This window comes from Nannospalax galili, unplaced genomic scaffold, assembly GCF_000622305.1.
Source record: "Nannospalax galili isolate Female #2095 unplaced genomic scaffold, S.galili_v1.0 scaffold28, whole genome shotgun sequence".
NCBI lineage: Eukaryota > Metazoa > Chordata > Mammalia > Rodentia > Spalacidae > Nannospalax > Nannospalax galili.
Genome location: NW_008359594.1, coordinates 455,239 through 527,327, shown reverse-complemented (window position 1 = coordinate 527,327; position 72,089 = coordinate 455,239). Strand labels below are relative to the sequence as shown.

The 72,089-nt window shown below is 42.2% G+C and overlaps 1 protein-coding gene across 4 annotated transcripts; it reads left to right on the top strand.

The window, feature by feature from the left end:
• The first annotated feature begins 13,733 nt into the window (after positions 1-13,733).
• Positions 13,734-49,650, top strand: Minar1 (membrane integral NOTCH2 associated receptor 1). 4 transcript variants are annotated; one of them, XR_001872183.2, is made up of 5 exons: positions 13,735-14,602; positions 34,810-37,182; positions 41,838-42,092; positions 42,463-42,528; positions 46,870-46,977. XR_001872183.2 is itself a non-coding variant. In XM_008823383.3 (4 exons), exons 2-4 carry the CDS (start codon positions 34,858-34,860, stop codon positions 47,065-47,067), a joined length of 2,778 nt encoding a protein of 925 aa, XP_008821605.1. In that variant the 5' UTR covers positions 13,738-14,602; positions 34,810-34,857; the 3' UTR covers positions 47,068-49,650. The 4 variants fall into 4 exon arrangements, 3 of the variants coding, with proteins under 3 accessions (XP_017651169.1, XP_008821605.1, XP_029414681.1); XM_008823383.3 differs by lacking the exon at positions 42,463-42,528 and having other exon boundaries at positions 13,738-14,602; positions 46,870-49,650; XM_029558821.1 differs by lacking the exons at positions 13,735-14,602; positions 42,463-42,528 and adding an exon at positions 14,610-14,804 and having other exon boundaries at positions 46,870-49,650.
• The last annotated feature ends 22,439 nt before the right edge of the window (positions 49,651-72,089 follow it).

Genomic DNA, 72,089 nt, shown 5'->3' with positions numbered 1-72,089 from the left:
CTGTTCCATTCCTCTTCATGTTAGAGATCCCCCAACATCTTGTGGAGTTTGGTCTTCAAGACAAATGGTTGTGAGGGGGAAACTCATTATGAAAATAACTTTGAATACTGAAGGAAGTAAGAATAGAAACCAGGAAAAGTGAGAATAAGTCTAACAGTGTATCTCTGACTGCCACAAATTCACAATAGTCAGCAAGAGAGGCTCAGAGCCTAGCACTAGCTAATGAAGACCTTACAAGAACAGATATTCCAGTCTCCAAGAACATGCACCCCAATCTTCTGACAATAAGAGAAGTCATCAACGTCCCGCATGACCTTCTATCCTCAGCATTCCTCCCCACCCATCTAGAGAGCTTGTGACATTGTTTCCAGAACAGCAGAGTTTGTGCCAATGAATGGAGACAAGAATTGAACCTTCGTGCTGTGGTTTATTCAAAGAGCCAGTGATCAGGGCCTGGAGAGATGGCTCAGCGGTTAAGAGCACTGACTGCTCTTGCAGAGGACCTGGTTCGATTCCCAGCACCCACATGGTGGCTACAAACCATCCTTAACTCCAGTTCCAAAGAATCCGAAGCCCTCTTCTGACCTCAGAGGCATCGCACGACATGGGTGCACTCACATACATGCGGGCAATACACTCATACACATAATAAAAATAATAAATAAAATATTAAAAAAGAGCCAGTGATCTGAGAAGGCAGCAGGCCTTACAGCTCATCCCAGCGGATTATATAGGGAGGAGAAACAAAGTCAGTCAGTCATTCAAAATCTCAGTCTTGCCCCTCTGGTCAGGTGGTCAGTCTTGCCCCTGACCTTGGTGCCCCTTTCCTATCCTCTCATGTCCTTTTCCTTCTTTATTGTCTCTGTGCAGATGTTTTCAGAGATTCACAGGGCGTGGAGTTTTGTTATTGTAATGTCTGTTTTCTACCTGGGCTGGGCTTTAACTTGAAACCAGCAAGCCATTAACAGTTTGTACTCACTGAGCTATTTAAATGTGTATGTACAGATTCCTTTCTACAACGTGGAACACAAATATAGCCTCATAATATAGAATGTAAACATGCTCCTATCTGTCCCTCCTATCCCTCATCAATACCAACTGCTAATAAACCCCTTTTCCTAGGGAATCTGAAAAATCTGCACCTTCTTAGAGAGTTTTAAGACCTGTCACGGAATACTGTTCTCTGGGCATGACATGACCATTGCCATCTTGAAATCGGAGCATCTGTAATTACTCACACAAAAATCTCACAAGATCTTCCTTTATAAGAGGGTGCGAGGACGGCCACTTGAGGAGACCCTCACTGAGATTCTAGCCACTTCCTTCTCAACAGCTGCATATAATCCCTTCCTAGCTATATTCTCAGAAGGTGAATATTTAATATATACTAGATGGAAGTCTAACTGGCAGTGGGACTCTGTGTAAGCAACTTTCAGGAGGTTGTCACCCCTGCTGTGGTAGGTGGGACTTTCCCACTATGCAGATGTCTTGGGGTCATCCATACTCCTGTAAATAAACCCAATAAACTAAGGTTTACTAGGTGGACCTGTTTCCTTGGTTTTTCATCAGTACTGTACTGGGGTAAATAGGGGTTTGTTCATGTCTCCCTATGAAAAGAAACAGAGCATCTTCTTTTAGACAAGCAGCTGGCAGGCACTGCACCTGAAACACAGGTAGCTTTGAATGAGATGAACTGGTCTTGCCCATCCACGGAGACAACCGACACACTCCAATTGGGCAGTTGTTCTATCCAAGTTCATTTCTTCACAGGGGTTACTTTTCTTTTCTGTCTACTCCAGATGTCAAGACTTGAATTTCAACTATTGTTTAATCCACACAGTTTGGTCTTTAATAGTCACAAATATGCAGAATATATTGTTTAGGAAATGTAAGCACCTGTTACTAAATCCAAATGGTTCCAGGCATCACTACAGTGGCAAACCTTATGGACTATAGTTAATGACTTTTTCTAATCAGCACAATACTTCTCCACTAGGGCAGGGCTCAGAAATCATCCACTGTACTTGCAGCATGTGAATTCTGCAGACAGGCTTCTCTTCAAGCTGCAAGGCCTCAGTGTCTGAGTTGAGATGGTCAGTTCCTCCTGGAAGGGTTTTTCCTTCACCAGTAGAGATTTCTCCTTGACCCATTTCCAGTGTCTTCTGTTAGCTTCCTGTGTCTTTTCCATTAGCTGAAGTTAGAAATTTTCTATTGGTTGCTGCTGGACCATCGTTCCCTGTTTTATTGTTTAATTCCCCTGCCATGTAGTAACTTTCTTCTAGGTGACATAGAATTCTTTTCCATTTCTGAAAATGTGGACAAGCACAAGGATAAGAAGCTACGCTTCTAACAGATTTAGTCCTGATTATCAGGGTGTTTGGGTTTAAAGCTTATCCCTGGTAGACACAAATGCATGTATTCAAATTGTTTTCAGGCACTTGAAACAACTGCTTCTGAAGGAATTTGAATACTGACTTACTGGTGCTATTGGCAGTTTATCTGCATGTCCCTGAAATCATGTTGTACTGAACAAAGATGAACTTTGGTCTAGTCGCAGAATTATCATACATTTTGAATTAATGTTATTTAAGTTAATGAGCTTTTTCTGTAAGGTTAAAAGCAAATGTAGAGACTGGTAAGGTAGAATCTATCTTGTGATTCTCCTTGGAGATAAAAGGTAGGCGGACCAGGGAATGTTTATGGGAACACAGAAACCTTTGCTTTAGGTAGATTAGGTGTTGCTTGAGGACCTTATAAAGGGACTGGCAGCCAGGGAAGGGCCTGCAGGCTTCTGAAGTGGAATCACTCACCAAGCCGCAGGAGACAGAGAGCCCATACTGCAACAGAACCCCGCCTTTGTGCTGTGATTTATGTTTTCCACATTTAGCTTTGTCTTTGGACCCTTGGGTGCAGGCAAGATTTCTTGTGCATGGCATCTGTGATGTCAGCTTCTCTGGATTTAGAATCACCTGTGTTGTGTAGCAATTTCTTTCAAATTGAAGTATTCCCTCCAGGAGGCTTGTAAGACTCAGGAAGTAAACAGAATTTACAAGTCTCAGGAAGCCGAAATGTGTAAGAGTCACAGGCTCTTCTCCAAGGTTCTACAGTTGCTTGGGAGAGGATAGTCTCTGATTGGTCAGCTGCCTCTAAATTATTCAGGGAGCTCCAGGGATGCCACTCTAAGGAGTCCCCATGTGTGGGGTTTTCCCTAAGGTAGCTGCTTTAGAGTTATTCATGCTCCTGAAAGCAACCCCAATAAACTCACTGGTTCACCAAGCTGGACTTGGGTGGAATAGTTTCTTTGGTCTGTCATCAGTGCTCTATTTGGGGTGTATAGACATTTGTTCATATCTCCACAGGAAAAGTCACAAAATCCTGGAGATACCACTTTGGCCATGTCACTGAGTGTTTTCAGAGAGTTTTAAATGAGGAGGAAAGACCCACCCTGAATCCTATGGGCTGGGGTCCTAAGGATGAACAAAAAGGGAGGAGGAGAAAGCAAACTGAGCAGCAGCCCTCTGCTTCCTCACTGCAATGTAGTCAGTGACCACATGCTCCTGCCTTAATGTGTACCGTCATGATGGCTGTATCCCCTAAAACTGTGAGCCAAAATAAGCCTTTAAGTTATTACAGCAATGAAACAAATAGCTAATACAAGGTCTCTTAACTTACCCCTTTAACTGACATGGACAAATAGGCCAATGGGGAAAAAAGCCACTCTACACATCTAGTACTTATTCCCGAACAGTCTGTTAACTACTTGCTACTGCTGGTTTTAGAATCTGTTTTTTGCTCCTTCAATTTTTGACAGCCTGGCACACTTCTTTCTTTGTGATATGCAACAAGCTTAACACTCAGCTTTGAGCTTTGTTTGTTTCCCCAGTGTTAGGAGTCCCATGTCATCCTCTACTGGCCCCACAGAATGTACAGTGGCCCCAATGCCTTCATCCTCAGGGGTGCACATATGAGATATTTTATCTGGCAGTGATGACCAAATTATCTTCTTTGAAAACACAGTGTTTTTAAAAATTTTGTCTTACCTGTATGAGTGTTTTGTCTACATGTAAGTGCACTGTATGTGTGAATGCCTGTGGAGGCCAGAAAAGAGCATTGGATCCCCAGAAATTGGAGTTATGAACAGTTGTTAGCCTCCATGTGAGTGCTGGGAACCAAACCCTAGTCCTCTGCAAGAGTGGCCAGTGTGTTTAACCACTGAGCCATGACTGTAGCCTGCTAAAAATACTATGCTAAAAAAAAGAAATCCAATTTGCTCAAACCAACACTTTTATATACTAAAAACACTTTTATTTACTAAAATAAAAACAAGTTGGTAGAAAAGTAATCACAGCAATTATAAATTGCCGTAAAAGTAATAGAGTAAAAACTACAATAAAATTAAGGAAGACATTCAGAAATATGACAGAATTGTTTATTAAAATCAAGACACACTCGGCTGAGGTGTAAAGAAACTTCCAAAGGTTTATTCCAATTCCTTTCTCCGGCTGGAGGAGGGTTGCCATCTGTGGGTCCCGGCAGCCTGAGGATCGCGTGGCACAGAGGATGCAGCGACTTGTCTGACGATACACTGAATGACATCAAAGGAAGGTCTCAGTCTCCTGTTGTCTCCTTCCGAACCCAGGACGATTTTAGCTCCTTATGCAGGCATGCAACTGTGTCCACCAGAAATCTGTCTCTCCCTTTCAACTATAGCAGGAGAAGTTTCCCTGGGTGGAGAGCAGTCAGGCTCCAGTGCAGCAGGTCTTGGTGTTGAAGTTCTAGGGTAAAGAACTCCCCTGTACACTTAGAAATGGGCTCCAATTGTTCAAGAACAACACAGACTCAATCTTTGAAGAAATAGGGTGAAAACGAAGGGGAGTGTTTCTCAGTGCTGTGACAAACATGAGTGGGTGGCACGAAAAAGACCCCGAGAGGCTGGAAAGTTGGCTCTGCGGTTAAGCGCGCTGGCTGCTCTTGCAGAGGACCCGGGTTTGATTCCCAACACTCACGTGACAGCTAACAACTATCCTAATTCTAGTTCCAGGTTATCGACACCCTCTTCTGACCTCCGCAGGCATTGAATGACAAGACCGCACCTACCTACATGCAGACACTACACTCATACATATAAAATAAAAATAATAATAAATAAAATATTTTTAAATGGAAAAGTAAAAGACCCCGAGAGACACACCTACCCCTAAAAGTCCTGGCAAATTCAGGGACTTTCCCCAAGGAAAGCAGCACTCCCTTACAAAAAGTTTATAATCCCATATTTGGAACAAAGTGGGAAAGGGCGGGGAGCCTGCTGGTGAGAACTTGTTTCAATCTAGTTTGATGTTGAGAGAAATAGTGGAGCTCTGAGCAGATGGGCATACACTGTAGCTCAGTTAGCCTATCGCTGAGGTGGGATGGTAGAGCCAGATCAATACCACCAACAGCCTGGCAGAAGCTGATCTCCACAAGAACGCAGGTGAAAGCTGAAATGTGTCCCAGCCCTCTCAGTACCTTGCCTCATATAACCTTGTGAACAGAGGGATGACCTGCCAGCCTCCAGCCCTGTATCTCTAGTGAGGAACTTTCCACAAGGAGGAAGGTCTCCTTTGTTCACAATCAGGTGGCATCACTTTGAAATGTCCCTTCCCAGCCAAAAGATTCAGGTATTCCAGGACAAAATTCACTCAGAATTTTGTTCCAGCAAAGGAACAAAAACCGAAATCAACCAAACAAACAAGTAAAAGCACAAAGACAAATGAAGAAATTATTGAAAAAATATTTTCACAGAATTGGGCTGAGTGTATTTTTAAAAAATTAACACTTGTATATAATTAAAAATCAAAATACAGATGAGAGAGGTGAGCGGAAATGTGGCCAAACAAACAGGGAAGACCACAAAGCTAACTAGGAGAGCACAAGGAAGAAACCATTGCTGAACTGAAGCCCACACTGAAGGAGAGAGCGTGTCGCTCTAACCTCCAAGAAGGGTAACTTTTCAATATTGACAAATTAAAATTTCATATGCCTTTTGCCTCAGCAGTTCCACTTGCAAGGATTTGTCCTACAAGAACTAATCACTAATGTGCAAATTAATGTGTACAAGTATATCTATGGCATCGGATTTACAGCAGTAAAATCTGGAAATGATCTATATATCCATTCAATAAAGTAATCTATGCACTGAATGTTAAACAACTTTGAAAGTAATAAGACAAATACACATGAATCTATATATCTCAAAATGAAGTTTCAGGAAAGAATAAGACAGCCTTAAGATACCAATAAAGTGATCTCTGAAACATTTTAATTGTGGTAAAGCTAATGTGTAAATAATATATATAGCATAATTGCCATTGGGTAAAAAATAACAGTATACTAATTGGATTTTATTTTCATAGTTGCACTGGATAGCTTTAGAGTCAACTTGACACACCTGGGTTGAGGGAGCCTCAATTGGGGAATTTCCTCATTGGACTGGCCTGGGGTCATGTCTGTGGGGCATTTTCTTGATTGTTGAGTGATGTGGGAGGGCCCAGCTCACTGTGGGTGGTGCCACCCCTGGGCAGGTAGGCCTATGTTGGATAAGAGAGCAAGCTGAGCAGGGGCCAGGGGAGTAAGCCAGTAAGCAGTGTTCCTCCATGGCCTGTGCTCCAGCTCCTGCCTCCAGGTTCCTGCCCTGAGTTCCTACCTTGGGCTCCCTGATGAACTGTGACCAGGGTGATGTAAGAAAAATAAACCCTTTCTTCCCCAAGTTGGTAGTGGTCAGAGTGTTTTGTCATAGCAATGAGGAACAAACTAGGACAATACTCTTCCAAGAAATTGGTAATGCAGAGGAAAACTGTAGAGAAAACTAATGGTTGCTGTACAATTTTATAGCATTGTCTATATTACCTACTTAAAACAATAAATCAGCTTATTCCACAAAGTGATACTCCTTTGATCCTTTTGACCTTTTAGTCCCCACAGCATTTTGTACTTACTAATCACCCTGGGTTCTAAGGACTTTTTTGGCATCCGTCTTTCCCAGGGGAGAGTGAGGCATTTGAGAGCAGAAACAATGTTCCACTTATCTACTATTGGTAAAGATTTAATGCAGGGTTCTACAGTCAGACTGCCTGGGCTCAAATCTCTGTTCCAGTGCATATGACTCGCTATGTGACTTTGGGGGAAAGAATTAATTCCCACTGCCTCACAATCCTGTCTGTGAAGTGGAACAAGGGTACCACCTGCTTTATAGGATTTTTGTAAGACAAGACCCAGGACAAATGCCCCGCAGGTAATATGCTCTAAATAATCGTTACCTCTTGGTGACATTTCTGCATTCAGGTTCACTGTGGTGCTCAGAGAGTCCATGGAATGAATAGATGCATGCCATCCATGAGCTAATGTTAACAAGCTGTCTTTCTGCTCAGCTGGGAGATGGTTCTAGATGATACAGATTGTCCAGCAGCTGGAACATCCTGAGACGATAAAGGAGATGGTTATTTCAGGAGACATGCCCACTTGTGCCAATCCTAAAAATAGTTTTATCTCAAGGATCCAGAGAACTCTGGGGGAAATAACAGGGAAATAACAGGAAGCTCAGAAGGAGGCTTAATTTCCAGACTGTCTGTTAGAGACCAGAGTTTACCTGATCCCAAAATACTACCCACAGCACCAGCAATTTACAAATAGTATAAACGGATTTTTCTTAAGTAGTCTCGATCAGGTTTCTCTTCGTTTAATTCTCCTGTTCAGGCAATAGTATTTAACATGCTGAATTAAGATTCGATTTCTTTTTGAAGTTCAGCCTAGTGGAGAAAATGTTAGAGCAGCATTTTGAGAATCCTCTTTCTCCAGATGACCTTGGTGAAGTCTTTTCATTCACAGCATGTGATTTTGTTCACCCATCTGCCATGTCATGATAAGAAAAAAAACAAACCACACCTCTGCTCTATCATGAGGATGTTGCTGAGTTTGATGTCAAGCTCATGTCTGGAATTGTCTGATAAAACATCATGGAAATACAAAGACGAGCCCTCAAATATATGCTGGGCACCTCTTATATATTAGGATTTACACTTCGTTCTGAGGACTTATAGGTGGATGAGATTCATGTTAAGTAATTTTTACAAGGACATCTAAGTCATGTGGAAAATATTTACTGAGCTTCTATGCTGAAAGTTTTCTGGTTTAGTATATATTGATCTATGTAAATTCAACGTTTTTGCTTTCCAAGTCACTTGGATGTTCTTGACTTTGGTGCTTCTGAGAATAAACAGAAGGAAGTCCTGGATACTTCTCTTGAAGACTCGTTTCAACTCTCACCTCAACAAAAGTGGTATCCATGAACGATATGCTGCCAAAAGGAAGAACTATGGCTTCTCCTTAGCACATCGTGTGACTATCATCCCATTCAGTGAGAATGAAGTTGTTCCCCAAAACACAGTGTCTGAGCCTTCCTCACTTACTCTTGTACCAGGAAATCTCCCTCCCTTCCCCACTTCATGTGATGGAACTAAATAAGTCATGGAACAACCTCTTTTCTCTTTTCATAGTTTCTTCTCCTTCCTGGCAGCTAATCTAAGAAGCCTAACTCACTTGAAGGTAAACGCTTGAAGCTAGAGATGTTTGGAGACTCTCCTCTATGCATTCCAGAATTCTTGAGGGTCAGAGCAGTACAGGTCTCTAGCAATATCTAGTACGACCTCCTCATGAAAGAAGCATCTGCTCTAATATGACGGAACTCGGACTGGAACCCAAGCCTCCTCCCACTTTGCTTGGTGTTCCACACTGTGACTCACGTGCCATTCAACAAGCCCTAAATGCAGAGAAGGAAACAGTGGGATGCTCTTGTGGTCCTGTGAACTGTGAATATGTTTCCAACACTGCATTCCATTACAGACCAGATCCTCTGCCTGTGATTTCCAGGGCATGACAGTTTCTGAGAGTGGAAAGCCAATCTCTCATGTACCAGTCAGGCAGGACTTTTGAGTTTTCCGGCATCAGGCACCATGTTTGCTTGGTTGGGTAAGAAAGGAATTTATTGGGAGGATATCAGAAGTTAACCGTAGCAGTAGTCAGGCCAGAGAACGAGGCTTGAAGAATGCACAGGAACTGAGGAATCTGGCAAGAGAGGAAAAGTTGCTGAAATCCTAGCCAATGTCATGCCACGGAAATGGCCTGTTAAGGTTTTGTGGTTCTCAAAATTGGACTAAGGGCACTGTATCATAGATGTCAGGAGGGACATCACGGCTGGCTTCAGACTCACAGGCTCATGCAAGAGCATCGGTAGGCGAAGGTGAGGCCTCCTCCCATGTCCCCGTTATCAAGGTTCAGAAATGTAGGCATCAAAATTTCACAATGACAGATTCCTCCAAAATTAAATGATAAAGCATTTGGACAGCCCAAAATAGCAATAATAATAATAATAATAATAATAATAATAATAATAATATAATATAATATCAATAAATATCCTCTGGACTTCCAAACATCCCCTGTAGCAGCATCTGCCTAGAAAAGCTATTTGCAACAAATGAATAGTAGAACACAGTGGTTCACAGATAATGAAATTGCAGTGTTTCCTAGCTTGGTTTCCTGGACCACACCTTCCAGAGGTGACCATGGATTCTACTATGCTCAGCTTGGTCTGAAGGGGTCCCCAGTCTCCAGTTGAACTTGGGGAAACCCTCTAACAGCATGGAGGTACTCTGACTCCACACCAAACAGTAGTTCCGGAAATTTAGGAAGAAGTCCACAGTGAACCCTGTGATGCCTTTAGAACTCTGTTCTATTTTCAGATCTGTACAGTATGGTTCAGAAATTTACAGGGCTTGCTAGGCCTCATTTACATGATCAGCGAACTGCTAATACCAGTCTCTACCCACTGGACTCACAACCAAAGAACTAGGACTGGGGAACCATTGTGATCCTCACCTTACCCAAAACTTATGTCTTGTAAGCCTATTGCTGTGCATTCTCACCAGTGATGCCTGGTTCTATGGGAATAGGAATTATAGCAAAAGTCTTTCATTAGGAGGTAAAGTTAGAGGCTAGAAACAACTTTTCTATCATTTAAAACCAATGTCTTAATTCTTGAGATTGATTTCTGATTGATTCCTGTTAAGTCCTTAGATATAATACAGGACAAGTGAGGTTTAATAGGATGGGATCTAGAAAACTCTGAGTAAGCACTGTATCGACAAGTGACAATCCTGGAACCCCTAAGAATGGTGAGGAAGCAGGATTCTTGGGCCTCTCAGAGAAGCAACAGAGGGCACTGTTGAGCACTGAGCTTGCCACCTTTGACAGTGGTATGATTGCTTTTCTTCAGGTTGAGCTATCTGGCATTTTCTAAGTCAGCAAAGCAACATCTCCCGGGGTGCCAAAGAGACTCAGTTTAACCTTTCAGCCCAGAGGAGGGAAGCATGTCCCTGTGCCAAATCCCTTGTTCATTGGTACAGTCAAGATTTTGCTCAGCTGCCCAAGATAAAAGTATTCTTTTTTCCCTTCTCCTTCCTCTCTTACCCTCATCTTTCCTTCTTCCCTACTGCCTTTTCTTTCCCTTCCCTCCCTTTTTCCTCCCTCCAGTTCTCTCTCCCTTTCCCACCCTCTCTCTATCCCTCCCTCCCTCCTTTCCTTATTTCTCTTTCCTTTCTCTTGCCACATACATTTGCTGAATGTCTATGATGAAGCCTATTCTTGGATTTATTCAATACCTTCCAAGAAACCCTATGAGTTCTCTCATCTCACCTCTGTAGTTGAAGAACCCAAAGCTCAGGAGAAGTTGAGTGAGTGACAGTCTCAGGTTGCCTAGGTAGTCATTAGGTGAATGGAGATGATCTTGGACTAATGATGCCGCAGCCTATGTGCTTTTCTAATACGTAGGTATATCTAAAGTACACCCATGGAGGTCTAACTATGATAGACAAAAAGGTATGAATGCATGGGTGATTCCTTGTTGCTGAAGGGAATTTTGATTTTGCTCAGTTTTCCCTGTCCCCATCTCTCCTCTAAAGAGAGAAAATATGTACACATATAACGAAGTACATAAGAGTGCTTAAGAAAAGATATGCAGCAAATAAATGTGTGTATTTAGAGAGAATCTGGGGATATTGGAGAAAGGTTTTGAAAGAACTGAGGTGAGATGGACCTGGGGGGGATGTTAGTTTCAGAGAAATCCAAATGAATAATTTGATTAATGATCCCTGCCTTCCGAGTGTCTCACTGACCAGAACACTTATGGACCTGACTTCACGGGCTGCACAGATATATGTGTTTCATACTCAACCACAGATTCTATATAATTGGAATTACCTGTGTCTCTTCATTCAAGTATTAAGTTCAAGTAGAAGCCTGCATTTCAAGTGCCAGAGGATCAAAAGCAGGTAGGTCAAGTGAATTGTCCAAGTTCACATAATAGTTCATATAATTTAATTGATGTCTAAAACCACATCTTCATATTCCAAATTGAATACTGTCCCTTTGACCTTGGGATTTCATACCCTCACTAATGATGTTAGGAGGCAGAATTTAGCAGCCTGGGTGGGACACCACAAAACACGGGAAAAATAGAGGAGGCTGGATGATTTTGGATGCTGTTTCCCTTCCTGACTTGGTGGTCTGGTGTTCAGCTTCTATCTCATTCTCTATTTCTGCTCCCCATACCTAAATAAACATGTGAATAAACAAATAAAAATTTACTTATTTTGGTGTATAGTGCTATGAATTTGTACCTTCCCCCAAGCTTAATACCTTGGGTCCATAGATAAATGATTATTATCTGGGTACAACGAATGGTGCAGAAATGATCTCTACTTCTTCTCAGGTGGCCACAACGAAGTGTGCATAAGGATGTTCTCCGCTGTTTGTACTGTGTGTGTGTGTGTGTGTGTGTGTGTGTGTGTGTTAAAACCCATCTTCTTCCAAGGGAGAACATCTGGAGCAGTGTTACCATACTTGTGTAGGTCAGTCAGTTTCTTGCCACTATAGAGAACTTTGTGACAATTAACTGAGAGGAAAGGTTTGTTTTAGTTCACAATGCTGGATGTTGCGATCTAAGCTCGCACAAGCTCATTTGTCTGCAGTGGTGGAAGGCATTTGAAGAACTTCTCACTTGACCACTAGGAGGCACAAAGAGAGAGGAGGCGAGGATCCCACAATCCCCTTCAAGGACATTCCCCCAGGGACCTAAGGGTTGTGTTCTAGGACCCTATTCCTAAAGGTTCAACTACCTTCTACTGGGTAGTCCCTACCTGGACCTCTGGAGACAGTTGTTCAAAGCACATCACTCTGTCTTCCAGAGAAGTGAGCTGCCAAACAGATCATGAGAGGAATATCCCAAGGTGTTAGGCAGTTCTGGGGCAAATTTACAGAAGTCAGTAGCCTGGAGGTCCACTTCTGGCTAGAGCTGAGTGATTGTAGGGTTAGTTATATATAGTAGGTGTGTTCCTTTAATACGGTTTTTAAACCGAAAATTTCATAGTTTCAAATGTCCAAAAGGATATTTATCTAAATTTTATGTGCATGAATGTTTTGCCCACATGTATGTAGGTACAGCATGTGTGTACAGTGCCCATGGAGGCCAAAAGAGGGCATAGGATACCCTGGAACCTGAGTTACAGATGGCTGTTCACTGTACTGTGCCTGCTGGAAACCAAACCTGGTTCCTCTGCAAAAGCATCCAGTGCTCTTAACTGCAGGGCCATCTCTCCAGCTTTGGGGAAAAGTATCTGATTAGATCTTAAACAGCCTACCTATCCAATGAGAGATGAGAGCAACGCCAGGCTGCTGCAGCGGCCAAGCTCTCTTCCATGGGCTTCTTACTCAGCATGGCCACCGAATTTATTCTTCGGGTTTTTGCCTTCCCTTGCTTACTTTGTCATCTTTGTAAATTAGCAAGCTTTTTGTTTCAGTAATGGATACTAACTAACCCACAGAGCATTGTGACCAAGATCCCAAGCAATAGTATTATGTCAAGTTTGGACCTCTAGGTAAGATACAACACATCAAGTAAACTTGACCCCTATTTTCCCCTTTCAAATGCCTTTGCCCCCCCCCCAGCTGGATTTGGTCTTGTCTTCACAGTAAGGTAATATAGCAAAATGGTCTTGAAAACTTGGGCAGGGAGAAGTTCTGGGAAATTGTAGCTGGTAACACTTATTACTGTGTTGAGACATTATTTAAAGTATCCATGTATTAACAGGTTCACTTTTAGAGTGAGGTCGCCAGTCACACACCCAGCCAGCCCACGCAGGGAGGCTGCCATGGAGACCTGCATCTTCCCCCTCCCCTTCCTCCCTCCAGGCCAGCATGTGGACCACAGATCACAAAAACCAGCTTGGAGCTGGCATTTTGGTCATTTTCCTGGAAAAGCCACTTACTGCAGCCCCGGGAGATGCTACCCCCTTCTGTAGGGGTTTTGTTTTATTTCCAAAACGCTATTTCTTGGGTTTGAAACTGTGACTCCGTTTTCTGTGCTGTAAAGTGCTGTTGCTGTGACTTCTCCAGGTGCAGGGAGATCTGTATAGATGGTGGCACCACAGGCAAGCTGCTGCGTTTCAGTCCTACTGCAGCGCACTGGGTGACTTGGGAAAGGCCTCCAGTTCTGATCCATCTATCCAATTAGATTTTTGGAAATCCATTCTGTTGGGTGTGTGAGTGAGTGTTGGTGGTGGGGGGGGGGTCACGTGGCCGCCAGTTTCTCCAATCTGGGTACCAAGGAAGCCCACACCGGTCAAGAGGGAAAAAATCAGTGAGCAAAGCGACCTCGCGAAGCACTGCAGTCTGAGGCCCCAGAAGGGCAAGCAGAGTGCACCCGAAGAGGAGAGTGGAGGACGCGTTGAGCCCGGGCTTCGCCACTGGGGGCCGCAGTCACCTTCAGCACAGGGAAGTAGGGAGACACGAACCCAACGGGTGGCTCTGCCAGCTGGGCTCCCGCCAGCTCTGCCTCTGCTTGCTCTTGTCTCCCGCGCCTCAGCCCCAACCCAGGACGGAACTGGCGCGATCTTCGCTGGACTCTGGGGGTTCGGACACCCACTCTCTGGCGGCTGCAGCCCGGGGCAGGGCACGCCCTCGGCGCGATTGCCGCGCCCCTCTCGGGTCCACCCCTCTGGCCCTCAGGGAGCGCGCAGTCGCGGCCAGAGCATCCTGTCTGCCAGCGCGCCCGGGCGGTGGGCAATGGAGAAGCCCAATCCGGTCCTCGGCCGCCGGGTTCCCGGCTCGCACTGCCCACAGCATCCAAGCCCGTGACGCGAAGGCACTGGCCGAGCCTCAAAGATTCAGGCTGGGGCCGATCAGGGTGCCGAGGCCGCTTCTCCCCACCCCTGGGAGCCAGAGCGCCATGCTAGTGGGCACTGGCTGCCGGCTGCCCCGGGGAGCCCAGGAGCCAACCAAAGCCGCGGCACTGCCTTAGCCTGGGTTGCAGACCCCTACCCGCGCTGCAGAGGCTGAAGTCATCTGGTCCCCGGGGTGCCGACCGCCAGAGCGGAGCTCGGGCTGCCCTGGCGCTTGGGACCCGTCTCAGGAACCTTTGGGAAGCGCTGTGTTGGAGGCGGTGTGGACCACCGCCCCAGAGACGCACGAAAGCGGCGGAGGTGTGGGAGCCCGAGCTGAAGCAGCCTCGGAGGTAACTTTGGAGAGTCTGAGACCTGCGGGGACTCCAGCGCACATGTGCGTGTGTGCGTGTGCGTGTATGACCGCTGTGGGCCGCCGCTCGGGTGCCAGGAGCGCGCAGGGGTGAGATCCCAGGCTGCGGGCATTTCTCCCGGACTTCGCTAGGTCCCCATCACTGCGGGCCCGCAGGGCGCGGGGACTTTTCGCTGTGCCAGGTACTGTAGTAGAAAGAGATGTGCGTGTGCATGTGCGCGCGCGCTTGTGTGGTGTGCACGTGTGTGCGTGTGCGCGCGCGTGTGTGTATGCATGCGTGTGTGTGTGGCAAGTGCCAGGCTTGATCATACCTGGTGGAGGGTTAACAGACAGAGGAAGAAAAACAACAACCAAACACTATGCAGTTCGGGGCAAGTTTTCCTGGTTGAGAATTCCTTTCAGAAAACGGTGTTTTAAGGGTTAAAGAGGTAAGCTGTCTGTGTAAAAAGCCTGGCACATCAGGGACGCAAAGTAAGGGAAAGCTGGACAAACCTCAGAAGGACCGACCGGCGCATCCTATTCTTAAATTGAGATTTCCAGTCACATATGTGGAATGGGTGAGTCTGTCTTCGAGGGGAGATAAGGATGTTCAACTTCACCTGCCAGAAAACGTGCAAGCCAGGCCTAGCTGGCGGCGGGGCATGCCATTCATTCACATGCTAGAATGCCTATGCAGCCTTCCCCAGCTGCTCTGCCACCATCCCTGCCAAGTCAAGTACTCTTTGGGGCCACCAAACCAGCAAAGTAGTCGTTCACCCCCTCTGCGGGAAGCCTCCCCAGACGTAGTGTAACTAATGGCATTCAAGCCAGCATTGTTTGTTGAGAAGTAGTGGTTGTGTTCAAGGACTGTACGCGCAGTGGGGGAAGGTGGTTGCAGTTAGATACCATTTTCAGTGGAAATTAAGTAACGTTTGCCAAGACCAGAGGGAGTAGATAAGTCGAGCCTCTACTATAAACGACATAGGTCTGTCTTGCAGAATTTACACCATTTTCTTTATGGATCCGGCGATTTAATTGGGAGCTGGTGGGACCACGCAGCTGCTCTTATGACTGTGATTGGGGGCTTCACTGCCTGGTTCTATTGTGATGTTATGCATGACAGGAGGAGTTCCCAGGAGTTGTTGAGAGGCAGTGTATATAACCAGTTATTCATCCTATCTCCTAGCAAACAAGCTTCCACTACCACCTTTCCCTGGTGGGGAGGGTCAGCAGAGGCTGGACTTTTCCTTCCTATGATCACTAGCATCCCTGGAGTCTTCCCTGCAGGAAGAAGCCTGGACACAGGGTGCCTTGATAGGAGCTCCTGGCCAGCAGCTTACTGAGAACCTGGGAACATTTCAGGGATCATAAATAAGAATAGTGGAGGAGGGAGAGAGGAAGGGAGGGGGAGAGAGAGAGAGAGAGAGAGAGAGAGAGAGAGAGAGAGAGAGACTTTGCACAACCCCTTTGAGCAAGCTTTCTTCTTGTGTATCAGAGGAGGAGGGTAGAGTGGGGAAGGGTGACAATTCTACAAATGCAGCCAAGTTAGAGATTTTCTTAGATACTGTAGCCTGCAGGAAAAACCATGTCTGGCTGATAAAGTCCATTTTTAGTTTGTGTGTGTGTGTGTGTGTGTGTGTGTGTGTGTGTGTGATTTGTATAGAGCTGGTACTATGTGAAAATAAATGTCAGTTTCCAGGGAAAGAACAGAATAAACAGTTTATTTGCATTTCTGATGAATTTGGTGTGTGGAAGTGTTATACAGCACTTAATAGTTGGAAGAGAGATAAAGGTTTCTTTGTTGGTATTGGGTTACTTTGGAATTTTGGATTTATACTCTCTTTTTTTCCCAGCCAATACTAGAGGCCAAATTGATGTATTTTTTTGGTTTCTAAAAGCTCCAATGTTCCCCCTGAAATATTTGTGCTCCTTGGAGGCTGCCTGTTCTTTCTGTCCACAGCACACGGAACCAGTCTGGGGTTTTCTTCTTCACTGTTCTAAGCAAGCCCTTTCCAAATCTTGAGCAACATGAAACAGAAAGTCTTGCAGCCATGGCCTCTGCCTGCAGAGCTGGGATGTGGTGACTAGGAGAGGGAAGGGGACAGGCCTGCTAGCTGCTCCAGCCAAGTGGTGGTATACATTCTCAGACTAGCTGAGAAAAGGTTCCAGATTCCTCTGTGAACACGGTGCTAATGCTCACTGATTAGCTTTTCCCACTGACATTCAAATGTTTGTTTTTTGTAGCTTACTCTGCAGGCTTAATGTAAATTAAAAAGAAAAGAAAAAGAACTGTCGACTAAAGCAGGCAGAGGCAGTTGCATGCTTGTAATTCACTGTGTGATCTGCGTATATTACTTTTTTGCATATATTTCATACATACACATAATGAAGCTATTAAACTAGATTATTGAATCCATGTCCTTTCTCCTTTCTCTCTCCCTTTTAGAGTAGACTCCTTTAAATTAAATCTTACATAAAATTTAAGTAGATGCAACTGATTAAAAATGGAGGGAGGGACATGGCAGCCTGCTCATTGCCAGTATACAGTTTGAGAGTCACTGGACCACTTCTTTCGGGAAGGTGGCTGGCACACTACTTCTAGAGTGTTCCAAATGTGCTCTCTAGTTCTTCATTATCATGATGTCACATACGTTTTACCTGTGTTGAATCCTCTCGACCCAAGGACAGGCACATGCCTCATGGAATCTCGGATCTGGCTCCCATGAAGTCCTATCTCGGCATATACTACAGGAGTTAGTGGGATTAGTTGAATGGATAGTGCTGTACAGCTATGGTATGCTGATTGATTTATCCTTCTTCATCGAAGTTAGAGAATGACCTTCAGAATGGACTGTAGACACAGGTGTATATGTCACTTAATAAATCATTGTAGCATGATTTACTGAACATGACCAATGTGTGGTTTTTATGGTGCCTGAAGTATTTCCCCATGCCCTCTGCTAATGAGAGCTCCCATGGCAGACTTTTTTATTGCCTGGGCCTTTGAGGATGCCACAGTCCAAGGCTGTTGGTGAGTTATTCACTGCCCTCTGACTTGAGAGTCTTCCTCAGTAATGTTCGTTCCCTGTGCCCTTATGTCTTGCCTTTACTTTTACTTTAATATTAACCTTAGTGACAACTATGGTATGATGGTCATAAAGTGGCATCTGGGATGACACTGTGACTTTGAAAAAGAAACATTTTAGGTAAGATCCTTTGTAGCTTTGTGGTTACTTAAGGAAGCATCAAGTCAGTAACCAAAAAAGGAAACCAACATTAAAAGTCAACAGACTGATAGAACTGAAGAACTTCAGAGTATCGTGGCAGCTTAAATGACAGTGTAGAGTTACCAGCAAGAAGTGGAGGAGTTATCTGAGTTGCAGAAACTGAAGATTTTTGGCTATGACTATGTGGGGTATGAGTAAATAGTGTGCTGGGTAGTGGGTACACAGTGTATGCAGGGTGTGTGTTGGCAGTGGGTGTGGGGTGTGGATAGGTCGCTTGTGTGGGGTGTGGGTAAATGGTATATTTGAGGTGTAGTTAGGTGGCTGTAGAGGATGTAGGTAGGTGGTGTGTGTTGAATATGGGTGGGTGGTATGTATGGGTATGGGTAGTACTATGTGTGAACTAAGTATGATATGTGGGTAGGTGGTGTATAGGGTTTAGATAGTAGTGTGAGAAGTGTGGAGTGAGGCTAGGTAGTGGGTGTGGGGTGAGGAGAGGTAGTGGGTATGGGGTATGGACAGGTGCTATGTGTGGGGTGTAAGTGGTGTCGGGAGGTGTGGTAGTATAGGTGTGAGTTCTTTGTGTAGGACTGACTGGATGTGTAGGATTGAGGTGTGGGGTGTTAGTAGTGTGTGGACTCCAGGCCCAGCCTCCTAAAGATCCCAACACTTTTTAATAGCACTGCAGACTGGCGACCAAGCCTTCAACACATGGTCTTTGGAGCCAGTATCTGGACTGTAGCAATCGGTGAGACCTCATAGTATTTAGTGTTTTTCCACTTGACAAAGAAAATATTTTATTTTCCTTCTGCTTATAAATAATAAACTAACTGAGCAAATTACCATTTTGCTTTATTTATTATGATAGCATATATTTTTTCTTTGCCTTTTCTCATAAATTGATCATTTTTGTTTTGGATTATTTATTCCTTATTAATTTTTAATAACTCTCAATCAGGTATAAGAAGCTTCTGTTTTCTATCTTTTCCAAATTTTGTAATGCCTACAGATGTGGTGAGTAAGCACTTTTCCACTTTCTGTTTATATAAATGGATCATTCTTTTTCTTAATGATTCCAGCTTTGGGGATCTTGTCAGATATCCTTTCAGAACCTCAGATTATCTTAAGTGTTGACTCAATTTTTAAAATCTTTTTGTTCAACTTTTGTGTACAGGTGAGGAGTAAGGACAAACTCAATTTTTACCAGTTGGTTTATTGACTCTTACAGAATTGCTTAGTCAATAAAGCAGCGGACACATTTATTTTTATCAAATGAACCATTATTTTGTTGTTGACTTGAGATGTTGCCTCTATCATATATTGAAACTTGCCTCTTGTTCTTCTGTTCCACTGATTTATCTGGAAAACTATAATTATAGGAACTTTGTGGTAAGTTTTAATATTTGGCTATCCAAATTGATTGCTATTTTGATCTGGATTTTTTTTATTTAATTTATGTGTTTGTGTCTGTGTGAATGCATGCTATGTGTGTGCAGGTGCCCGAAGAGGCCAGAAGAGGATGTTGGCTCCCCTGGAGCTGGAGTTACGGCAGTTATGATCTATCCAACATGGGTTCTGGGAACCAAGCTATGGAAGACCAGCAAACACTTTTACCTGCTGTGTCGTCTCTCCAGGTCCACAGGATTCTTAACTAGTTAAAGCAGATAGTTTGTTAGTATTTCCTCTAACATGCAAGATTTTCTTCATAAAAATGAAACAAGCAAACCAAACCAGTGAACATTAAGTAATAGCAAAACAAAGCTTGTGTTGTCAACTTTCTTAATGGTTGTTGTCTTTTTAGAGCCTTATTCATAAAAATTTTCCATTAGCTCAGCTTTAAACTGGTCTCAGTATAAAGGGGGTAAGTTGAAACTTGCTTTTGTCGTTTTAAATTCATTTATTTAGTGATTTTTGATGTGGTGTCATGCAACCCAGGCTGGCCTACAATTCATTTTGTAGCCCAGGTTGGCCTTGAACTCCTGATCTTCCCACCTCAGTGTTCCAAAGGCACCATCATGACTGACTTACTTTACCTTTTTTGATTAGTGCATATTTATAGAAATTAAGTACAGAAAATAATCTAACAGACATCGTGTGTAACTGAGATTCAAAAGGTGTTAACAATGGCAGTTTTTATTTCAGTGCTTGTTTTTTGTTTATTTGAAGAAAGCACCGTGTTACACTTTACGTGTCACCTGGAACTCCTTTTGTTGTAATCACCTGCTATCCATCTCCTTGGTGGGAGAAGAGTCTCATCCTAAGATTACAGGGATTGCTGAATGTATGGTGTATGACACTGGATGTGTAGGATTGACGGTGATTTATTAAGGAGCTTGGTGAATACTGCATTCCACATAGGGTCATGTGTGGCTGAACTCAGGAGCACGGTGAGAAAATGGGTTATGGGAGGCAGGGTCTGTAGTAATATATTAGAAAGTTCTCGTAAGAGTACATGATTGCCTTTCCTGAATACTTACTTATGAAGACAGAAGGGAACCAAACCCTGATACTGAGGGTAAGTAGGAACTGGCCTCTTGATAGGAAAGATTGTCCAAGGGACCTTCCCCAGGGGAGCTGAGTAGGGACTTGTGGTTAGGTCATTCCAGGCCCTCCTGACTTCCCCAGATGTCAAGGCAGCCCATAGCAGGAAACTTAATTTTAGGACTTACATTACATCTTTCTGTCCCCTCCTGGAAGCCAGTTTCCCAAGCCTGCTATAATCCCCCTGTGTGTTTTTGCATAGTCTTTTAAATGTGATACCCCTAAACAATCTATTTGGATTCTATTTTTCAAACTACATGAATGATATAGTAGACCCATATGTAAACTTCTTTTTTTCTTTCTTTGAAGTTTACTCTCAAATTTATTGAAAATAAATGCATTCATTGTGTGAGTAATATCAAGTTAATTCTGCCTCTGTACTTTTTCTGTTATAAAAGTTTTAAGGGACTGGAGAAATGGCTCAGTGGTTAAGAGCTCTGGTTGCTCTTGTAGAGGACTTATGTTCAGTTCCCAGCACCCACATGATGGCTAATAACCATCCATAACTCCAGTTACAGGGGAATCTGATGCCCTCTTCTGACCTCCATGGGCATTGCAGGACACAGGTGTACTTAGGTGCAGGCAATACACTCAGACACAAAAAGTAAAATAAATAAATAAATAAAAGGTATTTTAAAAAGTATTTAAGCCAGGTGTGCTTACACATGTGCAAGCAATACACTCATACACAAAAATTAAAATAAATAAATAAAATGTATTTTTTAAAAGTGTTAAAGCCAGGTGTGGTAGCACATGCTTTTAATCCCAGCACTCAAGAGGCAGAGGCAGGGTGATCTTCATAGTGAGTTTTAGGCCAGCTGGAGATACAGGGAGACCCTGTTTCAAAAAGACAAAAAAATTGGTTTAATAACATTTTTACTTTTTTAGTGAATCTATGTTAGTGTTTAAGGTAAATACATTTGAAAAGAAAGAATTTGTTCTTTACAACCTTACTATAAAATAATTTATTTTAAATTAAGAACTTTATTCTTAGGTTCAGAGTTCTCTTTGTGTGATAGATAAAATTTATTTCATTCTAGTATCGTTTTACTATAAAGTTAATTTTCTTTAGTTCATCATTTTTTTAATGAGAAAATCTCTAAATGTGATCATGAGTTTGGCACATTACCTATAATTTTGCTTTCTTTATTTTAAGATTATATTGTCCTGGAAAATTGTTTTTTTATCATTTTGGTAGTAATTCTCTGAATTCATAACACTTTCTTCACTTTCAAGCCTTCTCTTTTATGTTAATATAAGAATAGCTGTCGGTGGCTGGAGAGATGGCTCAGTGGTTAAGAACACTGATTGCTCTTGCAGAGGACCCTAGTTCTATTCCTGGCATCCACATGGTGGCTAACATCCATCCATAACTCCAGTTCCACGGGATTCGATGCCTTCTTCTGACCTCTGAGGGCTTTGCACGACATGGTTGCACTTACCTACATGCAGGCAATGCACTTCATACACATAAAATAAAAATGATAAAATACAATAAAAAGAGTAGTTGTAGCTTATACTTAGCATTTACTATATGACACATACTGTTACATAAAATAACCCAGTCACATGAAGTAGATGCTATATCATCCATATTTTAAAACGGGGAGACATGCACAGGAAGACTCGCAAATTATTCTGGTTACTTATCTACAGGATGGAAGAGCTTAGGATCAAGCTTGGGCAGTTTTGTTCTAGAGTCTGTGATCTTTAAGTACTGTCATTTAACCTACAGTGACTATAAACCATATTATGAGTTTGTTTGGAGTAATACATTTTTTCTTTATATTTTCAATATCTATTTTCAATATCTCTTATAGGCAGTATGACTAGGTTTTATGTTAATTTTTCAAAATCTAGCTTGAGAGTTATTGTCTTTTCCCAGGCTAGTTTATATTCTTTACATTTATTGTGATAGGAGAGAAATAATTCAGTCATTTCATTTATCTTTGTTAGTTGTCTTTGTCTTTACTGTGTTTTTTTCCTTCTTTCCTACTTTAATTCACTTAATTTTATTTATTCTCTCTGTGCTGATGTCCTATATTTATTGCTGTACTTTCTTCCCTTTTAATGATTACTGTGATATTTTTAACATATAATTTTACTTATCATCTTAATATATTCAATGACATTTTCCTCCTCCTATAGATAATACAGTGACATAAAAATTTAAGCTCTCACCTCTCTCTTTCATTTGATCTGTAGAATTAGTTAACAATTTTATATGTTGATTCAGGATTAGAATATGATTTTTTCTTGTATCTGGATTCAGTTTTATTCTGAAGGTGTTTTAATAATGAGGAATTGAGTGATAACCCTATGAATTTTAAAACTTTTATTCCTAGATAATAGTTTATCACATAATAGAATTATTAACAGTGTATTAATTTTTAGCATGTTAAATATTTTATTCCCATGTTTACTTTATTTTTACTCTTGAAAAATAAACCTTTTAAAATTCAGCATTTTTAGGTAAGGCTTTCTTTTTGCTTCTGGCGTTCTCCAGCCTCAACACAACATATTTAAGCATCTAGAGGGTAATTCTTTTTATGTCTTCTTAGTACTTAGGGAATTTTATGCTTCTTGAATTTGAAGATTTATGTTGTAAATTCTGGAACATTCCTAGACACCATCATTTTGATTATCATATTTCTGCTGTTCTTGTCTTGTCTTGGAACACCTATTAGACATTTGCTGAAACTTCTTCTGTCTTTATGTCTTGTAGTCTGTATTTCATGTCTTTTATCTTTGTTTCTCTTTGTGCTGTGCTCTGCTGTACTCCCTTAAAACTACCTTTCAGTACTTTTCACTTTGCTTAAATAACTGAATATGTTCACTGCTTTTTTTTGTAACAGATGCTTATTTTTTCTACAAGTACCATTTGGTTATTTTTCAAATTATATGCTATTTTCACAGTGTCTTAGACTACCTATTCCATATATGTTTGTATAAAAGAAATTTCTATTATGTATTTATTTAAATCAGAGGGGGGAGTGTTGGAGGGGAGGGAGTGGGCATGGATTTGATCAAAACACCTTATATGCATGTACGAAATTCTCAATAGAGTTTTTGTAAAAATTAAAAAAAAATTTTAAATGTGGCCCTCTTTTGTGAAGTTCTTGAACTTTGACTCTTGCTATCTTGTGTCTTTTGATAAGAATAGATCATAGCCACCAAGAAGGTTTTCTTTTGTGTTTAATTTTAAAAATATTATTCAACTTTATTGTTCTTCTTTTCTTTAAGAAGGAATGGTCCTAGGCTGGGCATGGTGGCACACTCTTTTAATCCCAGCACTTGGGAGGCAGAGGCAGGTGGATCTCTGTGAGATTGAAGCCAACCTGGTCTACATAGTGAGTTCCAGGCCAGCTGGGGCTACAGGGAGACCTTGTCTCAAAATTACCAAAAAGAAGGAATGGTCCTATGCATCTTTGATTGTCCAGAGCAATTTTGTACTTGTTTCTGCCTGCACAGAGGGCGTTATCAAATAGGACTGTTTTTTTTCTGTTGTTGTTGTCGTTGTTGTTTGTTGTTGTTGTTGTTGTTTTTCCTGTCTTGATACATGGTCTCACTGTGTAGCCCTGGTTGACCTGGAGCTCCCTACATAGACTGGGCTGGCTTCAAGTTCCCAGAAATCTGCCTGCCTCTATCTCTGGAGTACTGGGACTACAGGCATTTACAAACATGCCCAGCTTTGGAATCAGTTTTTAATTAATTTCTTAGCATAAGACTCTTAAAACCCTGGGGCAACATAAATTTGGATCCTGAAGAATTTAAGACAATGACCTTATTTTATATTTCTGAGGGATAATTTTGTGCTTTATTTAATTCAGAGTTCAGAAAGAGGCTGACCAGTGTCTTTATTTCCCGTTCTGATTGACAAATTTGGTTTTACTTTGGGCTAGTTAGGGAATAGTTCTTCAAGGGTCGTAACCTTCTGCAGACTCTGTGTTCCTACTCTCTACTTCCTGATGCCTCTTCTAACCCCCACTTCCTTAGTGGAATTCCCCTCCAGAACAGTTACAGTGCCAATTCCCCTGTTTCCTTCTTCAATTTCCAGCCCCTTCTCTGCTGTGGTACCTGAGCATTTATCTTGCTCTCTTGAAAGTTTAGCTTTGCATGTTAAAACCCTATATGTTTTCTAGTACTTCTGGGTGCTTAGAATGAGAGATTCCCCTTCCCTCCCATTTTTAAGTGTACCCTCTATTTAGATTTGGGAATTGCTTGATTACTTCTTGAATTTTTAAAAAATATTTTATTTATTGTTTTTATTTTATGTGTATGAGTGTATTGCCTGCATGTATGTGAGTGCACCTGTGTCGTGCAGTGCCCCGGAGGTCAGAAGAGGGCTTTGGATTCCCCTGGAACTGAAGCTAAGGATGCTTCTTAGCTGCCATGTGGGTGATGGGAATTGAACCCGGGTCCTCTGCAAGAGCAGTCAGTGCTCTTAACTGCTGAGCCATCTCTCCAGCCCCTACTTCTTGAATTCTTAACCAAGGGCTTTAAGCCAGGACTGAGCTCCTCAAGGATGTGCTTGACAAACAGGGGCACAGTCGTCTTCTCAACTCCTTGATGTTCTTCTTTAGCAGGTTTTGTGGAAAAGACAGCCTCTTGTTCACAGAGGGCTTTCCCTTCCATCTGAAATTCAAATTAGAGCTAATGCAGAGATCACAAATCGTAGATCCCCAGTCTGATAGCTTACTTTTATAGTTTTCCTGAGCTCATAGTTTCATCAAATCACAATAATAACCAACCACCACCATGGAAAAAAAGAAACTATAAAACAAGTCAGAAACACACAGACCCTGCAGACCCATCCTTTCCTGGTGTGCCTTTTATGAGCATGAAGTGAGATCACTGTGACCACTTCATTTTGGTTTTTTAAAGGTCAATGTGTGATGTGTTAAGGCATATGGGAACACCTTAGGAATACTGTACAACTGTTTTTTGCTAATCTAGATTAAGGTTTATTTTGTTCATTCTCATCAGATTTCCAAGTTGTTAGTGTCAGAAGGAGTGATTTAACCTTTAAGGGGGTGGGTAGAAATGATATTCAGAAGAGCTTATCTGTTGTTCAGAGATTTCACCCAGCAATCCTAGAAACCATTAACCCTAAATCAGATCTCTTCTGCACTATTTTAAGATCAGTTGTCTATAGTTTGAGCAGTTAAAAATGCTTCAGGTTTGGAAAGGCAGACAATCACTTTAGTGGTATGGACAGGACATCAACCTTGTCATGGTTGGAATGTGGCATGAGAAATAATTAGATGCCATAGGGTGATGGTGAAGAAATCCAAACATCTGGTTCCTGCTGTTTCCAAAGCTATAGACTGTTGTACAGTGAGAACATCCATGGATCAGGAGATAGAGGAGGAGCACATCAGAGATTTTCAAAGGGAGAAGAAAATGTGGATCCCAATCAGTGCAACCTGAGGGTGGGGTGTTCACCTCATCCCAAGCCTACCCCTCTGCAGCACTTAACCTGGCAGTGTCTCCATTCCTATTGACTGAACCATTTACCCCAACCTCCTGCCTTCCTTACTGGTTGTGTAGCTATCACAGACTACCTGAGACTGGGAAACTTAGAAAGATGATTAATTTACTGCTCACAGTCCTGTAAGTTAGGAGAGCAAAATGAAAGTCTCCTGATGACTGGTGAGGGCTTCACCCTCAACCTGGTGGAAGGCAGAAGAGCAAGTGTGTCTATGCTGTGTGAAGCTTCTTTTATAAGGTCCCTAATTCCACCCACAAGTAAGGTACTCCTGTGGCCAAATCACTTCTTGAAAGCGCCATCTCTTGATATTACCTGACTTTTGGAGAGATTGCACTCAAACACGACATACCCATCTAAATCCTATCTAACTGTCCAGTTTCTCCCCCACTTCTCATCCTGACCAGCACATAGACCCACCTGTTACCCTGCATTGTCAGGCATCATGCTATCTGCCTTGAGTACTCCTTGTCCTCTTCCCCTGACCCTGAAATATCACCTCCTCTTCGTTCTTTGAGACCATTGCCAATGGCTCCACCACTGCAAAGCTGTCTTCTCCTTTCTCCTTTCGCTGGATTCCATCTCACTGTTACCTGAGGTCCCTTGTTTAAAATCCCCTGGCACTTGACAGTCACTTTAGTGTACTGCATGGAGGCTTGTGTAAATAGAATAGGTATCAGGAGCTGGGGCCAGTTCTGACATAGTTCCACTCTGCTTTTGAAGTCAGATCACTCTTTGGGCCCCAGTTTCTTTATCTATAAACCAACGCACTTTGCTGACGATCACTGTAGCCCCATCCAGCCCTGATACTAAAGACTACTGTTTTCTTCTTTGAGACCTTGGGCACTGTGAAAGCAGATGTGACCTTTCACTGACCCTAGCACAGGGTCATACACACCTTGGTTCTTCAGGAAGAAGTTTATTTCTTGTGTATGTATATAACTGTTCATATGTGTATACATGTGTATTTGTGCATGTGGTGGCCAGAGGTTGACATAGATTGTCTTTAATTACTCTTCATTTATTTTTTGAGACAGTATCCCTTTATGAACCCAGAGTTCAGCAATTTGGCCAGACTGGCTGGCCAACAAGCCGTAAGATTCTACCTGTCTCTGCCTCCCCTGTGCTGGGGTTAATGTGCCTGACTTTTTCAGTTTGGGCTCTGAGAGACTGAACCCAGGACCTCACACTTACGCTGCAAACAGTTTTTCAGTTGAGCTATATTCCAAGACCTAAGAAAGGAGGTCATAGGGCTAAATATCTGCAGAATCATCTAGGAAACATGAGACTGGTTCAGAGGGTGGGTGCCAGATAGTGACGGTGGAAGACCATGACTTTGGAGTCCCGTGAGTTGAGATCTGAGAGGAGAGTCTCACTCTGAGTGAATAACTTCAAACATGGATTTCTGAAACATGGAATCAGTTTATGATCTGTCTTCCTACTTAGTAAGAGTTGAATAATGAGTCCCACAACCAGTTTGTTCTTTTCCTCTGAGGTGGTATATAATCTTGGCAGAAGCAGTAACTCATGGGACTAATGAAGGTCTCCGGATGTGTGTGATTGAGGATGGAGCTTTCTACCTGACTTTAAAGAGCTTAGAAATGTAAAAATAGAGAGGCTCAAATGATGCCTTAGGCAGGCACATCTTGCATCTTGCTCTTTGTCCAGAATGGAGTGCCTTTTCAGAGTTGATAACATATGGCAGGCTGGTCCATAGAGGCCTCTTCAATTCATCACATGTGGACACATTTCCTCCTTCTGGCATGAGGTTGAACCTGGTGCAATGTCAGAAGACTTTGGGCCTCATATACATTATTGGACTTCAGGCGACTTACACATTTTCAGTGGTTTTTATAGTTATTTGATAATCAGTTCCTCAATCCTTACCTGTAGACTGAGGATGCTCTTCCTACCCTGTGGTCATGTGGCTCATGTGGTCAGTGAGGTAGACTGCCCACTGCGTGCTGTACACTGGCTCCTCTTATTTGCCCAGAGAGCCTGGAGGCTTACTTTTCAGTACACTCTCCTTTTGTTCCTGTTCCTCTCTGGGTCCATTGGAGTACTGCAGCAAATCTTTCAGTTTCTGTAATGACCAATCATCATTTGCACCCATGTCACCCCTATGTCCATGCACCTGTTTCCACCCATAGGCTTGTATTGTCAGTTTTGTGTGTGTGTGTGTTTACGTGTGTGGTGCATGTACATGTTCCTGTCTGTGTGTGCATGTGTGTGTGTGTATATGTATGTGTGTGTGTGTATGTGTGTGGCTACACCTGAATGTATCTGTGTGTGCATGTGGAGGCCAGAGGTTGACACTGGGTGTCTTCCTCTATCACTCTCCACCTTATGTTTTGAGACAGGGTCTCTCACTGAACCTGGAACTCACTGATTCAGCTATGCTGACTGGCCAGTGAGCTCCAGGGATCTGCCCAACCACCGCCCCCCTGCACTAGTCATAGATACACACTACTATTGTGCCGTGCCTGGCTTTTTTATGTGTGTGTGTAGGATCTGAACTCAGATCCTCATGCTTGCATGGCAAGCACTTTATCACTGAGCCATCTCCCCAACCCTATAATGTCAGTTTTAATAAAAAAAAATGACCCAAGCTTGCCCTTAACATTTATATTTCCATTATTCATTTCAGAAGGCACTGAGTCTTGGCTTTGCAGATAGTCTTTCTATAATTAGATATCTCAGGGAAACACTTTAGCCATGCAAAGCAGCCTGAGGAGTAGTTCTTGATTTGGGCCTTTCCTGGAAGGTGGGCAATGGGGCACAGCATGGAGTCAACCTGGCAGCCTTGGCTTTAAATTTCATTGCTCCTAGTTGCTGCCAGAACTTTAAGCTCTGCAAGCCCATTTCCTCATCTGTCAGAGAGTAATTGTGAAAGGGAAAGAGGTCTTTTAAGGTGGTTACAGGGATTAAATTAAAAAATTATTAGGAATGAGTTTTGTGCCACCAACACCATGAAATACGATATGCATTTGCTGCAGTTGCTGTTCTCTAAATTACATTCATTTGTCCTCAGCTCTGATATCTACACCCATTTATTTACTTGAAGTCCAAGCGTGACAGGTTGTCCTCGCCTCTAGCAAGCCAGAACATCCTGACACAGAATGCTTTCATCAGAGGGATGCAAGGGCTGGGGCAAGGCAGAGGCACTGTGTGGGAGAAGCCAGTTTCCCAGTGACTTGTTCCTGGCAGGAACAGAACCTGTTAAAACTTTATTTTCTTTCCCATGCAAGAAAAAGCCAGCCACAAGTCTCTCCATATTCGTCTAGACAGTCATGGGAAAGCAAACTAATGTTGATAAAAGCCTTCTGGGAACAGCTGCCTTCAGGCTGAAGAGAGAGAGAGCCCACTGCCTGCAGCTGCTGAAGTTTAGTCTGAAGAAAATGCGTTGCTCCTGTAGAAAATGAGCTAGACCTTTGCAGACGGTGTCAGCCTTAAAAATCAATGGCCATTATCAATATGCCTTGTATTTTGGAGACAGAGTAGTTGGCTTGGAACTCACTATGCTCTGGGCCGCTCTAGAACCAGCAGCAATCTTCCTGCCTCTGCCTCTTGAGTTCTGGGATTATAGGAATGTGTCACAAACCTGGCGTCAACAGACCTGCTCTAAACCATGTGTGCTCTCTCAGGGAAGTGGACACACTGTGTCTTGGTAAACCTCAGAGACTGTGCCTGTGCTTATCAATGGGGAATTTCACCTTTACTTAGAAAATTTTGATTTGATGTTTTTAATGTATCTATTTCAGATTAGTTTACATTATGCTTCTCTTCCATTTCAAAGCCTGTCCCCCACAATGGAATTTAATGCAACGATGACAGGCAAATATGGGGTGGCCACACATGGTGAGGATGGCCGACACCTGCCCTGCCCTGTGGACCCTTGGGGACAAAGCCTTAGTCCCGCATCCCCTCTCTTGGGGAAAGCATCAGTCTGGCCTAGGGCCTCAGGACCTTTGGGGGCACAGGTTGAGGTCCCTGTCTTCTCTAGGGGAAACACCAGTGTGGCCTAGGGCCAGTGCAGGAGATATGGCTAGACTGGAATGGCACTTGATGTTTCTATAGAGCAGTCATCAAGGAAGTTGGACAGTATGATGAGAAGGGGGAGGGGACTGGCTAGCCTGATGTGCCTGAGAGGTGACAAACACAGCAGTAAACAGGAAATGACCCACAAACTGAGCAAAATGGCAAGGAAAGACACCTTGTCCTGCTGGCTGGCTAGGCTGGCCTCGCTGTGTGGCAGGTGACCCAATGTCTGGCGAGCATACAATTTCAACCACCTGATATTTGACAAAGGGGCCAAGAACACGCACTGGAGGAAAGGCAGCATCTTCAACAAATGGTGCTGGCAAAACTGGATCTCCACTTGTAAAAGAATGAAACTAGATCCTTACCTTCCACCTTACACAAAAGTCAACTCTAAATGGATCAAAGACCTCAATGTGAAACCTGAAACTCTGAAACTGTTAGAAGAAAACGTTGGCAATAACCTACAAGACATAGGTGTAGGAAAGGACTTTCTAAATTGAACATCAGCTGCTTATAAATTAAGGTCAACGATTGACAAATGGAACCTCATTAAACTAAAAAGTTTCTGTACAGCAAAAGAAACAACAGAAGTGAAGAGGAAACCCACAGAATAGGAAAAAGTCTTTACCAGCTACACATCTGACAGAGGATTAATATCCAGAATATATAAAGAAGTAAAAAAGCAAAGAATCAAGAAAACAGATGATCCAATTAAAAGATGGGTTATGGATCTGAACAGAGAGGTCTCAACAGAAGAAATAAAAATGGATAAGAAACACACTAAAAAGTGTTCAACATCCTTAGTAACTAGGAAAATGCAAATCGAAACTACTTTAAGATTTCATCTTACCCCCGTCAGACTGGCTGAGATCAAGAGGACAAATGATACCAAATGCTGGAGAGGATATGGGGAAAGGGGAACACTCATTCACTACTGGTCATTCACAAACTCCTGCAACTACTATGGAGAACAGTGTGGAGAACTCTTAAAAAAACTAAAAATGAACCTACCATTTGATCCGGCTATACCACTCCTTGGCATATTCCTAAAGGACTCATCCTACTGCAGAGATACTTGTACCTACAAGTTTGTTGCTGCTCTTCTCACAGCAGCTAAGAAATGGAAGCAAACTAAGTGCCCCTCAACTGACGAGTGGATAATGAAAATGTGGTTCATTTATACAATGGAGTTTTACTCAGTGGTAAAGAAAGATGAAATCATGAAATTTGTAGGTAAATGGATGGAACTAGAAACTGTTACACTAAGTGAAGTAACACAGACTTATAAAAACAAATAACACATGTACTCCCTCATTTATGAATCTTAGCACCAAATCCTTATATGAGTATATATCCTGATGTAACTGCAGGAGCCAGGAAAATAGAAAGAAACCATGGAGGTCAAGGGAAAGAAGGAGCCTGAGGGAGAGGCATAGTAAGAGACAGGTGTTACCAATGGGGAAATGGGTAAAATGGGGGGATTTAACTGGAAAGGGGAAAGGGAGGGTTATACAAAATACAAACGGGGTAAAATAGAAGAAGGAGCTCAAGGGGGGATGTCATAGGAGACCAGTGTTTTCAAGGGAGAAATGGGGAAAATGAGAATACTTCAACTAGAGGGGGAGGAGGGGTGGTTAGAGAGAGAGAGAGAGAGAGAGAGAGAGAGAGAGAGAGAGAGAGATAAAGTGTGTAGTTGGTATGAAAAACTAGAGGGAAATATATCAGTTCAAAAGCCCACTGAAAAATTACACATACAAGATCTATACATGAGTGCATGTGTATAGTTGAAGGCCATATGACAAGAAACACTGTGCCAGACAGAGAAACCTCCCTTTGAGTTGTTGGTCAGGGTAGTCCAAGAGAATCTCAAAATAACACAGTTCATTGTCACAGCTCTTGATTACCTCCCAGGTAAAACTCTATTGCTGAAGACATGACAACTTTGGACACAGGACTTGGAGCAGTGGAGCTGGAACTGACCTGGAAGCCACCTCCCCTAAGACTAGCTCTCATAGTTCTAGAGGATTTTGTGCAAGCTGCTAAGGGAGAAAATCAATGGTTCAACCTCAGTTTTAAAGTCTAATAACCACAACAGTGACTGGCACAGTAAACTATATTGTGCAATAGTGGCACTTTTTTATCTAGGGAATAATCAACAGTTACCTAATTGGACTTAAGGCCCATTCAATGGGAGAGAACTCATGTATGTCACTGTAAACATAGCCAAATACGCATGGCTAGAGGTCATAGATCTTAGAGAAAACCCTAAGTCTGTCACATCCCTAGACAAATGTAATTTGGATCCTTATATTTACAGACAAGTATGCCAGTCACCACTCATCAAAGAAGTTTCTTTTGCAACAGACGGAGACTATTACAGAGTCCCACAACTGGTCACACACAGAGAGTAAGTGTCTGTGAGATGCTCAACCCTAAGTAACTCATCTACAATGGAACATCTGTGCCCAAGGCTCACAGAATGTAGTGGAACAAGGGGTAGAGAGACTATTAATGCGTCTTTCAACTCTCATCAGCAAAGCTTCCTTGTGCAACAGAGGGCAATGAACACAGAATGCCACAACTGACCAAAGTGTAGAGAGTAAGAGTCTGCAGAATGCGGGTCCCTGGACAGAACTCCTTGTTCAATTTCACCCACCCAGGGCTCAGGGACCATTGTGGAAGAGGAGGGCAGAGAGATTGTAAGACCAAGGGGAGGAGGTACATGGTGATAAGGAGACTGAGTCTTACAGGCTCCTTGGCCCTTGCTTGTATGAACTTCTAACAATGATGTCATCATGCACAAGACCCATGCAAACTCATCAGATAGAAACCCAGCATAGAAATGGGAAATGGGCAGCAGGCCCTAACCTTAACCAAGGAACTATTGTCAGCTGATTAGTGCTGGGTGAGGGAGAGTTGGTCTTTAAGGGAGAGACTCTACTTAGGCTGGATGGACTTTCACTGAGGGACATTAGGGCACACTAACTTGACTCCATAGGCCTTAACATATACGACAGATTACATGAAATCTGGTGTGGGGGCTATAGTTAGACGCAGATGCATCAAGTGGTATAAAGATGATTAAAATATTTTGTATGAAATGCACAAAATTTTAATAAAAATATACATTAAAAACAACAACAAAAAAGGGCCAAGGCTCAGGGGTTGCTTTTCTCTAAAAGGAAGCTTGCAGACATTTCTTGGGCTGTTTAGTGGCAGAGCTAAGTTCCAGAGCAGGGCTGATGAAGAGGCTTTTCCATGAGTGTGCACAGCAGGCAGAGGTGTGGCGACACCTGTCCAGCAGGACCCTCCTTTGCAGGCATGGCAGGTCAAAGCCAGGATTTTTAATATTTGGTGATTGAAAAATATTCCTTCATTGTAGGGATTTTAGAAATATGAATATAAAAGTAAAAATGCTTATAAATAAAATAAGAACAGTGGATATCAGGGACTTTGGGGGTAGAGGAGAGCATTTCTAGATCTTTATTTGGGTATGGATTACTACACAGATATGCATATTGGTCCATTCTGGCCAAGGCACGCTTAATATTTGTGCTCTTTGTTGTATGTAAAGTTTATAGGAAAAGAAAAACTGAACTATTATTGAACTTGGGATAATGATGTATTAGATTAGTATTTGGGGGATGTGTATAGAATTTATACTTTGAAGTGTATGAAAAAAATAAAATGTCCTCATGAAGGACAGATATGTGCTCAACCAAATACAGTAAACTGTTAATGGCAAAAGTCCAGATGGTGGAGTGAGAATATTCACTATAATCTCTACTCAACTTTCATGTAAGTCTAAAAATTTGCATGATAAAATATTGGGATGAAGAAAATTCTGTTTCAGAAAGAGATCCATATTTAAAATCCAAACTCAACTACTATTTGCATGTTAGTGCACATCATTTTCTTTCATTTTTTTTCCAAGAATACATAATTTTATATCACTAAGACTTGACTTTATGGAGATTTATTTTCACATTTTTTTCTCAATAATAAATCATGCTTGTTTTATCACAAATGTTTTATATAACTTTTAAGTTATCATTTTTGTACAGTAAAATTCACACTTTCAAAAAATATTTATTTTTTATTTTACATGTTTAAGTATATTGCCTGCATGTAGGTAGGTATACCCATGTCGTGCAATGCCCATGGAGTTCAGAAGAGGGTATTGGATCCCCTGGAACTGGAGTTATAGATGATTGTTAGCTGCCATATGGGTGCTGGCAATCAAACCTGGGTCCTCTATAAGAATAGCCAGTGCTCTTAACCACTGAGCCATCTCTCCAGTCCCCCAAACTCACACTTTTAAGTGTACAGGACTGTGAGTTTTGATAAATGTATATAGAAACTACCACTACCAAGATGCAGAGCATCATTCTAGAAAAATTTCTTCATGCCCCTCACATCTAATCCTTGGCAGTCACTAATCTATATTTAGAAGGGGCAAAAGTGGAATGGTACAGTGCAGTATAGTATGTAGCTGATCGTGCTGGCTTCTTTTCCTTCCTGTTTTCATTTGGGCTGCATGTGCTAATAGTGTGTTCTTTTTAAGGAGCAGTTCATTATAAAAACATGCATTCATGAAATCTTTACATTCATAATAGTTCATTGTTTCTCCTAACCTGCTTTATTTATTTCTTATTATTTGGACAGTTACAATAATTTTTAACTATTATAAGTGACATATAGTGAACATGAATATTTGTCATTGATCTTTTCTTTGAGGTAGATTCCTGGGAAATGAATTATTAAGTCAAATGTTGTGGATATTTAAAGCTCTGAGTAGAGTTTTAGTTGTTAAAATGCTTTCTTTGCATTTCTTTGAATGGGTTGTAACAAGCTGGACTTAAACTGTGCTGGTGTTTATAACGCTTTCCCTCTCTTTCTTTCTGCTATTGTCAGAACTGATTGAAGTTCCAGTGTAGTCAGTGTGCTTGCAAATTCTAAATCATGGAGGCCAATCAGGAAACGTCTCTCTTTTTGATGAAGATCTTGGAAGAACTAGACAGCAAGCAAAATACCGTTTCCTATCAGGACCTGTGCAAATCACTGTGTGCCCGATTTGATCTGTCACAGCTTGCCAAACTGAGAAGTGTGCTTTTCTACACGGCATGTCTCGATCCCAACTTCCCAGCCACATTATTCAAAGACAAGATGAAATGCTCTGTAAATAACCAGCAATCAAAGAAGATCATGGTAGCAGCAGATATTGTGACTATCTTCAACCTGATCCAAATGAATGGGGGCACTGCCAGGGAGAAGCTGCCAGCGGGCTGCCAGAAGGTACACAAGAAGGAGTCATCCTTTGAATCTTGCAGATCAGACACAGAGGTCTGCAATGCTGTGGAGTGTGAGCCTCTGAACTGTGAGCTGAGTGACAGACCTTTCAGCCGAGGGTACCCCACCCGGCAGTCATCCAAGTGCCGGAAGATGGACTTCAAGGACTGCCCACAGTTTGTCCCTGCCTCTGAGCCCAACTTCTTGTTGGGTGTCAGCAAAGAGGTCAAAAACCGAGCTGCTTCCTTGGACAGGCTGCAGGCCCTGTCCCCAGCCCTGTCCCCAGCCCTGTCCCCTTATTCTGTAGCCAGTCCTCAGCCCTGTGAGATGCAGAGGACCTATTTTCCAATGAACATTGAGAATGAGTCCATTTCCGATCAGGATTCTCTGCCCATCAGCCAAGGCATCAAGGAGACCTTCATCTCCAGCGAGGAGCCATTTGTGGTTCAGTCCTGTGTTCAGAAAAGGAACATCTTCAAAGAAGACTTCCATAATCTTATGGCGGTGTCCCCTAGCTTGGTTGGCCCCACTAACAAAGCAGATGGGGAGCATGGGGATCCCCAGAATCAGAAGGAACCCCACAAGCCACCCTTCTTTAATCACAGTTTCGAGATGCCCTACCACAGCCAGTACTTAAATCCAGTTTATTCCCCCATCCCTGACAAAAGGCGGGTAAAGCATGAAAGCTTAGATGACCTTCAAGCCTCTACCTATTTTGGACCCACTCCAGTGATGGGAACACAAGATACCAGGCGCTGTCCAGGGAGGCCCAGTAAACAGACCCCATGGCCCGCCAAAAGCTGGAGCCTAAACACGGAGGAAGTTCCAGACTTTGAGCGGTCCTTTTTCAGTAGAAATCCCTCTGAAGAGAAGCTGCGCTATCCAAATTCCGGCAGTCAGACCCCCAATTTCTCAGCCCCAGACAGGCATCCAGCTTACCTGGTGCCAAAGGATCAACAGAAGGTTCTACCTGTCGGTTATGTAGCAAAACCAAATGGTCTCAAATCTAAAGAGATCTCCTCCCCCGTGGACCTGGAGAAGCATGAAGCAGTCAAGAAGTTTAAAGACAAGAGTATCAGCTGCACCACTGGGCAGCTCAGCTCAGACACCAGCAGTGTGGGCACACAGACAGAGCAGCATGTGCTGGATCCCAAAAAATGCAAAGACCTGTGCACCTCTGGACAGGGCAAGTACAGTGACAGGCATGCCATGAAGCATTCGGACGATGACTCGGAAATCGTCAGCGATGACATCAGTGACATTTTCCGATTTCTCGATGACATGAGTGTCAGTGGCTCTACGGGGGTGATACAGTCGTCCTGTTACAACAGCACTGGCTCCTTGTCTCAACTTCAGAAGTCAGACTGCGAGAGCTCTCCAGAGCACAACCTTGCCAAACTCGCCAGTGGGGTCTCCAACAGCAAGGGAGGCAAGTGCAGCCGGCCTGAAAACACCCATCACTCAGAAGAAGAGTTGAAGACCAGTGTGTGTAAATTGGTTCTCAGAATCGGTGAGATTGAACGGAAGCTGGAGTCACTGTCAGGGGTCCGTGAAGAAATCTCCCAGGTCCTAGGCAAACTAAATAAACTAGATCAGAAAATACAGCAGCCGGAGAAAGTAAATATGCAGATCGACCTGAACTCCTTGACCAGTGAGGCACCTTCTGATGACAGTGCCTCTCCCAGGGTCTTCCGCGCCCAGAATGCCTCCCACGGACCCAAATTGGAGAACAGCCCAGACTGGTGCTGTTCTGATGCCAGTGGAAGCAACAGTGAAAGCCTGCGCGTCAAAGCCTTAAAGAAAAGCCTCTTCACCAGGCCGTCTTCTAGGTCTCTGACGGAGGAGAACAGTGCCACAGAGTCCAAAATCGCTAGCATCTCCAACTCTCCCAGAGACTGGCGAACCATCACGTACACCAACCGCATGGGCCTCAATGAGGAGGACGTAAAGGAAGAAGGCCCAGGAGATAGCAAGGACTGGCGCCGAAAATCCAAGGAGGTAATTGCAATTTAACTTCCCACACTGTCGGCGTCAGCACTGTCAAAACAGACAGTTCATGAAACCAGGGAAAAGCATTGTCCTCTTGCTGGTCACTCTTGCCCTGTCGGTTACCCTTTTAGTTTTGGCAGGTTCAGCACATTAGAATAGAGAGGACAGCCTGGGCATGTTGTTCTCTCTGCCAAGCTGCCAGTCAGTTGGGTGGAGCTCCCGCTGTGTTGTTGCCGACAGTAGACAGTGCAGTTGGGATACTGGACAGGTGGTGTGAAAACAGATTTCATAGAATGAGGAGGGTGACGATGCAGGCAGGCCATCACCAAGGATATTTTCTCATCCTTGCTGAAGCATCAGGATCTATGCCAGGCAAGCAGGGAAAGTGGCTTGTAAGTGTCCTCCCTTGTTGATTGTTACTTTCATGAGCTTTGTTGCATGCATGATATTCCTTTTGATACTATGAGCTTTTTCACAATAAGGTAAATATTTGACTAGTAAGAGTTAGGAAATAGGGCTGGAGAGATGACTCAGCACGTAAAAGCACTGGCTGCTCTTGCGGAGGACCCGGGTTCATTTCCCAGCACTCACATGGCAGCTAACAACCATCTGTAACTGCAGTTCCAGGGAATCCGACACCCTCTTCTGCCCTTTGCAGGCATTGCAGGCATGGGTGCACTTACATACATGCAAGCAAAAACACTCGTACATATAAAAAATAAAAATTAATAATAAATTTAAAATTTTTAAAAACGAATAAGGAAATTATTCCATCATTCCACCATGGAAAAATAGCGGCTTAAATGGCACCCCTTTTCCTCTTTTATTGTCTTTTTCTCCCTACATAATGTGTGTCCCACACTTTTCATATGAGTGTGCTTTTGCACATTTATCACAGGCCTCACTCCATCAGCTCTGGAATCCGTGCATGTGTGTGTATTCAAACACTTCCACCTCCTGTCCCCTGTGGTGAGGAGGCTTGTTCTAGGTGACTTGCATCCGTTCACTCCTGGGTTCCCGTGAGCTCCCCTCTGCCAAGGTGATCATGTCTCCATTCCATTCTTGGCTTCTGTAGTCATTGCACAGACCATGAACCTGTCTGGTCTGCCTGGACACCCTATCCTGCCAAGGTCTCTGAGGGCTGGACTATCAGAGAGAGGGAGTAATGGGGTGAGCTTCAGGGCCGCTAAGTCAGAGAACAGATGTGAGTTTCTCAAATGGTGCAAAGAAAGGAGCTTGGAAAACCAGGTTTCAGTTCAGGGTCCAAAGTGAGGGAAAAGACAAAATTAAAGTAGCATTTTTTTCTGCTGTCAAAGAAGACTCTAGTACCCCATGCCGTGCTACTCTCCTCACAGCTGCTCACTCTGGATACCAGAGTCAGGCTAGATTTCTAGATCTTATATAACATTGAAAAATGGCTATTAGAGGGCTCAAATGGTTAGGTGTTTCTGTAGGAATACCAAGCCAGGCTAAATCAGCTTTACCTCCAACACTTCAGCAAAGCAACAAGAATAGCTACAATATCAAGTGAGATCTATTTGAAATGCCTTGCCTAAAGCTGCTAATGCTCGAAGCGAGCCCTCTGCACTGTGTGGCTATTTTCACTGTGACACTGCTTTTCCTCTTACCTTTGACCACTTCTGGGCTGACGATCCACACAGTGGTAGCCCACTGTCTGAGCTTTGGTCCTATGTCTAAACCTGTTGGAAGACTAGGTCCTACAAATATCCTGTTCCCATATCTAAGTCTCAAAAATCCTCAAGTCTTGAGTCAGACTTTCTGTTCTTTCAAAGCCAATGGAGGAGAGCAATCTTCCCAGCTGAAGAGGCCCCTCTGAGCTGTGGCTCACACATGCCCAGTTCAGCTGCTAATCCCTATGCATTTTGTGATATCTTCTGCATCTCTGTCTTAATTTCCATTTGGCACCCTCCAGTTCAGCTGTCAAGTCCCACCTCGGGTTTGGGGACCCATTTCCCATCTCCCTTCTCATCCCATGGACCATTTCTGTGCTTATTTCCCCAAACTCTATAGGTTCACAGTGTTCCCAAATTCTCCTTGGCTCCCCTCTGCCTCGGGAAAAAGCTCAAGCTTCTTATCCTGGCTTTAAAACTTTTTGGTTCCTTCCCTCCCTCCCTTTCTCCGTCCCCCCTCCCTACCCTCTGAGTCTGAATTTCATGTGCTTCTCTCTGACCAGAAGATTGTATTCTGTCCCGAAGCCTGCTCTACCTTGGCGAGTCTACTGGTATTAACAATGCTGTTGGCATTTATTCAGTTACCATTTAGTAAATACTAAGTAATGATTATGGCCGGGCCCTGATAGACCATCAAACCTTTAGTCACATAATTCCTCTATCAAGAATGTCTGATTCACTTTCTCTGTGCTTGGAGTAAGGTGAGAATGGATGGTACTAATCTGGGCCCTGTGTACTCTTCAAGGCCTCTTCATTCGTAAGTCTTTGGAGGCTTCCATAGGGATTGTTACATGTCTCTGACCTCTAGGTTCAAGTTCTCTTTGTTCAGATGTACTGAGCACAAACATTTACTAAAACATATATATTATGTATGTATACACCGACTGGTAATTTAGAACATGAACTCCCAATGATAGAAATAGGCCTGGGCAGCGATGAGATGTTCTTAGAAGCGCGAACAGATTCAAACCCTGGCTGTGCAGCATTTGGTCTGTCTCATAAACTCCCCGACCTTCCACATTTACATTGGGGGGGGGTTCAGTTACGATGCCGGAGTATTATATTAATAAGAAGATGGCATACGATGGTGCACATTTAGCACTAGGCAAAGTGTTGGATGCATAGCCCAGTGACTGCCACCATGGATATTGTCATGACCATTTCCTCTACCCCTGATTGGTGCAGGATCTGCTTATAGTAGGAGCTTGGTGAGTGTTGGGATGTGCTGGTGAGCAGAATAAATAGAACCAGTAGAGACTAAAAAACCTGGACTTTGATGAGTTACAAAAAAAGGACCTCCCCCCATCTTCTTGTTGGATTTAGCAAAGTGTGTGGCTCTGCCAGCAGCCTTGGCGGTTTGAAACAGCCTCTGAGCAGGGGCTGGTGGATGAGCTTTGCTGCTGTGAGCTACTAGCCTCTGTGCACATGTGTGAAATGCACACTCCCAGCTGCACACATTTGTTCATTGTGTACTCACATGTCACATCCTATACTCACATTCTTCTCTTTTCTCTTGATGTTACTCTCATTGTAATGGATTTTGCTTTCTGTTTCACATGCTCAACTCATACCACTGGTTTCTGTCCCCTGCCCACACAGTGGTGAGGTGTCGTATTCAGTAGTACCATTTTTGCTGGAGCCGGGATTAAAAGATGAACAAGATACTCCCCTGCCTTGAAGGAATTCCAAGTTCTGTGGAGGAGATAGACTAGCAGACAGGCAGTTACAGTTCATTGTGGAAAATGCTGGCTGAGGGATCTACACACAGTCCTCCAAGGTCACAGAAATGAGCACCATTCCAGTTGCAGTAGGTCAGAGAGTGCTCTCTGGAGGGGCATCTGTGCAGAGAACTGATTGCTTCAAGGCAGAAGTGGAAAGGATCAAAGGCCCCGTTATTACAGGTCCACTGAGACCAGAGTCCCCTGGCATGCACCTCAAGGTCTGGGGACATAACTGACATAGAGTCTTCCCACCTCCACTCTGTTGCCTAAACTGCTCCCTTATTTTGAGCACTGTACGGATACCTTTGAAAGGACCATCTGCCATCATGAACAGTCACTAGAGACTCCTTACGTGGGCTTTCTGACTTGGCTTCTCCCTTCCCCAGTAGGGTCTCAACAGTGGTTTCTGATATCTCCCTGCAGGAAGGAACTGGACCTTTATTTACTTGGTCCAGGTATAAAATGGGAAAAGAAAGAGGGGGACATTCACATGCAGTACTCAAGCAAAGACTCCAAGGCTGGATGATCATGTTTAAATTCTTGCCCAGCTGTGTGCCCTGGGACAAATAACTGAGTCTTTCTGGGCACCTTGTACGACAGTACATTGGGAGTCCTTCCTGGCAAGGATGGAGTAAGGATCAGGTTAAACTTTTTGCTACGGAAATATTTCCTTGTGTTAGTACTATCAGGATTGGAAACTTTCTTTTTTTTTAAAAAAGTATTTATTATTTTTATTTATTTATTTTTGGTCTTTATGAGGCAGGGTCTCCTTGTAGCCCCAGCTGGCCTAGAACTCATTTTGTAGACCAGGCTGGCCTTGAACTCACAGAGATTCACCTCCCAAGTGCTGGGACTAAAGGCATGCTATTACTTTTATTTTACATGTATGAGTGTTATGCACCCATGTTGTGCAATGCCCACGGAGGACAGAAGAGGCTGTCGGATCCCCTGGAACTGGAGTTATGGACAGTTGTTAGCTGCCATGTGGGTGCTGGAATTCAAACCCAGGTCTTCTGCAAGAACAGCCAGTGTTCTTAACTGCTGAGCCATCTCTCCAGCCCCAGGATTGGAAACTTTCTATGGGGTGTTTTCCCAATACAGGTGTACTTTCTCTGTGTTCATAAATAACTTCATGTTGCTACCTGAATGTCTACAGGACCTCGTTGATAAAAATCTGCTGGCTGCCCATTTGCACGCTGAGACCTGATGGCATCTCTGTGGCTTTTCTGGACTTCTCTGTGCCCCTCTGCAGGCAGACAGGCAGTATGATATACCCCCACAGCACCGACTGCCCAAGCAGCCCAAAGATGGCTTCCTGGTGGAGCAGGTGTTCAGTCCTCACCCTTACCCTGCCTCCCTCAAGTCCCACATGAAGAGCAACCCCTTGTACACAGACATGCGGCTGACTGAGCTAGCAGAGGTAAAGCGGGGCCAGCCTTCTTGGACCATTGAGGAGTATGCTCGGAACTCTGGCGAAAAGGGCAAGCTGACGGCAGTGGACCTGCAGGTGAGCGGCTCTGACTCTGGGTGGGAGGAGTCTAGCTGTGCCTGGCAGATTCAGAAACAGGTCATGGATGACTTAAATTGGTCCACTCCCTCACCCTTCAAACTCCCTGGGTCCCTACCACAGAATTCTTAACTCTAACAAACCAGAACTCAGAAGAAATTAAAACAACAACAACAAACAAACAAGGGGATTCATGCTTTGCTTATTTGTTACATTTATAAGTGAGGATACTTGTTTTATATATTTATTTGTTGGCCATCTGATTTGCTAATGATGCATTTAAAACCAAGTGCAGATTTTAATCTTTGCTCACAAGACCTGAGGCAAACTGTTTAATGAAATACAAGCTGATTTCTCCTTCCATATGTAGCACGTGGGATAAGCATGTTTATGGGAGCCAAGCTATGGATTATGTTTCCATATGGAGCCGCCCCAGGTAAGAGCCATCCCTGGAAGGTCTGTGAATGCCATTGTGGCTAGAGGGCATGTTTTTGTTGTTGTTGTTCACCTACCAGCAGGGCTGTGTTTCAGCCACACTTTCATTTTGGTGGGCAGTTCTACATGGTTCCGTTCACAGCACGTCTATCCATGTCTTCACATCACTGCAAAGCAAAGGAATCACCCTATGTGGGCTTAGCTGTGTGAGCAGCATGGCCATTGCACCAAGGGGACCAGTCACCTTCAGAATGCCCATGCACTTCAAGCATGGCTGGAGAGAACTGCCTACTGGGCCAGTATAGCAAGGCTCCCCTGCAATGGCCTTGTTCCAAAACAAAGAGGGTTATGAGAAGAATAACATATAGTAGAGAAAAGACATTGGGTTCCAGCAACCCTGAGGCCTAATCCAGGGCTTCTTCACTGTAGGAACTGGAGTATTTACTTCACCTGCTTGAGCTTTGGTCCTCTCACCTATGAAACGGGCATGAATATATTAAACTTAACAGCATTGTTGTGAAAACTGAAAATAATATGTATTAAGTTCCTGGCACTGAGTAGGCACAGACAGAGACAGCACTTGGGAGCTGGTAGAGGGTACAGCAGTCAATCAACTGACAAGGTGCTTTTCACAGAAGTCTCTTGGTTTCAGGCCCAGTAGCCTCTGAGGCAGGGATTTTTCTGAGCATCACCAGTTTACAAACCAGGAAACAGAGGCACCAGGAAGCTCACGTGCCCCAAGTCAGACAAGTCTAGTTCTATATTGGACCATCTGACAATAAGTCTCACGTTCTTTTTCTTCTCAGACCTCTGTAGCTTTTCTCTTTTCTGTTGATAGGTGTTTAATGGAGCTTCATATCAGAAAAAGTGATTGTAATGACATTTGCAATTCCTAGGCCCCACAATGGTAGTAATTATGGGAAGGGGCAGCTTTGCCCAGTTCTGGAAAAGAGGTCTGTGGTAGCAGCAAGAACACCCCAAGCCCCTCCTCAGCCCTCCTCCTTACTCTGTTACATGCCCACATGGGCTATATATCACATATTTGGGCCACTGTCTTTCCTGTTACCTTCCTGCTGACATGTGGGCTAGAAAAGAACTTGAGTCTCCCACAAATGAGCTTATGTGCAACTTCGCTATGGGAGTTAGCCCTGGATCTGTGTGAATTAGATGATCACAAGCTACCAGCCAGAAAAGACCCAGAGGTTGAAATGGCTCAACAGGTTGTAATAAATATTTCACCCGGTCCCTGGAGGTGACCTTGAAAGAGTCACATGAAAGAAGGTAATTTGAAGAATGTCTTTTTAAAGTGTAGGAGGAGGGAGTTGAGAGATTTTGCATCTACAAATATGTGCAATTTGGATGTGCCAGTGTTTTAAAATATAAAGATAAAAATTATAGAATATAACACAAAAAGATGTTTGGGTTACTGAGCTTTAGTGATGCTGCTTCAAAACAGAGGGACAGAGGATACAGTCCCATGTTCTGAGGGGATAAAGAGCTCAGTGCCTTGAGGGATGTTGGCAACAAAAGTAGCAGGCGTTGGGGGCAGACAGGAGCAGTAAGGTCTCACCTTAGTTTGTTCTCATAGCTTTGCAGAGTCAGGTACTGTCCTAGGCCAGTTTTGGCATCTGTATTGTCTTCTTGGGCCCCTTTGTTGTCTAGATAGAAATTCTCCATCAGTGATACCCACTAATGGTGGAGGCAAAGTTGTAGACCTGGATTTATTTTCAGTATTTGGCAGACCTCATTAACAACTGAGTATGCTTGCGGTATCCCTGGGAACCTGGGCATCACCACTCTGCATTGTGATGCCATTATAGCCTGCAGTTATTGAAAAAACTAATTAAAAATAGTTTATTTCACAGGCAGATTCCCAGCCCATAGTAAAGTACAGATAGTTACAAAGGGAAGCCAGTTTCCTTCTATGCAAGAGGAGGGATCGAGGAAGATCTGATATGTCCTGTGTAGGCCATGTATTTCCTGGGCCAGCCCTACAAAAACTGGGAACAAGAGCAGCTCATTTCTGCCATAATGACCTGAGGACATCTTCCAGGTCATAGGGCAAGCAAGGCTGCCCATATAGCTTCTGTCCAAACCCAGTCTTCGTTGGTACATTACTTACCACAACAGACCAGTCTTCCAGCAAGATTGGCCCATCTTGGATCCATCTCGTCCTTCTTGAATGTCCATTCAGCTACTGAAGGATTTTCATGCCAAAGAAAGAAAATGGGTCCCAAATGTGTCTATGGAGGGCACAGCTCTCTCTCTCTTTCTGTGGATGAGTACCCATGCATATGCATACATATATATATATATATATATGTGTGTGTGTGTGTGTGTGTGTGTGTGTGCGTGTGTGTGTGTGTGTGTGCATATGCCTGTGTTTGCATGGGTATGTGGTGGGGGACACCAACATATGTGGTTTGGGACACCAACAGAGGACACAGCCTTAGGAGTTCCTTGCCAAGGGACTTTATGGACTTCCCCACATTGAGAACATTCTGCTTTATGTTATGGATGCCCTGGGTGGCTAACACTGCCTCAACCCTTCTAGATAACTTGCAGAACTTACTTAAAAACAGTGTTAATAGGAAACTTTCAGCCACCCTTTTCCTCCTCTCTCTCTCTCTCTCTCTCTCTCTCTCTCTCTCTCTGCCGTGTTGTACAGCCTGTCTAGCCAATGGCTCATCTCCACCACTGTTGGACTGGAGCAGCTCCAAATGATTTGTAGATGAATGGACCTGACTCCTCTGATAACCTTTATTTTTGAACATTGAGCTTGGTGTTTCATACAGTGTTTACATGTCATGCAATTCTTCATTTGATTTCCTTAAATGTTGTAAAAATAGAAAAGTCATTCTGAGTTAGAGGACTGCAGAGACACAGGTGGTGAGCTGGAACCGGCCTGTAGGCTGTAGTCTGTGGAGCCCCCCGACGAGATGGTGTTTAGCAACAGGAGGGCGATGAAATCTTGAGGGAATGGCAGTGGGCTGTCAGCACCCTGCAGGAAGCAGATGGCATGCTCCAAGGGATAATGGAAGAGAGGGCTGTTGATTATGGTGTGAACAGGTTAAGGGCCAGCAAGAGCCAGTGAAACACCCAGGGATCAGCACTGAGGAAAAGCTGTGGCCGTTCTTGGATCTGAAGAGCCAAGGGCAGAAAGCTATTTCTGTCACACCAGGGCCAAGACTGGTAGGAGCTGAGATGCTGTCAAACTGTAGTCCAGTAGGAAGGGAGCTGGGGGAACCAGCTCATCTACCTTTCTCTCCTTTTATGGTCCCTGATTGAACCCCACTGTGGCTCTGGGAACACAGAGCAAGGTGTAGAAGAATCTAGAAGAGCAGGTGGAAAATGACCAGCATGTGTCAGAGTCATCAGGAGTTCATCAATAGTATATGATTGAGGTTTTTAAATGTTGCATGATTTTTATTTTTTAATCCTGTGTGTATGACTTTTAATATGTTTGTGTTTATAAAAAATTAATCCAATAACAATCTTTAAATGGATATTTGGCTTGTGTTTTAGAGATTTGGGTGGCCTCACTTGGAACTGTAATATGCTGTTGCTTTTTGTGACACTTTACTGAATTCTTGCCATACAACAAGTCTGCTTTGGAAATAGATGATAATTTAAAATCTATAATAGATTCATAGGAAATGTAGGTTAAATATGTTTTCCCTTCAGACAGTTCATTAATCTTGGGTAGATATATGTTTGTAGGAGATAGTTTTGGGGGAAAGCTCCACTAAGTAAGTCTAGAATCATCACCAACACAGGCTGTCATTGGTACGCAGACCTTGACTTTGAGCAATGATCTGACCTGCTCATAGACACATTGGAAACTGAAATGTTTGGTGTTTAGATTGAGCTGGAGGTGACTTTGACTTTAGTAGAACTTTTCCTGAGAAATGAGCTTATTTAGAGTGGTAAGATGGTCTTGCTTCAAGCAGATGTGTCCTTAGAGCCCGCTGGCAGAGAATATTTCTCAGTGACTTTCCTTACTTCCCTCTCAGTGGTGCCAGCCTGCTGGCTCTTGGCTGCATACCTTTGAAGTTGAGAGTCATGTTCATCTTGACTATTTTGCTTACATATGTATAGATGACCCTTGGACTTCCCTATGTCAAAGCAGTCCTGGTGTCTTAATGAGGGGGGTGGCAGGCTGTGATGCATGGGATGGGTCCTTGGTAACCTGCCTCAGGGAGACAGCTTGTGATACTGCTGTTGCTAGCTAGCTACCAGCAGCAGACAACACTTAAGTGCTTTAGGAGTGACACTTGTCGGGATGTCTTTGTCCTGGTTTCATGTATTAACCATTGTTATAACATCTTCTTTTTGTTTATAGACACAAGAATCTTTAAACCCAAACAACTTAGAATATTGGATGGAAGATATTTATACTCCAGGCTATGATTCTTTATTAAAACGGAAGGAAGCTGAATTTAGACGAGCCAAAGTCTGCAAGATAGCTGCTCTGATCGCCGCTGCTGCATGCACAGTCATTCTTGTCATTGTTGTGCCCATCTGCACAATGAAGTCCTGAACCTGTGGACACATCATCACATGAAGCTCGTGATCACACTGTCTTCCTTTGTATTTCAAAGCTCGCCGCAGTGTGGCCACAGTTCGTTGACACAGAGACAAAGTTCTAGGCGCTTTTCTACAGTTGCTGAAAGTTGTCTTCAGAGAGTGTGTACTCTGAGAAGTCCGCCGATCTGTTAAGCTTAGACTTCTTTATACTCTGATGCATTTTCAGAAGTGCAATATCTTTTCCCACCTAAGGAATGTTACAGTAAATACAAATGAATATTCCAAGCCAAAAAAAAGGAAGATGAATTAAATTTTTTCCATTTTGATGATGTTTCATGGTGGGGGCTAAGTTATACAGAAAATGCTAATACCTAATATTTGGGGGAGCTGAGGGTGATAGTAAGATGAGACAGTAAGGGGGTGAAATCGATTTTCTTTAACAGCCTAAGACTGTGGCTGGTGAAGTAACCAGGCCTGTGTCCATCAAGGACATCCCTCTTCTGCAGACTTTTCTCAAGGGCTACTGACCTCCTTCCTACCATTCAGTCATTCACTATAGGAAGTACGAATCCCTGCAGATCTTGAGGATGGCATTCTGTACCTTCTTCCTGTACCCAGGTGGGAAGGAGCTGGACTGCCAAGCCAGGCATGGGATGCAGTGCACTCTTTCTGCAGAGTGGACCAAGGTACTCAGGATAGGCAACCTTCCCATTGTGTCTAACATGGGGAAACTTGCTGGTGGGGCGAGCTCAGCATCTGAAGATTATAGTCACCCCAAAGAATCTCCACTTCTCGTTTCAGCATGTGGCTCCATGCTTTGCTTTTCTAACTTCTGGTGGTATCTGATGTTCTGCACTGAAGTTTGGAACTTGTCCTTGTGCCTTGAAGAGCAAAGACAATGGTGACACTTAGACATTCTAACTGTAAACCGTGGTTTCCATCCACTGCTGGTACCAGCTGTTTTCAGTGACTTTGAAAAGATCTTGGAAGCTTATTCAATAGTGTGATAAAGGCACTGAGGTCTTCTCCACTCTGGCAACGTTTATGTCAGAGTTTTGAACACTTGTCAGCAGTGCAAAAAACAGTGTCTATTTAATCATTTATCTATCTACATGTATAACTAAATACCTGATTTTTGTTTATTGTCTTCACTGTTAAGTGACTTGAGAGCGAGTTTTTTCCAGTCTACAAGATGCTGTTGTAATTTCATCAGAGTCTGATCTATCTTTCCACCTGAATGGTGCTTTGACAATAATTGGACAGAAAGAATCCTCATCAACATCTATGTCTAATATCTTGCTACAGGTTAAAGAGAAAAAGATAATTGACAGAAACTAGGACTCAAATTCTTGTAGCAACAAGATGGAATATACATACATTTTGGTAGTAAGAAAAATCATTTTGGAAAATATGCAAAATTCCTGCAAGTGAGATTTAGGAAACACTTCAATTTTTAAAGCAATAGGAGCCCATCATCCTCCTAAACAACCCCAATTCATGCTTAGTTTGCCGCACCTGATCCTCTTGTCCACTGTTAAAGGGTAGTCAGTGAATTTTATGAGACTAACAAATGAGGGATGGATGCTCTCACATGTAGTGAGCCTTTGTTTTTAGAGGTCCTCGTGCTGCCTATTTGTATTGTTATGTTTACATATGGGTCTTCCATTAGGTGACTGAAACTCAAGCCTTAGAATGGAGGACTGTCATTGAAAAAAATTATATATATATATATATATATATAAAACATACACACACACATATATATGTATATATTTGTCTGTTGTCAGGATTTTAGTGTTTTGGTGCTTTGTTTTAGATTGGGCACTTCAAATAAGGTTATTTCTTTCACTCCAAAGAGGAAATTAAGTCACATCCTTGGGAGTTGCTTTCCCACCTCTCCCTTTTCAACAATGACTCTATTCCACATCTAATCCCACTGTGACTCTTCTCTTCATCAGAGATTAAGCTGTCAGAAATAGAAGTTCTCAAACTCTTGGTGTGTGATTTGCAGAAAGTAGAAATGTACTCACCCAGGATAAGATAAATCTTTTCAAATCCTTACTCCTTCAGGTGGGCTCATGGAGGCTAGACCAAACCACTTTTGCCACTGCCCGAGGGTAAATCTCTTCCTAATAGGCCCTATGTGGCTCTTGTGCCTAGCTACCTAGGGAGGGGATGATGATAAACCTAGTTCAGGCATACAATGAAAGAACCCTTCAGAATTTTCTAATACTCTTAATTTCTGGGGACATAGCCAAAGAAACTCAATTTTGCTGTAAGTCCAGTATAACTTTAAAATCCAGCACAATGCTGTTGAAAGCATCCAGACAAAGTGATAACCCAGGAAGCTGGAGATTGAAGGCCAAGGCAAGGAAGGAGGTTTTCTCTGGAAAGAGGACAAGCTCAAGCAGATGATACCAAGTCTGGTGCTGAAGAGCTATACCTTTGCCATGGGTGTTTAGGATCTTGAAATCTGTTAAGCGTGAAGTTCCCAGTCAGATCCCTTTGCCATTGACCACACGCTTTCTTTCCCTGGGTCTCAGACTTACCTTAACTTCTCCAATCCCTCAATTTGTAGAATGAAGTAAGGCTGAGTCTGGGTGAGAAAAAAATATCCACCCTCCCTATAAGATGTGTCCCTCATCTCCTGTTGCAGTGCCCCCCCTGAGAAGGTGAAGGTGATTGACTGACCTGTATTGAGTGTCATCTTCCATCATACTTTACAATTTTTACAAAATGTACATATTTTGGTACCCAAATCTAATGTCACTGAACCATCCAAATTCACTTTTTTTTTTTTGCATTTAAAAACTAATTAGGGGCTAGAGAGTTGGCTCAGTGGTTAAGAGCACTCACTGCTTTTGCAGAGAACCCAGTTCCATTCCCAAACACCCACATGGTGGCTAACAACCATTCACAACCCAAGTTCCAAGGGAATCTGATGCCTTTTCCAACCTCTGTGGGCATTGCATGACATGGGTGCACTTACTTAACTGATGCCCTTTTCCAACCTCTGTGGGCATTGCATGACATGGGTGCACTTACTTACATACAAAGTACTACATTCATACACATAAAATAAATAAAATATAAACAACTAATCAGATGGCACTATCATTGAAAGGATTATTTTAAAATCAAATGTCTATAGCCAATGATGTAATTCAGAATCATTTCATCCTCTTTACTGATCTGAATTTGTTTTGAACACAGCCTTGCAGAAAAGAAAATTTACAAAAACCAAACAAAAGAACTTCTCAGTTCTCAACTATCATTTTAGTCCAGCACTCCCTTGTTTAAACTGCCGATCATACATCATCCATTGCCAGCTAATCACAGATTGTTCCTATTTTAGAGCATGCAGCCATGTGAATAATATATCTGCAAGGATAGTTTAATAGATAGGATGAAACCATTGCTCTGAAAGTCTGTGCTATTGTTCCTGTTGTCTTGGTTCCTTGTTGGGGTCAGGCAGTGTGGATTTTGTTTACAACGACACCTCATTTGCTTGTTTATTTTTAAAAACAACCCCCCATGCTAACAGTTAAATGGTATAAGAATTTGTAAATGCTGAAATTCATCATGCTTCCTATTATTAATATAACCTTCCAGAATATTGTGGTCAATTGTGTGAACATCAAATCAGTGTATACTATATATTGTACAACAGAAATTTGTATTTTAAGGCAAAGAAGAGTACTAGATATTTATTAACAATGAGAAATGCAACAAACTTCCTTATTTATGCCTTATGAACAAAAGAGTGTGGAATGTAAGGTGAAATTTTATGTACAAGACCCTAAAGCGTGGGCTTCCTCGAAGGCAGGGACTGTGTCTTTTTGATGTTTGCTCTGTGTCGCTCTCAGCACACTCTTGGTGCTTGATAAATGTTATATAATACCAATAACTAAGCACATTTTTAGATCTTTTTTCAAATGGCTTGTGTAAAACTTGGTTAATGTACAGTGGTTGGTTTGAAGCTATCATGTAAAATCTGCCTCTCCTAATATAATCAAAAATAAATGAAAAAATATGAAATATCTTTCAGTGAGATTTTATTCTATTTATAAATTATAGTGCTCAGGTTTATGAACATGAAACGATGTGTCCAGCTTGAATTTTTTTCAAATGGAGCTATTCTGAAGTAAAAACCCAAAAGCCCAAACTGTAAGTGCCAGAAGTTCCCTTCCTGCCTTACCCTCACTAAAACCCTGCAGGAAAATCACCATCTATCATTCAATATGATGTGTGCAGAGAATATCCCTGCAAATAGTCCCCTGTTGTTTCATAAACTTGTGAATTCATCACCATTTGTTTATCCTCTTTATTACCAAATAAACATTCAGGTCCAACCTGCAAGAGTATTGTGGTCAGTTGGAACATTACATCATTATGTACCGTGTATTATATTACAGTGTTGACACAAAAGCATAACTCTTACCTCAAAGCGATAAGATAGTTTATTCTGGAGCCAAATATGAGTGACCATGGCCCTGGAACACAGATTCAGGTTACTCCAAATCCTATGTTCCAGAGTGGTAACAGTAACAGTTACATTATGTTTTTATAGTAACAGAACCAAGAAAAGTCATAAATCAAGACACTTTTCAAATACGTGGGTGGTTACATTCAGTAGGCGGGTTGCAGCAAAGCAAGTAAGGGGGGGTTTCTCCTATAGAACCACATGCTATCTGATGACATTCTTAGCTTTCGGATTGCTGAGATCTGGTGGTATGCAGTTAATGCATTCCAAAAGGTTTTCATCTGTTAGTCATGGGATGTTAGGTCACAAACAGAGATGGGAAAGAAATGGCTATTTAGGGGTTAAAGGTAGCCTGAGGTAAGTGGTAATTTGGCTGTGGACCTGAAACATTCCAGATACCCCACAATCTCCAGAGTGCTAATCAGTTGGTCAGTCTTTCAGGAATTTAGTCCAAGATGCAGGAGTTATCTCTAGGCACTTTCTTTCACAACAGGGAGTTGTATTTCAAGGCAGAGATAAGAATATTAGTATACCTAGGGAAAAGGGTTTGACACTTTGAATAGTCTTTGCATGTTTATTTTCTATAACACACATGGCTATTGCATCATAAAAGATGCTTATGTGCTGGCTTAGGACACTGTGCTGAAGACTTTTTAAATATGTTCTGCCAATATCCACTGACGTTGGCATTATGTGTGGAGGCTCTACTTCCACACCCTACTCAATAGGTACTAGTGTCTTTCATTGTAGTCAGTCTACTGGGAATATAGTGGTGTATCATGATGTTTTAAAAATAGCATCTTCAGGCTGTGGAGATGGCTCAGTAGAAAGCCCATACTGTGAAAGTGTGAGGAGCCATAAAAGCACATAAAGGCAGGCATGGTCCTGTGTGTCCTGTAATCCCAGTTCCTACTATAACATGGGAGGTGGAGGCAGAGGAAGACAGGAGAATTCCCAGGAACGAGCAGCTAGCCTGGTGTGTACAGTGCAGTGGCAAAGAGCAAAGACTCTGTCTCCAACAAGGTGACTGACACCTGAGGTCGTCCTCTGACCTCCACAGCACTGTGGTACATGTGTATCTGGACACACACATACATGTACACATATCACACACAAAGTAAAATAAAATAAAATAGCATTTCCCTGAAGACTACTGGAATTTGTTGAATTTTATATATTCATCAACCACTTGCATATTCTGTTTTGTGGTGTGCTCCTTTACATTTTTTAAAAAAATGATGTAAATTTTTAAAATTGTTTTTTATGATAGTGTGCCAAGTAATGTTTCCTTATGGCATATTATTTTTTGTGTATTTATTTTTATTGAATTTTTGTGTATTTCATACAGAACATCTCAATCAATCTTAATTATCTTTATACTTTATTCCCTCTTCCCTACTGGTACTTTCCCATAGCCCCCTCACTGGAATTCATACATTCTGTCATTTGTCTTAAGGCCTATTGTGTCAAGTTAGTGTCCCCAGATGTCCCTCAGTGCAAGTTCACCTACTGAGATCCAGTCAGCCTATCTAGAGTCTCTTGGTTTAGGAAGATCAGCTCTTCCTCACCCAGCAGTAATCAGTTGGCAATATTTTTTCAGCTAAGATTGGGGTCTGCTGCCCATTTCTCCAGTTCTATGCTGAGTTTTTGTCTGTTTGAGTTTGCATGGGTCCTGTGCATGCTGACACCATTGCTGCAGGTTCATATGAGCAGGGTCCCAGGAGCTTGTATGACTCTTTTTTCCATATGGTCATGCACCTCTTCCCTGGCTCTTACAATCTTTCTGCCCCACTTCCGCAATGGTCCCTGAGCCCTGGGTGGGTGTAGTTTAATATAGGAGTCCTGTCCAAGGACCAGCATTCTGCAGACTGTTATTTTCCACACTTTGTGACCTTTTGTGTTCCTGGCCCTCTGTTGCATGAAGAAGCTTCATTAATGAGAATTGAGATATTCATTGTTGTCTTCTTTACCCCCTTGTTCTATGTTCCATGAGCCTTAGGTTTAGAGGTTGCATTATAGATGTGCCACTTAGACTTGGGCAATTCATAGACAATGTCTGTGTGTGACAAGTTGTGGTACTCTGTAATAGTCTCTGTCTGGTGCAAAGAAGCTTCTTTGATGAGTGGTTACTGGAATATATGTCTGTAAATGTAAGGATACATATTTTGCACATAGTAAGAAATTACATTAGTCTAGGAATGTGACAATTTGGGGGTTTTCTGTAAGATCTATGACTTTTCCCATCATGTGTATTTGGCTATGTTTACAGTACCACACATGAGTGTCCTCCCATTGAGTGGGCTTTTAGTCCAATTAGGTAGCTCTTGATTGCCCCCAAGATAAAAGTGCCACAACTGCACCAATATCATATGCTGTACAGGTCTCTTATGTAGTTATTTGGTCTTGAAACTGGTATTAGACCATTGATTGATGTGCTCCCTTAGCACCTTGCATACTGCTTTCCAAAGCTATGAGAGGTAGCCTTCAGGAAAAGTGCCTCCCAGGTCAGTCTGGGCTCCATCGCTCCAAATCCTGCTTCCAAAGTAAGTTCTGTCTTCAGCAGTAGGGTCTTACCTTCAAGTTCTGTGAGGCAATTAAGGGCTGTGGCAATAGCCTGTGTAATTTTGGGAATCTTTTGGATTACCCTGGCCATCAACTCAAAAGAAGGTTTCTCCTGTCTGGAACTGTTTCTTGTTATGTGGCCTTTAGCTATACACATGGACTCATTTGGAGATATTGCATGTGTAATTTGTCATTAGGTTGCTGGGCTAATATGATTCCCTCTGGCTTTTCACACTAGCTAGGCGTTATTTATCTCTCTCCTCTCTTTCACCCTGTCTAACCCTTGCACCATGACTTCCCCATTTAAAGTGTTCCCTTTTCCCCCATTTCTCCCTTGATGCTACCAGTCTCCTATGGTCCCAGTTCTCTTGAGCTCCTTCCCTTTATCCCCAAAGTTCCTTGTACAATCCTTCCTCCCCACTCCCATTTTTCATACATATATTCAATTATGCTGTGCCCTCACCCTTCCAACCCCCCATCCTCCTCTGTGTGCCCTGTTGGCTGGTTTTCTTCATTTCCCCAAATTGTCCCCTCCTCTAGTTTCATCTCCACACATTCTGTTACCCTCTGTCTTCTCTCCTCCCTTAAGAATTCCTCCTCCCTTCCTATGATAACCTTTCTAATCTCATGAGCTACACACACACACACACACACACACACACACACACACGCACACACACAAATATACATACACATATAATTTTAAATCAGTGATCTACATGAGACAAAATGTGATATTTTTCTTTCCAAATCCTGCTTATTTTACTTAGCCTAATGATTTCCAGTTGCATTCATTTTCCTGTGTCATGATTTTATTTTTCTTTATGGCTGCATAAAATTCCATTATGTATATGTAACGCATTTTCTTTATCTATTCATGTGTTGATGGACATCTAGGCTATTGTGAACAGCCAGCTATTGTGAATAGTACAGCAATAAATACGCATTTGGAAGTACTTATGTGGTATTCTGATTTAGAGTCCTTTGGGCATATAATCAAGATGGTAAACCTGGGTTATATGATAGTTCTATTTTTAGTTTTTTGAGAAACCTCTGTACTGAGTTCCATAGTGGCTGCATCAGTTTGCATTTCTTTTCTTAAAAAAATATTTTATTATTTTTTATTTTATGTGTATGCATGTATATTGCCTGTGTGCATGTGAGTGCACCTGTGTCATGCAGTGCCTGCAGAGGTAAGAAAAGGGTGTTGGATCCCCTGGAACTGGAGTTAGGATGGTGGTTAGCCTCCATGTGGGCACTGGGAATTGAGCCTGGGTCCTCTGCAAGAGCAGCCAGTGCTCTTAACCCCTGAGCCAGTTCTCCAGGCCCCACTTTGCATTTCTAACAACAGTGAAGGATGGTCTCCCATTCCCTTCATCCTTATCAACATTTGTTGTCATTTTTTTCTTAATGATAATCATTCTGACTGGAATCTAAGTTTGGTCCCTCATGACCAAGGATGTCGAACATTGCTTGTGAAGTATTTATTGGTCATATATATTTCTTTTTTTGAGAACCATCTATCCACTTCACCAGTCTGTGTATTGATTGGATGGTTTGATGTCCCTGAGCCCTGGGTGGGTAAAATTTAAAATAGGAGTTCTGTCCACACTCTACAGACTCTTATTCTCTATACCTTGGCCAGTTGTGGCCTTCTGTGTTCACTGCCCTCTGTTCCATGAGGGAGCTTCACTAATGAGAGCTGAGAGATGCATTAGTGTTCTCTCTACCCCTGTTCCACTGTGTTCTGTGAGCCTTACGCATAGAGGTTCCATTGTAGATGTGTCACTTAGGGTTGAGCATCTCATAGATGCTTATTATCTGTGTGTGACCAGTTGTGGAACTCTGAAATAGTCTCCATCTGTTGCAAAAAGAAGTTTCTTTGATGAAAGGTGACTTGTATCCTTGCCTGTAAATAGAACAATATCATATTTAGCATATAGTAAGCAATTACATTTATATATATATATATGTGTGTGTGTGTGTGTGTGTGTGTGTGTGTGTGTCTGTACATTTGTATATAGGGTTTTCTCTAGGGTCTATGACCTCTCCAGCCAAGTATATTTGGCTATGTTCACAGTGCCATACATGAGTTCCCTCCAACTGAGCAGGTTTTAAGTCCAATTAGTTAGCTGTTGATTACCCCCAAGATAAAAGTGCCACTGCTGCATCAATGTAGTTTCCTATGCTGGTCATTGTTGTGGTTATTAGGTTTTAAAGTTGGGGTTGGACCATTGGTTGGTTTTCTCCCTTAGCAACTTGCATTAGTGTCCTCTAAAACTATGAGAACTAGTCTTCAGGGAGGAGGCTTACAGGTCATTCTAGTTCCATTGCTCCATGTCCTGTGTTGGAATAATGTCCTATCTTCAGCAATAGGGTCTTATCTTCAAGTTTTGGGAGGTAATCAAGTGCTATGGCAACAGCCTGTGTTATTTTGAAGTCTCTTGGAATATCCTGATTAATAACTCAAAGGAAGGCTTCTCTTGTCCTGTGTTTCTTGTTAGATAGCCCTCAGCTATACACACGCACTCATGTACAGATTCTGTGTGTGTATTTCAGTAGGCTTTTGAACTAATAAATTCCCTCTAGTTTTTTACACCACCTAAGTATTACTTATCTCTCCTCTCTCTGTCCCCCATCTAACCCTTCCTCCTCCCTCACCAGTTAAAGTGCCCCCATTTTTTCCATTTTTCCTATGCTGACCCAATTAAAAGATAGATTATGGATCTGAACAGAGAGTTCTCAAAAGAAGAAATAAAAACAGCTAAGAAACACCTTAAAAAGTGTCCTTAGTAATTAGGGAAATGTAAATCAAAACCACTTTAAGATTTCATCTTATGCCAGTCAGATTGGCTAAGATCAAGAGAACAAATGGATTTTTTTTTTTTTTACAAAGTGTTCAGAAACGATTCCCTGGACTTAATTGGGATCATTTTTTCACTTATAATTTTATTGATTTGGGTCATTTATCACTTTCTTTTCACTAGTTTGGATAGGCCAGTCTTATTTATCTTTCAAAGAATCAACTCTTTGATTTTATATATCATTCTTTTTAGTCTCCATTTCATTATTGTCTGCTGCGTTCTTTATTATTTCTTGCTATCTACTGTTTTGGGGTTTGGATGGTTCTTGTTTATCTAGGACCTTGAAGTACATCATTAGATTATTTATTTGTGATATTTCTGACTTCAAAATCAACTTATTTTTATTTTATATGTATAAGTGTTTTACCTACATGTATGTAAGTGCACATGTGCATACAGTTCCTGCAGAGGCCAGAAAAGGGTTTCAGATCCCCTGCAAGTGAGTTACTAATGGTTGTTAGTCATTATATGGATGCTGGGAACTAAGCTTGGGTCCTCTGCAAGAACAGCCAGCGCTCTTAAATGCTGAGCCATCTCTTCTGCTCTTACTTCTGACTTTTTAATGTAAGCACTAATTTCACTCATCTTTCTTTCTAGAACTGCCTTAGCTGTGTTCCAAAGGTTTGTTCAGTTGTGTTTTCATTATTTCTAATGAAATAATGAAATTATTTAGGAAAGTATTTAGGAATTTCTAAATCTTCCTGATTTCTTCAATGACGCAAATGTTATTCAGGAATATTTTGTTCAGACTTTTGTAGTTTCTGTAGTTTTTCTTGCTATTAGTTTCTGTTTTATTGCATTATAATCATATGTGCCAGAAGAAATTATTTTATTTTTTTTCTATTTGTTAAGAGTTGATTTGTGGCCTAGAATATGGTCTGTTTTAGAGAAGAGTCCCTGGGTTGCTGAGAGGAATGTGTATATTACAGATGTGTTGGATGGAATCTGCTGTAGATATTTATTAAGTTTGTTTGATATATGGATAAATTTAAGTATGAGGTTTCTCTGTTGATTTTTAGGTTGGATGACATATAGAGAGGTGAAAGCAACGTTTGGAACTCCCCATTATTACTGTATCAGGTCCTAGATGGCATTTTATGTCCATTAGTGTTTGTTTTATGAAATCCGGAGTCCCAATGTTTGATGCATATGTATTTACAATTAATTATTATATCTACTTAACAATTTGTTCCCTTTGTTAATTTGTAATGGCTTCTTTATCTCTTTGATAAATTTTTTAAAAATCAGAGATCGGAAAAGCTATGCCAGCTTGGTTTGGGCTTCCATTCATTTGCTACGTCGTCTTCTGTCTTTTGACTCTGTTGGTCTCTTTATTCATGAAACTCGTATCTTGGAGACAACAGATACTTGGGTCTGGTTTTAAAAAAATATTTTTATTGATTTGAAAAATTCATATAATTTGTTTTCATCATTTTCAGACCCCCTGCCCCCTCTCCAGTCCCATCTTACTACCCCTTCCCCTGATGGTTTTTAACCCAGTCAATCTGTCTGCATCTCTTTATTGGTAAATTGAGTCCATTTACATTTTAAATTATTATTGAGGTGTTTACTAATTCCTTTAATTTTGTTGGTTGTTTTTCTGGTTGGTTAAATTATTGTTTGCTCTTTACTTTCTCCTATGAGTATTATGGGTTTGATGCTTTACCACGTCAAACAGGATGGATTCCTTCCCCCCTTTTTTTTGCTCATCTACTCCCTCTATCCACGGATTCTTAGGCGTAGTTTCTTCATCGCATCCTGAAGGTTTTAGGCATTGTGGTCATCTTTCGTTTTTTTCTTTACTGCCGTTGGAATGTAGTAGTTCCTCAACCAGGTCCTCCATCCCTGACATTCTTACTGCTGCTTGATTGAATCGTATTAGTGATGTTTCCCTCTGTGATTTTTACTTGATTCATCAAGTTTTACATTTCCAATGTTTCTGTTTTCTTTTTATTGTATTTCCTTGCTGACTTTTTCTTCATTATTGCTGACTTTTTCATCTGTATTGTTTATTTTCCCAACCATTTTGCTGACTTTTCCCTCTCTGTTGTTGACCTGGGGCCTAGATTGAAATTCATCTGCTTGTTCGTATCCTCTTTTAGGTCACTGGACAATTTTACCAGGATACATTGGACAGCTGGCATTTAATGTTTCAGTACTCTGTGGAGAGGAGCTGAATTACGGTGTTTTGAAAGTGTTGTCTTTGCCTTTCTTGTTTCTTGTGCTACGATTTGTACATCTAATCTGTATGTATGCCTCCTCTAGTTTTTACGGTGTTATGTTCTTATCGAACAGCCTACTACTGAAGGTTCAGCTCTGCTCAGGGAGGAGAAGAAAATAAACTGGTTTTGGAAGCGTCTTCTGCTTCCAGTCCTCACAGCAGGAGTGGCTCAGCAGCAGCTGTGGCATCTTTTAATCTGTTATCTCATGCATCCCCTCACTCCCTTTGTGAATTTCCAAAGCACCTCCTCTTTCCTTTCCTTGCAATATAGTGTTTTCTTATTCCGACTCTCTTCACTGGCTCACATGAAGGCAGTCTAGACTACTAATTTACCTGTAAGTCCTTCCTGTTTTACTTCAGTTCTCTATTGTGTGTCATCCTTATTGATTTGTAGAAATTAACTCTATACCAGGTGAATCAGTTCATTTTTAGATTGTCATAGAAAACACTTTTCCTACCGCGAGCCGTGCTCCTCTGCTGTTTTGATGATACCTTTATGATAAATGGAAATTCTTGATTTTAATATAGAAATTTATCATTTTTTCCCTTATGGTTGGCAATTTGGTATTGGTTAAAAAGTCTTTAAAGACTTCAAGTCCTTCAAGATATTTTGTATTTTCTTCTAAAGTTTTATACTGATTTCTATTTTCATTGCTTTACCTTTACTCTTTCTGGAATTTATATTTGTTCCTGATATGAGATAAGAGATTAAGAAATAGACTTTTCCTATTTGGTCATCTATTAACCAGAAGCACTTATTAGTCTTTCACAGGGACTGGAGAGATGGCTTCAGCAGTTAAGAGCACTGACTGCTCTTGCAGAGGACCCGGGTTCTATTCCCAGCACCCACATGGTAGCTAACAATTGTCTGAAACTCCAGTTCCAGAGAATCTTATGCCCTCTTCTGACCTCTGAGGGCATTGCATGACACAGGTGCATTTACATATATGCAGGCAATATACTTATACCTACAAAATAAAATAATGAAGTATTTTTTCAAAAAAGAAATATCATCTTTCCCGGTTGATGTAAAACCATTGAATGTGTGGTTTTCTGGGCTTTTCTTCTGTTCCATTGGTTTGTTCTTTTCTTGTGCAAACACAATTTCAACATCATTTTGTTGTTCAGACAAACTGAACTGTCTTTCAGTTTCCAGCATTCTTCATTAATGAAGTAAATGGACAAATGGACAATGCCTGACTGGGGCAGCAGCTTTAGCACATTTCTCACTTATGAAATTATATCTTGGGGAATGGTGAGGGGTTAACGTGTCTGGTTCCTTTTATCTCTTCTATCATTATCAAATGTCACTGGCTTCCCTGCTTGAATCATTAAAGGAAAGTGATTACCTTAAGCATGAGTCACAGAACATTAGAAGAAGTAATTAATATCTTTTTATCTAAACACAGAAAGAAATCTCTGACAAGACCTTGGGCTATATTATGTTAACTGTACAATGGTGGGTAAAAGAATGCCTTTAAGTTTTGCAATAGAATATTAATCAGACCTACCAACCCGAAGTTTTCATTTAGCTGCACCTAGGTTGATATTTTTCTATGTTCTCTGATAAAGTGAATTAAAAAAAAGTAAGCTATCTTATAGGAAAATATGTCTGCTTTCCCTAAGAGAGAAATCAATATGCAATATGCTCTCGTAAGGCATTTTAATCTATCACTAATTTAGCTTTCTCCCTCCAAGTATGAGCAAAAGTCAATATTTGGTTAACTTACTTTACATTATTGAATGTACTTTTGGAAAGGCACACACCACACCACTTCCTAGTTCCCTAGAATTTATGCTTTGTAATCTCTCCCACTGGCTTTCTCTATGAACATGAATTACTGAGATTTTTCTGAACCTGGACTGTATTTATATCTTTATTAGTTCACAAGTACTGAGATGGAAAGGAGGAGAACAAGGCACATATCACAAAAAGTGATACTATATTAAGCTGACCTGGTGGCACGTACCTGTAATCCCACCACTTAGAACGCTGGGACAGGATGACTGTCATGTCTTTGAGGTTACCCTTGACTCTATAGTGAATACCAAGCCAGCTATGGTTGCACACTGAGACTCTGTCTCAAAAACAACAGCAGCAACAAAATCCCCAGAATGACAACAAAAGAAGTAGCATGATATTGTGTGAAAAATAAACTAGAACCTGAAAACAGGGAAACAGTCTGTGAATTTCTGTCCAGAAACAGTCCTGCTTTCCAGCCCTTTGAATGACGCTTTTGGTAAACAGTCTCTGTGCTGCCTTAACACTGACTTCAGCTCATAACAGTTTATTGAAATTCCTAAAAGATTCATTAAGTCTTGCACATAAAATTATTGTTAGAAACCAGCAGTGAAAGTGTGGTTATTATGGATACAGCTTCCCTTCATTTGTCAGGGAGAGCACTTAATAAATTACACCTAATAAGTCAGAGTAGTCACCCCGCTAATAGAGGAAGAGTTCATGGTATTTTCATGCTGGCTACTCACAGTCGTGGTCTACATTTTAATGATTCTTGCATAATTTCAGAAGTCCCAGCAAGGGAGCCTTTCCTAGCTCATTTTCTGTGGACCATGTTCGATCTACATATCTCAACCAGCCTAAATTAACATTTGGTTGCTTCTTACTAAAGTTCATTTTCACCATTATCAATGTACATTTGACCTATGTACCTCTTTCTGGCTTAACTTTTTTCTTGCTCATCTATGTGCTTCATCAACTGGTATTTATCGAGCAAACAGCACATTCAAAGCCAATGGATTGATGCTGAAATGTCTGCTGTGCCCCTGGAACTACCAGCCTTGTTATATCAGATACTTTGTGTTTGTTGAGTGCATGAGTGAAGTAAGGAATGAATGAGTCTTTGATCTCCTATCTTGAAACTTCAATGCTATGTGAAGACAACAGCCAATCATTTAAATAAGCCAAATAATTTTAATAATCAGTAGGTACAATGAAAGGACGGAAGTGAAATGGTGTCAAAGAAATCAATTTGGAGAGAATAGAGGAAGCTTCCTGGAGGAGATGCTGTGCAGACAATTGAAGACAACCAAAGAAGAACATTTCTGGCAAGAGAATTTACAGTGCCAAGGTCCCAAGGTAAACACGAAGACTAGGGAGAAGTTCAGTGTGGCTTGAACTTAATGAACTAGGCTAAGGAGTGTGGCATAAAAGAGACCAGAGAAGTAGGTTGGGACTAGATTGTGTGGGGTCTTGCAGGCCATAATAGAGGTAAAATTTTATTGTCAATGTAAGTAGGAGGTGTACGTGGCATGACATCATCCATAAATTTTGAGAAGATCACCTTGTCCGCAAAGTTGTGCTGCTTAGTTTTTGTCAACCTGACACACCTGGGGATCTCAAATGAGGAATCCTACCTCAGACCACCTGTGGGCAAGTCTGTGAGTATTTTATTAATTGATCATTATTGTAGGAGGGCCCAGCCCACTGTGAGTGGTGCCATCCATGAGCAGGTGGGCCTGGGCTATATAAGAAAGCAAGCCAAACTCGTGCAACACCTATGGAAAGCAGTGTGGAGAACTCCAGCACTCGGGAGGCAGAGGCAGGTGGATCTCTGTGAGTTCAAGGCCAGCCTGGTCTACATAGTGAGTTCTAGGACAGCTGAGGCTACAGAGAGATCTTGTCTCAAAAGACAAAAACAAACAAACAAAAAAACCCTAAAAATGAACTTACTACTTACCATATGACCCCGTTATATCACTCCTTGGCATATACCCAAAGAACGCATCCTATTGCAAAGACACTTGTACAACCATATTTGTTGCTGCTCTTTTCACAATAGCTAAGGGATGGAAGCAACCTAAGTGCCCCTCAGCTGACGAGTGGTTAATGAAAATGTGATACATTTATACAATGGAGTTCCTCTCAGCAGTAAAGAGAGATGAAATTTGCAAGTAAATGGATGGATCTAGAAACTGTTATACTAAGTGAGGTAACACAGACTCAAAAAAAAAAAAAAAAAGACGTAGGTCTTCCCTCATTTGTGGATCCTAGCACCAAATCCTTAGACTAGATGGAATCCCACTGAAGTGTGCCAACAGCCCATGGAAAACAGATGATGCAGAGATAGGAAACATCAGTGCTTTGCCACAATGGGAGGAAGGGCATCCTACACCTACCGCCTCCTCCAAGGCTCAGGGACTTTTGTGGAAGAGGTTGGCAGAAAGAATGTAAGAGCTGGAGGAGTGTTAACTGGAAGTGCCCTCTGATTATGCCAGTAAACTATAGTCACACCTCCTTCCCACGCTCATCAAAGAGTCAAGGGGGGAAGTCTGTTACCCCTCCCACCCAATCAGTCGGCCTTAGTTGCACGTGGGGGAGGGGCTAAGGATGTATAAGCCAAGAATGCCATGCGGCACCTCTCTCACCATTTTGTGTGGCTGTCAGGAAGTCACAGGATCTATATTTGAGTGTGAACTTTCCAGCAAAGCTGTAAATGGGGGAGGGGCACCCACTCTTCTGTAAATAAATCCCCATCCTATGCTCTTTCAGCAAGCCCAATAAAGTCATTAGGATTTTCCAAAGAAAAGAAAAAAATAAATGAAAGCAAGCTGATCAAGCCAGAGAGTGCAAGCCAGTAAGTAACATTCCTCCATGTTTCTGTCTCAAGCTCCCGCCCTCCCAAAGTTGCCTTTGTTAGTGTTTATCAGAGCAACAGAAACCAAATTAGTGTGACAAGTGGAGTGAAGGAAAGCAAAGGTAAAGGGGACAGTCAGGAGGGGCCGCAGTGATGCAGGACCACTGTGAGGCAGTGGGACTGAACTTATATTTGCAGGTGCATCTAATTGGATTTGCGCAGGAGGGCAGGAAGTAAATGGAAAACATTGATTAAGGATGCCTTCTCCGTTTTTGGTTTGAGGAATGAGGTAAATATTGATTAATTTCTTGGAGAAAACTTTAGAAGGAGCGGTATCTAGGACTTTGTTCAGGACAGGTCATATTTGAGTTTTCTTTTTCTCTGACCCCTACATTATGAAGAGTTTTGTATTTAGCATTTTTATTGATACATAATAATTATGCATATTGTGTGTATAATATTATGTTTTGATTCATGTACATATAACATAGTAATCAAATCAGAATAATTAGCATACCTACCACTTTACACTCTTACTAGATCTGTGTGTGAGCACATTCCAAATCTCCTCTATTTTGAGATACACAGTGCATTATTTTTCAACTATATTCATCCTGCAAGACTCTGGTGTCTGCCAGCCTCTCCTACTGCTCGCTACATCGCAGTGTACTCAGTGTACCAAGTGTACTGGATGCTGTCTGCCTAGTTAATTCACCCTCACGACTTTCCTCGGCATCATTTTCTGTAGGAAATCTTGGGTGTGAGCCTGCTGATGTCCTGCTTTCACACATAATTCCAGAATCTTGGTTGCTTATAACAACAAAGGTGCATTTATTCTCCATGTGGCATGTTCATGGTCAGATGTGGTTCAATTTCATCTCTTTACTGCAGGCCCCAAGCTGAGTGAATGGAGCCTGCCTAGGACATGCTGGCATCCTTGCAGAGGAGAAAAGATGGCAGAAATGCATGCTGGCTCTTGGCACAAAGTCCATGCATTCTTGTTTCATGGTAAAGCCAAGCCTGATGTCTACGAGATGGGAAAATAAATTCTCCATTCAAGTCACATGTTAGGAGGAAGAGCCTGGTAGGAATGGCAACAATTTGCTTTTGGGTTAAAGGAGTATAATATTGGTTGCTCATGTTCGTGCTAAACCTACTAAATTTGAAGATCTCCAGATGCTGGAGGCACAGTAATCTGTGATTTAGCCAACTCTCTGGGTATTTCTAATGTATACTCCATGTTGCTAAACTCTCATCTTATGCAAGTACTTTCTTCTTACCTACTAAGTCAAGGGCATCTCTTCACTGAACCCATTTCTATCCCTGCTAGTACGTTACAATGGCTACCAAGCCCTTTCAACACCAAGACTGGAGCATGGTAGCATACAGTCAATTTTGGTAGAATTATAAAAGTAAACTATCATTTGACCCACAGAAACAACATTGCCAGCCTAGTCTGACTCTGGGGGTGCCAGTCCGTGTGCTTTTGGGACCTCTGTTTTATATCTGCATTCCCAGAAGTCGCTACTTCTGTCTATACATGTAATTTCAGCCATTGTCCCACTTGCCAGTATAAGTTCAGCTCCTGAAATGTGTGGGTAGAGTACCATCTTAGTAGCATAGGTGCTTGCATAGCTCTACTCTTCTACAATTTATCTTCGATTGGTTGCCCTCTCCCGACTCCTGTGTCTTTTTGCCTTTGATTGAACTCACTCCTTTGACAGCTCCAACTTGGTGTGTTCTTACTTGGCTTCTACTGTAACACAAAATTAGCCATGATGCCTGGTTGCCCACTCATTTTCTAGCCAGCCACCTGGCCAGGACACTTAGTGACATACAATATTAGTTACTTTTCTTGTTGCTGTGGTTAAGTACCTGATATAAACAGCATAATATAGGAAGACTATTTTTGAATTAATTCTTAAAATTAGTATACAAAGTGTCAAGTTTCATTACAGCATTTTCATGCATACTTCACTCGGGTCAATCCTCCTCCTTGGCTCCCCCACTCCATGCATGTGCTGTTCCACCCTCAGTGTCCCCTTTCCACATGTTTCATGTATTCTGTTAGCCCCTCTGCTGTCCTTCCTTAAAGCCTCTTTCCTTCTCTCGTGGTCTCCTTTCTAATTTAGTGACCTATAAGATACACATGCACTCCCACATAAACACACATAGATAAAAGGAAGTTAGAATCCACATATCAAAAAGAATATGTGGTATTTGTCTTTCTGAGTCTGGGATACCTCACTTAATAAGTTTTGATCCATTCATTTTTCCTGCTAATTGTACAAATTCACTTTTCTTTATCCATGAATAAAATTTCACTGTGCATATGTGCCACAGAAATGCTGACCATGACCCTGGGCAGAACTTCATGGTGGTGGGAGCCTGTGGCGGAGAAGGTTCTTCATCTCGTGGTCGACAGGAAGCAGAAAGCAGCAGTGGCAGGAAGGAGACAGGACAAGAGATGGTCACAAAAGGAATGCCCCCAGTGACTTACTTCCTTCAACGAGGTCCGACCTTCCACAGTTCCACCAGCTCCCAATAATCTATCCAGTTTTAAAAAATGTACTAAAACATTTTTTAGGCCAGTGTCTTTATGATCTAATGGACTGAGGAAGCACCTCACAGACACATCTGGAGCTGTGCTTTACTTATCTCCTAGGTGTTTCTCAAATTCAACCAATTTGACAGTCAAGGTTGACCATCACACCTACACAAATATGGTGCTACATGCCATCTAGTACAGTTTTGCTTCCAGTTCCTAAAGGCTGGTAAATACCTGCTCTTTGCCTTTCCTGAACAAATCTACAGTTCTTCAGAATCCTAGAGTCCCTAGTTTGCATTTGGATGACTCTGAAAACACACAGAAAGGAATTTAAACTGCCTGTCATTGTTGATGGGAACTTAATGAGTGCTATGTCTCAGCAGTGACAATCATAGCAGTAGCAGTTAACCCTTGAACACTCAACATGAATCAGGAAACAGGAAATCTATTTCATAATCCTTATAACGACTCCAAATAGAAACAACACTTACCACCCTTTCATTTCAGAGTAAACAGGATCAAAGATGTGTCTAAGATTATAGAGCTGGTACATTGAGACTTGGGTTTATAGCCTATCTTACAACGTACTAATAAATATTTTGAGATTTAATGAGACCAACAGACAAGCAGGTACTTGCCACTGAGAAGAAAGTTCCCAAGTGAATGGAACATACCATGTCTTAGGGGGAGGCTACAGAAAGGCCCTGGTGTTGGCTAGGGACCAGAGGAAGAGAGAGAATTTGGGCATGAGGCTTTATTTTGATTTCCAAGGGAAGGAATGGTCAAGACAGGCTAAGCAAGCTTAGAGCTAGCTAGTTCAAAAAGGCTTTATAGAGCTGTCCTTAATGTAGGTAAGTCTGGAGTAGTCCAGACTATGAGAAACTGATAAATGGGGTGGTTAGGGTATGGTCTGTGGATGGGTTTGTTGCCAGGGGTGGTGGTGCATGCCTTTAATCCCAGCACTTGGGAGGCAGAGGCAGGCAGATCTCTGTGAGTTCAAGGCCAGCCTGGTCTACATAATGAGATCCAGGACAGCTGGGGCTACAGGGAGACCCTGTCTCAAAAAAGACACACACACAATATATATACTCACAGACAAATTGTGTGTTATCCCTAGAAATTGGCTAACTCTGGTAAGGTTATCAAGGCCTTAGATAGCAAAATATTAGAAAACATAAAATAACAGACAATAGTGAACACACAGGCAGTCTGATTCCAGGGCAATTCTGCCCTTTGCAACCTATTCGTCCCCTATGGGGTATGAAGATGTCTGTGGCAGATAGGCAGCATGAATGGACAGCATTACTCTGGGCTTGTTTCTGCCATATATTACCATGAGAATCATGTAATAATTACTTATATTAGTGTGGTGGGTAGTGGTTATTACTGCAGGCCAAAGAAGTCAGGAATATGTGTCTTGCCCCAGACCTTCTAGCCTTTGGTTGCATAGGTGGGGCTTGAACTCAGATTTGGGTAATCTCAGGTTCTCTATGTCAAATCCCAAGCAGTGTTTGGCCTGAAGTTTGAGTTATTAACATGAAGACAGAGGGAAATAATACTGTGTGAACCATGGCAGGATCATTTACATACATTTACTGGAGGTCTAAATAAATTGGCCTAACCCAGCATGTGTCAGTTTAGTGATAAGGAGAACTAGAGACCAGGAAACAGAACCCAGAGTTTGCGGGAAGATGTAGAAGGAGTTGGTCCTTAGAATCTGATAGATTCAGGCTTAATTACAGAATCTTCCATTTTCTGTTTAAATATGAGGAAGTCACAGCCTCTCTGGGTTTCTATAAATGGAAATTACCATGGTCTCATAAGGTTTTGAGAAGATTAAATGAAAATCCACACAGAAAGCACCTGACTCACAACTGTTATCAACCAATGTTGGTGCCTTTCTCTAATTTGAAGGGTTGGGATGGGCAGAGAGGGGACTATGAGTCCAGTTGTGAGTAGTGAAGGCCAAGGTTAGAGCCAAGGACAAGACCCATCAGATAGTTATGATCCCGAAAGACGGAGGACCAGTGACTAACTTATCTGTTATTTAAATGTGCATGTCTGAGGTTACAAAAACACTAGAGCTCACAGAAAAGGCAGAGAACAGAGCATTGAAAAACAAGTGGACGTTATTGGGACAACCAGAAATATCTTTTCATGAGTCCAACATCAGGGGTCAGAAATCACACAAGTGAAAGGAGGGCTCTGACCTAAGACTGTACGATCTAGAAGTAGAGTGTAGGGAATGAGACCACAGAGGCAAACATCTTGTCTGGGGTATGTCTGCTGAGGGCAGAATGGTAGGCTCAATTGTGGAGCCACTTGCTCATCCCTGCAACAGTACAGCCATTCATCCACCTGTTCATTCAACCATGTGCCCCCTGGGCACTAAATGTGAAGTATAGTGATCTGAAAAATGATAAGAAAAACACAAGTTTTATCCCCAGGAAATTTAAAGTCAACCGCAGGAGACAGATGTGTAAATAAATAATCATAGAACAATGAGATGTAAATGTTTGCTGTTGTGAGAGAGGAGAGTGCTTTGACTCTGGGGAATCCACAAGCATCCAAGAAGAAATGACATTGCAGTCTATCTATTTCTTGAAGGATTACTAAGAGTTTACCAAAAGGCCAAAATGAAAATGCTTCCCTAAGCTAAGTGCTAGTGCTTTTATACATGCCCCCCAAAGACCCATGTAGCAAAGACTTGGTCACCAGTCTGTCACACTACTGGGAGCAGATAGAAGGTAAGAGGTAGGCCCTGGTGGAGGAGGTTAGGTTACCTGCCTGAGGGGTTAGGGCACTGCCTGGGGAGGAGATCCTGGGATGTTGTCTCTTCATTGCTCTTTCACATCCAGGGCACGAGGTGAAGAGGCTGCCAAGCACTCTGCCATACACTCTTACCACAGTATTACCACATACCCCAAATGGTAGCCAAATGGTGGACTGAAACCTCTGTAACTGTGAGCCACAAGAAACTTTTCCTCTTCTTAAGGTGATTATCTCTGGTATTCTGCCATAGTAAGAAGAAACTGACTAAAGCATAAAAAAAGCCATCACATGGAGAGCTATAAAAGAAGACTATTTTGAATTGCATTTCATAAGAACAAAGAAGTTCTGTTCTCCTGCACAAGAGTGATTTAAGAGTAGAATGGAAAGAGTGGGGTGCCTCGGGTCCCATTTTAACAATGAAGAACCCGAGGCTTGTGGGTAGAGGGACTTTTGCTGTGCTGACTGTGGAACAGTGGTATAGAGTGAAGCCCATATTCTCTGGCTCCAGGTCCTACACTATTTCTATCTGGGCACACTTGCTTTAATGATCAATTTGTAAATCAGTGCATTGGGACTCACTAGTTAGTCTATCCCACTTCAGCAATGGGCAATGTATTTGAACAAAATAGAGCAAAGGTATAAATGTAATTACATTCAAATTTAGGTACATAAAGTGAGCTTTTTATACCTCAGGAAAGGACAGGTTATCTAGTAAGTTGGGCTATCACAATTGACTAACCACTTGTGAAAACTAGAATAATGTCTTCCATCCTTCACCCAAATAAATTCTGCATGGACTGGGAAATTTAGTGTTGAAATATATGAAAACACTGCGGTGTTAGAAGAAAATGTAAGCAAATGTACATGCTTTTCCTAAGCAGGAGACCAAGGAAAAAGAAAGATTTGACACACCTCACTATATAATACAAATGGGTCAACATTTGCTTACAATCAGAGACAGAAACCAGCATCTGTGAACAGTGAAAATCTTAAAAACTTGGCAAAATATATGAAATAAGTGAATAATTATTTTCAAACAATATAAAACACGCATCAACGGGATCGTGAGAGTTGGATGAAAAGTCACAAGCTGAGTGCTCTAGTGGAAAGGCACCTTCTGGGCTCAGCTATGACAACCCAGGAGGCGCCATGGTACTGCTGAGTCATGGAAGCAGAGGTTGACGATGTGGAGACAGATTGTCAGTGGACAGACTGCTGGGAAAAACAGAGCCGCACTACCAAAGAGTCTCCATTTCTCCTCACCATGTGCCTGCCCTGCAGTCTATGGCTGAATTCTGAGTGATACGTGATTCAGTGGTGCTCAAAAGGCTGACAAAACACTGCTGCGCGACGGGAACTGAACAAATCGCAGGGCTTGGGAGCCTGGGGGAATTCAAATCCTCACTAGCAGTAGTCGGATAATCTCATTGAATGTCCAGAACATTCTGAAGGGACAAGAAAAAATCATGCCATACCTCAGCTACAGGACTGAAGTAACCCTAGAGTGAGACCACTCTAGAGTTATCCTAAAACAGGATTCCAGAAACGTAGAGATGGAACTGTCTAGAGGAACAAAGTGGATCCACAGGACGGATGAGAAAGGGGATTGGCACTAAGGAGGAGGTATATGTTCAAAGCTCATTATATACTTGTATGAAAATATCATTGTGAAACCCAGTACCATTTATAATGAATATATATCAATTCAAAATATTAATTTGAAAGGTAGACGTTGTATAACAGACAAAAAAAGCTGACTATTTTGTCAGGCTTATAGGAAACACATTTTAAATCCAAAGATATGTGAGACAAGTGAAAAGATGAGAGAAGAGATTCTGTAGAACATTAGTTATAGGGGCTGAAGTGTCTGTACTGAATTTTAAGACAATTTTGCGAAGAATAATAGCAAAAATAAAGAATGATACTTTATGACCATAGACGAGCAAATGCTTCAAGAGCACATAGGAATCCCACTCCATCTAGCTTGGACACTGGCCCACCTCGTCGTCTCTTGGCAAATATGAATGCATCTAATTATGGGTATTCACAACTCTTGAAGCAAAAATCTGATCAAACTGAAGCAACTGAGCTTTTCTTTTTTGTCCTTATCTACTTATTCTAACAACTGATAAAAAAATGTCATGACCTTCTACTATGATTGTATATTTTACTGTTTCATTTAAAAATATACAATTACCTACTTGTTTTTATACCTGTGTTGTACGCATGTGTGTGCCATGGCACACATGTGAAGGTCAGAAAGCAGCTTGTTGGTTCAGTTCTTTCCTTCTACCTTGTGCGTTTGGGAGCTTGAACTCAGATTGTCAGGTCTTGTGACATCTCACTGGAGTTCATTTCTTAATTTTTAAAAAAATTCTCTGGGCTGGAGAGATGGCTCAGTGATTAAGAGAACTGACTACTCTTGCAGAAGACCTGGGTTCAAATCCCAGCACCCACATGGCAGCTAACAACTGTCCATAACAGTTCCAGGGGATCCGACAGCCTCTTCTGACCTCCATGGGCATTATCTACATACATGCAGGCAATACATTGAATACACATAAACAAATAAAATATTAAAAATTTGTTTTTTATTCTCTAGATAGGCTGACCAGACTCCAGTGGATGAACTTGCACTGAAGGACATCTGGGTACAAATGCTTGACCAGAAAGGACCTAACATATATGAAAGAATGCATGTGATCAAGCAGGGGGGTATGGGGGTACTGGTTGAGGGAGGCGGTTTAAATTTGATTAAGAACTATTGTATGAAAAGCACAGAAACTCAATGAAATATAATTTTTTTATTTAAAGTGATTTTGTTGCTTGAGTATACAAGATACAGTTATGTCACTATGGTAGAGGTTATAGAGACTCATGTTTCCAATTGTAGGGGGATTGTTTAGTCTTACAGTATCTAGCCAATCAGTGGATTTGACTCCCTAGTCAGAATCAGATGGAATTTAGCACCCTTATCCTTTCTGCTCTTT

Bases quoted from the DNA above. Each gene is read 5' to 3' on its own strand.
- Minar1 (XM_008823383.3), top strand. From the start codon at position 34,858: ATGGAGGCCAATCAGGAAACGTCTCTCTTTTTGATGAAGATCTTGGAA. The intron at 37,183-41,837 runs GTAATTGCAATT...GCCCCTCTGCAG, and splicing joins GGCGCCGAAAATCCAAGGAG to GCAGACAGGCAGTATGATAT. The intron at 42,093-46,869 runs GTGAGCGGCTCT...TTTTGTTTATAG, and splicing joins TGACGGCAGTGGACCTGCAG to ACACAAGAATCTTTAAACCC.